The sequence below is a fragment of the Solea senegalensis genome, linkage group LG21 (genome assembly GCF_019176455.1).
Source record: "Solea senegalensis isolate Sse05_10M linkage group LG21, IFAPA_SoseM_1, whole genome shotgun sequence".
Classification (NCBI taxonomy): domain Eukaryota; kingdom Metazoa; phylum Chordata; class Actinopteri; order Pleuronectiformes; family Soleidae; genus Solea; species Solea senegalensis.
Window position 1 is genome coordinate 3312459 of NC_058040.1, and position 70952 is coordinate 3383410.

The 70952-nt window shown below is 41.1% G+C and overlaps 4 protein-coding genes and 1 long non-coding RNA gene across 13 annotated transcripts in view; 3 read left to right on the forward strand and 2 right to left on the reverse strand.

The window, feature by feature from the left end:
* Window positions 1–1738: 1738 nt before the first annotated feature.
* LOC122758556 (ceramide transfer protein-like) lies at window positions 1739–24316 on the forward strand. Of its 4 annotated transcripts, XM_044012800.1 has the most exons (20): window positions 1739–1817; window positions 2298–2441; window positions 4586–4720; window positions 13602–13718; window positions 13850–13915; window positions 15733–15840; window positions 16011–16149; window positions 17851–17934; window positions 18036–18193; window positions 19024–19116; window positions 19209–19295; window positions 19372–19464; window positions 19641–19715; window positions 20471–20566; window positions 20693–20825; window positions 21051–21121; window positions 21218–21346; window positions 21431–21560; window positions 21709–21845; window positions 22260–24316. In XM_044012800.1, exons 2-19 carry the CDS (start codon window positions 2331–2333, stop codon window positions 21834–21836), a joined length of 1953 nt encoding a protein of 650 aa, XP_043868735.1. In that variant the 5' UTR covers window positions 1739–1817; window positions 2298–2330; the 3' UTR covers window positions 21837–21845; window positions 22260–24316. The 4 variants fall into 4 exon arrangements, with proteins under 4 accessions (XP_043868735.1, XP_043868736.1, XP_043868737.1 ...); XM_044012801.1 differs by lacking the exon at window positions 13850–13915 and having other exon boundaries at window positions 1741–2441; XM_044012802.1 differs by lacking the exon at window positions 19641–19715 and having other exon boundaries at window positions 1742–2441.
* A 60-nt stretch (window positions 24317–24376) lies between these two features.
* Window positions 24377–34852, reverse strand: LOC122758554 (3-hydroxy-3-methylglutaryl-coenzyme A reductase-like). 3 transcript variants are annotated; one of them, XM_044012799.1, is made up of 20 exons: window positions 34713–34852; window positions 34103–34306; window positions 33868–33979; window positions 33692–33779; window positions 32938–33022; window positions 32696–32801; window positions 32466–32572; window positions 31995–32114; window positions 31054–31187; window positions 30679–30965; window positions 29786–29928; window positions 29483–29677; window positions 29197–29355; window positions 28950–29107; window positions 28734–28839; window positions 27789–27959; window positions 27520–27660; window positions 27254–27412; window positions 26390–26544; window positions 24377–26299 (listed from the first exon to the last, which is right to left on the reverse strand). In XM_044012799.1, the coding sequence occupies exons 2-20, from the start codon at window positions 34262–34264 to the stop codon at window positions 26248–26250; spliced, it is 2640 nt and encodes an 879-aa protein (XP_043868734.1). In that variant the 5' UTR covers window positions 34265–34306; window positions 34713–34852; the 3' UTR covers window positions 24377–26247. The 3 variants fall into 3 exon arrangements, with proteins under 3 accessions (XP_043868734.1, XP_043868732.1, XP_043868733.1); XM_044012797.1 differs by having other exon boundaries at window positions 29786–29931; XM_044012798.1 differs by lacking the exon at window positions 34713–34852 and having other exon boundaries at window positions 29786–29931; window positions 34103–34705.
* LOC122758559 lies at window positions 26538–28990 on the forward strand. Its single transcript, XR_006358164.1, has 3 exons — window positions 26538–26692; window positions 26787–26842; window positions 28927–28990. It is a non-coding gene; the product is annotated as an uncharacterized LOC122758559 (long non-coding RNA).
* Window positions 31480–42371, forward strand: LOC122758557 (beta-1,3-galactosyl-O-glycosyl-glycoprotein beta-1,6-N-acetylglucosaminyltransferase 4-like). 4 transcript variants are annotated; one of them, XM_044012806.1, is made up of 4 exons: window positions 31480–32179; window positions 32436–32595; window positions 39591–39682; window positions 40487–42371. In XM_044012806.1, exon 4 carries the CDS (start codon window positions 40488–40490, stop codon window positions 41790–41792), a length of 1305 nt encoding a protein of 434 aa, XP_043868741.1. In that variant the 5' UTR covers window positions 31480–32179; window positions 32436–32595; window positions 39591–39682; window position 40487; the 3' UTR covers window positions 41793–42371. The 4 variants fall into 4 exon arrangements, with proteins under 4 accessions (XP_043868741.1, XP_043868742.1, XP_043868739.1 ...); XM_044012804.1 differs by lacking the exons at window positions 31480–32179; window positions 32436–32595 and adding exons at window positions 37741–37906; window positions 37975–38045; XM_044012807.1 differs by lacking the exon at window positions 32436–32595.
* Window positions 42372–59063: 16692 nt separating this feature from the next.
* lhx5 (LIM homeobox 5) overlaps window positions 59064–70952 on the reverse strand; it is a 14149-nt gene continuing 2260 nt past the window's right edge. The window contains exons 2-5 of the mRNA XM_044012978.1: window positions 69646–69869; window positions 68409–68686; window positions 65222–65387; window positions 59064–59664 (exon numbers count right to left, since the gene is read on the reverse strand). Coding sequence (XP_043868913.1) covers window positions 59315–59664; window positions 65222–65387; window positions 68409–68686; window positions 69646–69869 — 1018 coding nt within the window. The 3' untranslated portion in view covers window positions 59064–59314. The remainder of the gene's footprint in view (window positions 59665–65221; window positions 65388–68408; window positions 68687–69645; window positions 69870–70952) is intronic.

Below are 70952 nucleotides of genomic sequence, written 5' to 3' on the forward strand. Positions count from 1 at the left end.
ATCTGGGACAAAAAATCAAGTCCCCATAATGTAAATTGCTACATTTTAGGGTGAAGACACATTTTAAAGGCTGAGTTTAGGGTTAGGTTAAGGTTAGGGTCAGGGTTAGGTCAGTAAGGTAAAGGTTAGAGTAAGTCTCCAGGAAATGAATGTAAGTCAATGCCACGTCCTTTGACATCATGGAAACCAGTGTGTGTGTGTGTGTGTGTGTGTGCATTAGAGTTATATGTCTTTGTGTATGTGGTAAATTGTGAAAGGGTTATCACATGACTCATGGTTATAAGCGCAGGCCTGGTACAGACTAATGTCCAAGAAGGAGACAAGGAAGGAACTTTCTATATCAAACAATGTTGTGTCCCTTAAGTATTTTTATATTTATTATTATTAAATACTTGAATTATGCTTTACCTGCTGCTCGCCTCCCCCTTATTCTTCAGTGAACTGTTTTTTCTTAAATCATTTTTCATTAAGTTAGAGTAAGCTGAACTGAACTAATAATAAAAGGGCACCTCTCAGTGTACAGCCTGCTGGAAATTATTATTATTATATTTAGTCCACCTCTACCACCTGAGAAAATCTTGAGCTCTTGAAGTGACGCCATTATCACCAACATTAAAATACAGTGGTGTAAATAGGCCGAGCAAAGTCAGCTCCGGCCTCTGCACAGAAGGCAGATTTATTCCCAATTAGATCATTTGTTCTGTCATCATCCTCCTCTTCCTCACATACTTCACACACTGGTATAATGAAATTAGATTAAGATGGAGCGAGAGATAAGGTGACTCTAATTATGCTCTCTGGACAAAATTCCTCAGCTCCACGCTGATCACATACCCTGGTATACACAGTAGAACAGCATTTCTGATTTCCCTCCAAGTAAGTACCACCAGAAGAAGCTTGTGTACCACTAGTGTTACACATACCACAGTTTGAGAATCAAGACTTTAGTCTATTTGATTGCATTCCTCTCTGCCTATGTATTGTAGTATTCCTCATACAAATACTAATTCAATGATAATACTAATAGAACTAATAATACTTGTTTGGTCCATAAAACGTCAGAAAAGGTTGAAAAATGTTGATCAGTGTTTTCCACACCTCGACAGGATGACATTCTCGCATGTCTTGTTTTGTCCACAAAACAAAATTCGTCAGTTATAAGGAAATATTTGTCATATGGAACAAAGAAACCAGAACATATCCACATTCAAGAAGCTGAAAAACTAGAAAGCTTGTTTTAAATATTCAAAAAAACAAACAACCAAAATTGAACAATTGTTGCAGCCCTAATTACTAGTAATTAGTCTGTTTTTGTACTTTCTAGTTCATTTTGGTGTATTTATATATTTAGTCTATATATTTATTTATTTATTTGTCTTATTTTGTAGCAGTCCTCTCTATTTTATTGAATTTGTAGTATTCTTCAGCCTATTGATGCATTGTTTATGATTGTTTGTATTTTTCATAAATTCTTTTAAAATAAAATCTGTACATATTCTATACTTGTAATAAAACCAAACGGCTTTAAGTGTCAATATAGTTTTATTGTATTGTATTTCACTTTGTAGTATTACTGTATTATTGTGTTGTAGCACTCACCCTGTTTTTAGCACCCTCTCGGGCTATTTTGAGTGCTGTAAAGAGGGGGCGGGGTCTTTTCCGAATTAGGAGTGGATTTGGTGACGTCACTGGAGCCAGCGCCCAGGCTACTCGCTGACACACAAGTTGAAGCACGCGCCTATCCTTCGACAGGAAGCTCCAGAGCGTCAGATGAACATGGCGTTGAGAGGAGGGAGGACTGTCATCACTCCACGGAGGTAAACAACCGCTGCATAGCTGCCGCGGCCACAGCTTTTTACCCTGAAAGCCAGTGAAGGATTACATGTGACTGCTGACGCCTGCCTGACAACATTTGTCTGCGTTTCGTCCTTTTATGACACTTTCTGGGACTCCGCGTAAGCCGTAGATAGAAAAAGGGGGGCGGTAGAGCAGAGTTGACAGCTAACGTGTACCTGAATGACTTGACCACAGAATGTGTGCCAACCGTTTTAGCTAACCAGCATTAACTTGCGCACTGGGAGCTGCTATCGATCCTGCTCGAGCCTCATGCTGTTTGAGTGAACTCCTCTTGCACTAAGAGCCATTAGCCAGTCGATAACGACAGAACATGGTTCGGTAAACTGTTGCTCTGTATTTGCATACAACACACACACACACACACACAGTTTAGCTAGTAGTGTATTTACAGGGAATTCACTCACCTCAGCGTCATATACAAGGTTTGTTTTTACTCTCAGCTTGTAAAGTGTAAGACGTATAGCGTTGAGGAAATGTCCGATAACCAGAGCTGGAACTCATCCGGTTCCGAGGAGGATTTGGAGCCCAAAGAGGAGCACGGACATCCCGTAGGTGTGGGCGATTTGAGCGGAGTCCTCAGTAAGGTATGTCCGGTTTTATTTTTACTCATCTCGGTCTTTGTCACTGTCACAAATCAGGATGAAATGAGGCAGTTTGACAATATTATGACTAACTACGGCATGTCTGTTTAAGGGAGTAGTCAGCCAGGATCCTTCACCTTCTATCAACATTTCCACACACACCCATAATCCCAAAGCCCCCTAATGTGAAAAGTGTAATGTATGTGTACGCACAGCTAGCTACACTAGCCCAAAAAAGGCATCACAGACGGTTACTGATTAATTTATTTATTTATTCTACAATACTGTGTAGCCATTTGGTGATCTCATTTGACTATACATTGTTCTTACCAAAATAATAAAGTAATAATAAGTGGGGTAGGTGTGTGCTTTGCCTGGGGTACACAAGAGTAGGTATCACAAGGTATCGGTGTTTATTATTATCGTTGTTTGGGAAAAAAAAACATTAAGTGTGACACTATCAAGATGCTTTAAATGTCACAGAAATGCCACATGAAATGCAGGCTATAGCAGTTAAACCAACAGCACCAACAGTGTTTTTACTGAGGTGGCTTATTTTTTTTCGTTGGGAGGACAGTATTTGTTAAATAGGTGGAGGAGGTTCTCATGTGTAATCTGTGTGTCAGGTCAATACTGTGTAGCCATCTGGTGATCTTATTTGGCTGCACATTGCTGTTACCAAGATACTAAATAATTAGGACAGCTGCTTGTTTTGTTACTGGACATTTTTTCTGGGTCTTTCCTGAAGTCAAATAGAAAATGAAAGTATATCAAATTGTCACTCTGCTGGTTGCAAAATGAAGTCTGTTTCAAAGGAAATGTATTGATAGAAATTCTTAATGGTCACTCGATGGTTGCAGGTAACGCCTCTGATTAACTGCTTGCAAAATGTGGCACAGGTTAAATTGCGATTCTGGAGGCTTCTAAACTGGATTTCAGATTCTTATGGGTGACGTCACAACCGGTTGCCACTTGGTTTTGCTTGGGGAACATTGGTATTTCGGGGGTTGAGCCCATATGATAGGTATCGATCCGATAATGGCTCATTATGGCTAAGCGGTAAATGCATCAGCCCAAACATGTTGTAGGTTTAGTAGTTTAGGTAATAATAATATGTGTTAAAAGACTTTATCACTATAATTAGATACTCAATATTGTAATATTGATATTGACATAAAAAAATTGTATTTGAAGCTTTAGGTTTTTTTTTCGATCTTCTGGTTTACTATGATGAAGATGAATTTGCTAATTTCTGAGGTTAAAGCAGGCCTGCTGCACATTCTTGTCCCAATTTAATGTCCACTATAAAAAACAATGAAAGCATTTGATGGGAACAAGTGAAAACCAGAGAAGGCATTCAAAGAGTGCAAACCTCCACCAATAAGGTTGCTCAGTTTACCAGCTTTCCCACTGTGTCAAATACGCAAAACTGTCCGGATTACCACCAAAATCAAAGGGTTTTTTTCAGTAATACTGGTCACAGTCAGACAGACATAATTCCCTTCTTGGAAGTAAAAAAAACCAAGTCAACAACAGACACTTAAGCCTACTGCTAGACAAAGTCTTGGTAACCTATTTTGCCATATCCCTTGTGCAATATTTTATTTTGGGCGAATTGACCACAGTTTTAATTGGTTAAGCTGCTCTGCAAGCTGATGTGCTGTTAATCTCACTGTACACTGTGTAACCAGATTGCACACTGACCTGCTAAACAAGCATAATGTCAGATTAAGGAACTCAGCATCCAGTAAGGCTTACCTGTTCAATCACACTAAGCCCTTTACGCGTCACCCGTCTTGTGACAGGGAAATTCCACATGTCCTAAATCAGTTATTTTTGTAAAGCAGGTGGGGAATCTTAAGGTTGTAGTTCAGTTGTTGTTTTGTTGCATTAAGTTAATTGCTGTATAATGTGTTTACATGTGTGTAAATTAAGTAAATTGGACACCTTTCAAAAACAGCACCACCACAAAATGCGGCTTGTAAACATACAATTTTGAACCAACATACCATCACCTGTGACGTAAAATTTCACATAAAGTGGTATTTATTTTCGAAACGTCATGTTCCATAACGTTGTAGAGGTGTCTGTATTTTTCATATCCCTCAATTCACTACGATGTTAATAAAGTTCATTCTATTTTTCAGTGGACAAACTACATCCATGGCTGGCAGGACCGTTGGGTGGTGCTGAAAAACAACACGCTGAGCTATTACAAGTCTCAGGATGAAACGGAGTACGGCTGCCGAGGTTCCCTCTGCCTCAGTAAAGCTGTTATTACTGTAAGTAACACTAACACTCTTTCCTGAAAGTGGCAATCTTTTGTTCTTCTTTCATGTGTACAACTTTGCCTCTTTCAAAACACTGTCGTTTTTGTAAGACTTCCACATTTTCTAGGAGAGCGGAAACAACACTATTGCTATGAAAGCCACCAAAGTACTGTCATACACACATTCACTGCAAATAAAGAAAAGGCTGCTCTGTAGAATATGTATTAAAATGCAGTCACAGACTTTTTTTGTGAGTGTCACTTCACCTACAGCTTGTGGTGTTTTCTTTTTTTTATAATTCGATTTAAAAGGGAAAAAGTCAGGGAGAGTAACGCTCAGCTGTTTTGGCTTCATGTCCATAATAACCACAATAGCTTTATTTCCACTACAACAAACAATGCGCTGTTTGTTGGGAAGCTTGATACCTGTGATAAGATGGATTTCATTAGTTTGTTAATCCCGTCAGAAATTTAATGATTAAAAAGCTTTAATGGTTAACTAACAGCATCAGCTGCATTCACTGATGTGAATTATTGCCACTGACCGATTGCCCAAATAAATGATTCAGCATCAGCTGTGATGATTTTATGAGCAGTGATCAGAAAGTAGAAGAGGGCTGGTAGAAGAATTGATTGTAAAGCCATATTTTTATTGATTTGTCTAGAGGTAGACCAATCTGTTCTGGCTGATTAATCTGGCCAATATTTGCTGTTTTTAAATAATTGGCATTGGTCGATTATCATTTATCAATTAATGAACCAATTATTACAAATGATGGATTGTTGTTCTCTGAAACTTTATTGATGATTGGTTTCATAGATTTCATATTTATTAATAGTAGTACAAGTAAGGAATCAACAGTTGTCATTAAAAACCCATACTTTTTTTTACTGCATTGCATGCTTTGTTATTATTTTAGGCTTTGATGAAATTTGCTAAGAGGATCATCTTTGGTCTCTGTATAGAAAATACATCATAGCTGTGTGTTGTAGTTTGCAGTTGGTTGGTTTTGCCTTTGGAAAGCCAAGTAAACCCCCAGAAAAACTGAGAAGAATCTTCTGTAGGTACAAAAATACTTTAAAATGTTTCCTTGTTATTAACATGAAGCCATGGTTATTTAAAATGCTCATATACTGTTTATTTATTACCTGAGGAATATGAGAAGAAAACTAAATGGCAGCAATATAGTCCCCTAGTCCCCCTTTTAATCATTTTATCAACCCCCTTTTCTACCTGAGGCCCTTGCATAGTTTTGAATTTTTTGGCATGAGATCCATAAGATGTGATTCAGATGTTGAGCGTCCACCATATGTTTCTCCTAAAAACATGGAGGAAATACTCCGCTATTTCCTGGATCCACGTGTGTGCCTGAGGCTTGACTCAATCTTGACGACCCTAATCAGAAACTTGACTGTGGATTTCTCCCCATCTTCATCTGCAAATGATAAGCGCTAACAAACTCCTGATCGTATCACAAGTTGTGCTTTAGGGTGAACTGTCAGCTGACTTGTTCTAGTGCCAAAGTATCATGCTGCCGTGCGCAACAATCTACTGGAGATGTCATCGTGTGACTAGTAATGCTGTGTCTCTGCACTGGACCGTCCAGCTCTTGACGACTGTGACCTCTGTTAGCATTAGCACACAATTCTAGCAGCCGATGCTTATTGGGCTTTTGTTAACAGCTTGTCTCTGAGATTCATAAGAGCTGTCACACTTATGTTAGCACGGACAATATAAATCCAGATTGTGTCAACACAACAGTGTTTAAAGCTGGACGTTCACACGATTTCGCCTCTCATCGCATCGTTTCAGTGGGAACCCAAGTCAGTCATTGACGGAGGCTCCTTCTGTCTCTCTCCAAACAGCACCAAGGGAAATGAATTACTTACTGGTCCCAGTCAGCGTGAGGCACCGTTTGCCATTAGATGTATTTGTTCAGCTTTATCCATTCCCAGCATATGTAAATATTTGCTTCCATGTGGTGCTCGGCCGCAGTCATTTCTCATTCCAAGGGGAATATGCCTCAGACATATGAGGCGTAAATAATACAGAGTTATAGCTTGTGATGGTAATCAGCTGTGAGTTACTGCCTTTTTAGAAAAATGTTTTCTCTTTTTCTTTCCTTGATTCTTTCATCTCATAAATTCACATCATAGATCAGACACACTGTACATGGACCATTATGCAGTGAATTATTTGGCTCAAATCTAGTAAGAAATGTCACACTAACATCATGTTTTAATGATGACAACTGATTGGAACTTGTATATAGGAGTACAAAATAGTAGGGCTAATCATTATTCTCATCAACAATGGACTATATGCATGGAGCACCACTTACAACTTCTGCTAAAATGTAATCCGCCTCCTTTACTTCCAGGCATTTGTCATAAAGGGGAAACTTTTGAAGCTAACATTAGCGATATTTCAATATAGATTGAAAATGTTGACACTGTCTTTTAGTAGTTGTTCTAGTACGTATCCCTGAGGGATTCCACATGGCCAAAAGTGAAGCAAAGGCTTTTAAATTCAAGTATCATGGGGAGAACCAAAGTTGAGCACTGCTGCATCTCTCTGTGCACAGCCTCAGCTGACAGCTTACCGGAAATAGTTGGGCTGGCTTATTAAAAACCAGGGTCCGTGCATAAAGTCAATTTAGCTGGTGATCATTTTCTCCATTAATCATTTGGTCCATAAAATTTGGTGAGTCAAATATCGTCGAGTCATAAAACAAAAAAAACACATTTAAAAAGTTGTTTTTATTGTTAAAACACACTGTTTTTATCAATTAGTGTCACAATCAACTCCCAATTGATTCATTGAGTTGTATTGTGAAACAGGTAAAAGAGCTCCTTGCATCAGTCTAGCCTCCTTGCACTCTGTCCAGACACGTCTGTATATACAGTTTGTGTTTAATACAAAGGTATTTATTCTGAGGTCTCAGTTGAGACACTTGTGTGTATGTCTATAAGATAACTTGTGATTGCTTAATCGCGGGGTCATGTTTCAAAAATGCACTTTTTAATGACAGGAGTGAACATGCCTCCTGCAGCTCATTGCTGGTGGCCTCTTCTTCCCTCATGCATTAGATTTTGTGTCTGTTTTGTCTGGTGCAGCGAAGTTTCAACAGATTAGCTTGTCTAAGCTTGTAAAAATTAAAAAAGGTGACATTTAGCTGTGTCTAGCTGTGTTGTTAATGTGAAGGTGCAAAACTGAAATGTTTGGTCTGTATTTGCAGTAACTTTGTATCGTGCTAATCTGACCCCAGGGTCATATATTGCCCATGTGTTATGCACAATATCTTAACAAAATGTTTGCAATTGCTGCCTGTTTATGCCACTCTGGTATATCTGAACGAATGGTTTCAAACACAGAAGATAACAGTTCCATTTACTGATGGAGGCAGCAGTGGATTACCAACTTTTGTGTGCTATGATTTAAAATGTCTTATTTTTTTCCATGGACCTTGGTGCAGGGAGAGTCTGCTTACAAACTGAATTTTCCAGTTGGAAAAGGCTGTCCGACAGTGAGATAAAGCGGAATATAAACATATTCTTAAGATACTGTAGACTTGCACACAGAATTGTCGCCACACTCAGCAAAGTCTGATTTCATAATGTGTCAACATCTCATATGAGAACACTTCTAACGCCTTTAATGCTACAGATAAATAACACTAGCATTAGTACTAATTAAGTTCACAAGACCTGATTTTTGTGTGCATTAGCTGCAGACTTGTTGGGGATCTGTATCTCTGAAGGCTGTTAAACACTGCTGTCTTTTTTTGATACAGTACATGTTAATATGAGGACACTGACTGACCTACTTGTAATTCCTTTTCTCACTGGAATTGGTGAGTAGTACAGACTGGATTTGTGGTAGTTTGGAGGCTGGGTGTTTTCTACACAGATGTGAAAATTTGGGCTTTTTCTCATTCTGTCAATGGAATCGTCTTGAGGTAATCAAAGAAATTAAGAAAGAGGAGAGGTTAAGTAAACAGGTAGTGATGTCAGGCTTTGTGGAAATTGAAAAATCATCTCTAGAAGGAAATGAGACTCTTCCTCATATAATGTAACTTCCTCCATATTGAAGGTTACAAGAAGGGTCAATGTGTGTGTTTCCTTGACAGAACGTCGCTGTCACCCCTGTTGATTTAGCCTTTCGTTTCCCTGGTTCTGACTCTTGACACTTGGTGAGTCACTCTTTCCTCCACTGGAGCAACAGTGATCCAGATTCTCCAGGAAGATGTTCCAGGCTCCAGCATGCGCACGAGACACTGTATTTTGTCTCCTCCCTTGAGAGGATAATTATTATGATCTTTAAATTTGTACATATGTGGGGAAATCTGGGGTTGGATCAGTACAGTCTTTGTAGGGTATCTCAATGTTTACGTTGGTTTCAGTCCTCCAAAATAGTTTTAGGTACTCAAAATAATATTTTTTTTTTTGAAAGGAAGCTCCCAGCTATTTATGTTTGGAGTTTGTGACTACAGACACGTACACCAGCCCAGGGGCTGGAGAGGACAGGAGAGAACTAGAAAGTATTTTTGAAGCCGAGTAGTAATCAATCAATCTTTCAAGAGAAAAGAGATAGAGTGAAGCTGTCCTGTCAGTTTGCCAAAAAAACAACAAAAAAAAACTTTAATGAAGATGTTTTTCATAAAAATGTTTTTTTCTTCATTCTCCTCTTGCTCTCTGTCTCTTTCTGTCTCTCTTTCCCGCCCTCATATAAGGTTACGAAACAAATTTGTACACATAAAGACCTTCAAATTAAATAGTTGGGGGGGGCTCCAAAAAATGGGGCCGCTATTGACCGAAGAAATAGTTTGTGGCAGTGGCTCCTCGCTGGCTGGATGACAATACAGCTTTTTGAATTGACAAATGACAAACTGCTCTGTGTTTTGTCTTCTCATATCCAGGTAGGAAGTAATTACATTGGCACAATACCTATAGGTGATGGTAGGGCTGTCACTTTTTACAAAACTCATGTTTGGACAAATATTACATGTTAGAGAATAGAAGAGGAAGCCTTTATTCTCATTGTGGTACAGTTAAATTGCAGATGCTATTCTGATAGTTCCCATTCTATGTGAGTCTGCAGAATCTTGTTGAACCCGAAATACTTTCAGGAGGTTAAGTTTGCTTGTGTCCCAGAGCCAGCCTTAGGTTGTTCCCAGAGCCAGGGTTAACTTCTTAACCCTGGCTCTGGGAACAAGCTCACATCACTGTCCTATTTTCAAGTGCATATAAGGCCAAGATACGCTTGCAAAGCCCTCTGCTGGCCCGTGAGTTCAGTATGATGAGCTTCTAGGCTGTATATTTTGAACGCAAGAAGGGATGGAATCAGAACCCCCCCCCCAAAGTTTAATATAAAAAGTGACAGCCCTAATTAATTGTGTAGTGTTATTTTATTACATACAAACACAATGGACTCTGTAGACATCACATTGAACGCAAGTTTCATGGCATGATAAAAACTCTCTTTTTATTTGAATTTATTGATTTATTTTTTGACCTGCTGAGATAATCTAAATGTGATGTAAAGGACTTTGCTGCAGTTGGATCGACAACATTGATCCATTCATTTACTTGTAACTTTTCTGAAAGTTATTTTACCACACGCAGAGATTCTGAACATTTGCTATGTAGCATTTTAGTCAACAACATACGAACACAAGCACAAGCGCTTGTGCGTTAAACCTCGGCTTTAATTTGTCTGCTTGTGTTTTTCACATCACACCCAGGCTGAGAGAGCGCAGGACTGCTGAGATGAGCTTTGTGTGATTGATGATTGTTGACTGTAGCCTTGGATCCTCGTAAACTTCACCAGCCTGGTGCAGGCCTTATTCCCCAACCCCATTAAATGCATGACCTCAGAGGTGAACACCAGTAACTGATTTTCTCACTTTCCTTGTAACCACACTGCACTAAAATTGCCATATATCAACCAAACACTGATAAGTCACTTGCAGTAATGTCCCACCTATCATTTCAGACGTTTTCAGTGTCGCAGAATGGTTTTGTGCTATTTTTGATGTGCCTCTCTCTTTTTCCATTTCATGTGGCCTTTTGCAAAGGTCCCTATAAAAAGAGGATGCTGACGGTACTTGCTGATTTTTGTCTGTCTTACAACCCCTACATCATGCTCGTTTCCTTCCTTTCTCGACTGGGCTTCCTCTTCTTGTCCATCTCTGTCAGAGCACACATGCAGAATACATGCAAGTGCTGCTTGGTAACTTTAACACAAACACAAAATCTGATTTGGAAAGCTGACAGGGTTCAGATTCCTGTTGCACATCACTAACACCGATCATCTGGTCTTGGCCTCGGTGCTATCCAGGCGCTGGCATCATGGCCAAGTTACTCTCCTGCAATGAAACCTGTTTTAAAGACAGATAGAGGGCGGGGCGAGGTCTTACCCTGCCAACTCATTAAGTAATATAATTTTCAGTAATGATTTGAGAGGAGTCTCTTCTTTGGCCACATGTATTCTCTCAGGGGTATTCATTTGCAAGCTAGCAAATGTTAATGACTGTACGTGCTTGTGTAATGGTAGCTTGCCACGGTGAGTAGAAGTAGTGTTAATATTGTATAGATATAGAAAGGAAAGATCAATAAAGTATAATTATGAGACTTAACCTCACAGTGCCTCATCGATTAACTCATTCAAATCATCATCCCACTCTTAATTAAACAAGCACCATAGTTGTTATATAGTGCAATCAGGAATTCCTTGTCAGCAAAATGAGATGGCTGACCTATATTTTTCTGGGATGCAGAAAAAGCGAATTTGTTAAATAGTGTGTTTGTTGTTTAGAATAAAAATGACATGATGACATTTCAGAGGCAGAAATGTGAAAGATCAATTTCACTGTGACATCATGTGCAGCACATTTATTTCCTGTGAACTTGACTCGTATGGAGGAGGCTAACAACCACAAGGTGTTAGGCCTTGTTTTTTCAGTTAAACTGCGGGCTCTGCAAATGGTTTGAGTCCGTGGTCTCTCACTCTCTCTCTCTCTCTCCCCCTCTCCCTCTCCCTCTCTTGCTGTGTCCTCAACTACGCTTGAATAAACCAGACCGTCTCGTGTAGGCTGTTCATTTCTTTCCCTGCAATTTGACCTTGCGAGTCATTTATCATTGGTGCTCACTGTAAATGTGTCCCTTCAGAATGGCAAATGGCCTGTGTTTATATAGCACTTTTCTATTACTGATGACCAGTCAAAGCAGCTTAACACTACCCATATTCATCCAGTGCATCTATGTGGAGGGCAGTTTTTATCACACATCCATCAGACACATTCATGGAGCAACTGGGGACACATCAGCAATTAGACTAGCAGAGTCAGGAATTGAACACAAAAGCCATCTTTTTCAAAGAAATCCCGCTCTGCCACAAGCCCTTAAAGACCTGTGGTCAATGCGGCACAGGTAAATACTGGTCCCTCTGCCTCCTCCATCCGGCAGCACACACACACACAATCACGCACACCAACATAAACACACAGTCCTTGGTTGCAGGCCATGCCAGTGCAGCACTTTCACAGTGCTGACAGTACACTGGAGGGCTATTAGGAATATGCTCTGTCCCACAAGTTGCCTTAAAAGGGCCTGTTATCTATCTGCCATTTCTCCTCCTATGGAATGGTGTCTGAAAGTGGACTCTTGTCTGCTGCTGTGCCTCTGTTTCATCTTTGTCCTCTTTGTCCTATCTCTGAGATTTAGTCTACGTTGAAGAGATTTGATTTCACATCACTGCGACTGTGGTGGACTGCCATGTTCTAGCTGTTAAGGTTAATTCAAGAAGAGATTGTTTCCCTCCATTTAACACACAGGAGGGACATTAGCCCTTTTATAGGATATTAATTAGTTTGTTTGTTTAGTGTTATTTGAAGTCCCCATGACCTAAAAAAACAGATGACTGAGTTCAGTCTTTCCATCTCTGAAATGCACCACTGCTATTGACATGCGTTTTATATAGGGCTGTGTAACATATCAATATTATATCTACATGTACCGTATAACGTGACATGAAAAAAGATATGGTCTTAGATTTTGTATATCGTCATATTGTGATATGGTATCAGCGATGACCTTTCACTGGCTGTTGCATTGATCATCTTCATATTTATTATGAGGAAAAAAAAATAATGGTTAAATACACTAAATATTGAAACATAAATATTATATAAATTGGTTAAAAAAATCACATGGAATTGACAATTATATTTTAAAAAGTCACATTAATTTTAAGCCTGTCTTACATTGAAAAGCAGAAGATATAAACCAAGTATTATTTGAAATTATAATATTATTAATAATATTATATTATTAGTCCAGAGAAACAACAAGCTTCATTCCTCGATATACAAGATTGAGATATTATTTATAAGCCATATTGCCCATCCTTACCTTTAAACTTGACGGAAATATTTATTTGATTCATATTGTGATATATATCGATATAAACATATGACGATAAGTCTTTTTCCCACATCACACAGCCCTAGTTTTTGAGTCCCCTCTTTTGGGTTGCTTAGCAGCAAAGGCAATCAATGTCAGTTGTGGAGTAACAATCATTCCACCACTGTAGACCTGTTTAGAACAGCCAACAGAAGCACCCACTCTCTCTCTCTGTTCTGCCTTGTGATTGGTTAAAGTCTCCCATTACACTACAGATTTCATTGTGAGGCAGAGGAGGTGCAGAAGTTTCCTTCTCTCACTCCCACATAACTTGACTAACATTAAAGTGAAACGTTATAATGGAATTATTTATCGATAATGGCAAAAATAAATCCAGTCTGCTGCGTCTTTTATAAAGGACCAGCGATACATTTTCCATGCCTTGATTAACCCTTTGTTCTGTATTATCTCCCCTTGTGTTTACATTTCAGCCTCACGAGTTTGATGAGTGCCGACTGGACATCAGCGTGAACGACAGTGTGTGGTACCTAAGAGCACAAGACCCAGAGCACAGACACCAGTGGATTGACTCCATTGAGCTGCACAGGGTAAGTCACACGGTACACGTGCACAAACGCAGCAGACAATGAACTTCTAATAATCAAAAGACCCCAAATCCTTGTCATATCAGCCAACAAGCAACGTGTCATGATTGTGTGCATATGTGTGTTTCTGTCAGAGTGTCAGAGAGGGGAGAAGAGAGAGGGGAGGAGTCCAGGGAACAAAAATCATCACTCCACCACTGGTGCGTTTGTTGGCAAGTCTCAAGGACTTCAGGACTTATGGATTTTTTATTTTATTATTTTTTTTTTTATTTATTTTGTATGTCATGTCCTTCCTCTGTAAATGGGCTCTATCAAGTAATACTATCAGACCTGACTGAACAATTGTGCAGTGTAATTCACTTTTTCAACTGACATTTGTTCGTATTTAAAAGTTACTTGCTACAGTTTTGAGCCGCTTTAAGCACAGAATGCTTCAGTGGCAAGTGTGTGTTTATGTGCACTGTGCACGCAGTAGCAAAATTGAAACTGGTAACTGTTTTTTAATGTTGCTGCTGATCAATAGAGTCGAGTTTGACTGATGTGGATGAGGTTAATGGCAGCCACCACACCTTTTAGTCCGTCTGCCAAAAACACATGCAGCACACTGCTGCTTTTAGTTTGGGAAATCCCCCCTCCCATCTCTCTCTCTCTCCCCCTCTCTCTCTCTCTCTCCTGTCCGTCCCACCTCATTACACATACCCCAGCGCCAGGAATCCACCATGACTCAGTCGTGAACACAAATCTTACCAGCCGTTATCCCACCCACAATGAGTCACTCCTCGTCTTAGAGGGATCCACCTCCATCGCTAACACACATTACTCACAGCAGTCGGCAGCCCAGCGTCTCCATGGAGACACAACAGCAACACACGGCTAACACTGGTGTTTCTATGATCGGAGAAAGTGAAACATCACAGTGTGACACTTGTCTCCGTCCATCTGGAACATTTCTCATATGCTGCAGCAGCTGACACTTATTGATATTTGTCCCAGTTACATAAGGTAATCCTTTGCAAGTTGAAGTATGTTTTCTGGAAACACGGTCACATTAGTGATTTTTAGAGGTCTGCCTCTGTTCAGAACCCCGTTTTTTCACATCAGCACAAAGGTTTATATCCTCTTGTCAAAAGTCAATTGTGTGTGTGTGTGTGTGTGTGTGTGCTCCCATCGAGGCTTTAATCATCAGACACACCTACATTACACAACAGTAATTCCCATGCTGCATGTGTGTAGTCATCGGGCTCAGCAGCCGATGAATGTTACTATTAGTCAGTGTTTTCAGATTTTTATCTTCAAACATCAACAAAGCCTCTGCCTGTTTGGATGGGTTTGGATGGGTTTGTGTGTGTGTGTTGTCATTAAACAGATAAAGTGACCTGGCGACTGCAATCTGCGCTGATGGAGTCAGTGTGGTAGCAATATGTTAAAGGCCAGGGTCTGAAATCCATGTGCACTCAGGCACCAGAGTTACTTCTGGTCGTTGACCTACAGTTACCCCAAGCTCTTACATCTGCCAGTCACGTGCGTGTACACATCCTGCCCTCTTGTGGTTGAGGTTGGAAGTGTCTCTTAAAGACACACACACACACACACACACACACACGCACACATGCACGTGCGCCTTTTTCTCCAGTTCCTGCAGCATCTGTCACCCTGCTGTGTGTGCTTCTATTCTGCGGGTGAGGCTGGTGAATCAGAGGAAAGCAGAACCAGTTGGTTTTACAGGAAGTCGGGTTTATGTTTCAGTTATGTTGCCATGGTGACCGGATCTGTGTTATGCTGCTGGTGATGTCACTGTCAGAAATGTGCTGTTGCAACGACAATCCCTATGTTTTTCATGAGATTTTGAAATGTAACCCAGTAATGACAGTGAGACATCTGACTTTTTTTGTTTTGTTTAAAAGGCTGAGTCGCAGTGGTTTGTTTTGATTAAATCTTTGTTGTAAATGAATAATTGTAATTGATCTTATTAAGCAAGGCTGCTTTGTGACAAGACGTGTCTATTTTCTTTTAACAGGCTGATTCAGGATATGGCTCAGAGTCTAGTCTGCGCAGACATGGCTCCATGTTGTCTCTCACATCAGCCACCAGTGGCTTCTCCGCAACGTCCACATCCTCCTTCAAGGTGGGTTTTCTTCTTTGTGTTTACTCTTGTGGGCTGTTTGGCCATTCTTGTAGGCACGCACAAGTGGTGAAAGATTTTGTCCTTAAACACACTCAGGAATGTTTGCATAGTGGCCTAATGGAAATGCAAAAGGTCCTAAAAACAGTGTTGCTTTATCGTTTCTTTATCAGAAAGGGCACAGACTGAGGGAGAAGCTGGCCGAGATGGAGACCTTCAGAGATATTTTGTGCCGGCAGGTGGACACACTTCAGAAGTACTTTGACAGCTGTTCAGATGCTGTGTCCAAGGATGAGCTGCAGAGAGACAAAGGTAAGAGCCTCTTAAGCCGCGTTTCCATCGTCCGGTACTTTTTTTGCGTTTCCATTAGGGCCAAAATAACTAGCCCAACCCTTGGGGTACCAGAGTAAAATGGTACGGTATAGGTCAGGCTGGAGCTAGAACGGCTCCACCCACGACAGTCAGCTGAACGTGTGACAGAAGAACTCCCTTGTGACCTGTGTATCCCATGGAAATCAAGGCAATTTTAAATAGTGGTATACCACTAAGAAAAGACACAGAAGCCTGCCGTTGTTGTCTGTCGTGTTGCTTTCAATGTCGTCATCACGCTATGTATCGCGCTGATGCGGCCATCAGACACAGCCCGCACCTCACCTACCAAATAAAGGTACTGTTCTCAGTCCAAATGCAAACTTGACCCAGGGCTTTACCAGTCCAAACTGAACCGTACTTCACCACGCTGAACTGTGCCATGACGGAAACACAGTATTTCCTGCCTACACTCAGATTACTGCCTCCAGCATCTCACTGTTATCACAATAAACTTCACTATTGTACAACAGTGCAGGAATTCTCATCATGTCTTATTTGTACAGCATTAAAGTGGCAACATTCATTATCTTGAGAGCAAGACCTTCAATTATCACAGGGACAAACCCAGCAAGTGCACAATTAGCAAAGTCGTGAGGTGTTGGAGTAAAAGGCGATAAAGGAGAGAGAGATCGGGAACATGACTAAGTGCTTTCCAACAGAATGAGATAGAGCAACACTTGTGGTTTCAGCTTTTCCCACAGCGAAAGCTGTAAAACGGGATTTTAGTGGTTTGGTTAGAGCGAGGCTGATGTTAGGTGACGGTGTAGGGAGTTAATGAGTGTCCCATTTATACACAGACGGTTCTGTATTACGTGCTACAGTTTTTGTTCCAACGTTATGTCTTTGAACACCCCGAACAAAGACTATGAAAATATAAGGGCTATAATACGTTATAAAAAAAAGCAAATTTGGGGTAGAATTTGCTGTGATTAATCACAATGAATCACCTTCACCATTGCTAATAACTAGCTCTATAGACTCAAAGTTTGTTAGTGAAGCAAAAATACATGTTAATCAACCACTTGAGCAGATCAAACCCCCCACACACACACATGCACACACACTCTCCACCTGGAATCTACTACCTCAGTAGGTAAAATAATAATGATGATGATGATAACAATAATGACAAAGCCTAGTGATTAATGCACTCATTTCGACAGCACTTATGGGAGACATGAAGTGGATGTTGTAAGGAATGTTACTGTGTGTGTGTGTGTGTGTGTGTGTGAGTCGTGACTCAGACAGACGGGGCAGTTATTCTACAAACCCCCTCACCCTCACTCTTGACTCTCTGTCCTGCCATGGCAGCCTGTATTGGGCGTCTGTGGATGACCATGTTGAATGAAGCCATGGTCTTGTTCTCCTCACCTCCCTTTCTCTCTCTTTCTCTTCCTCTCTCTTTTCTCAAAATGAAACCAGACCATTGTCCTGTCGTCCAGCACAGCACAGCACAGAGGAGTTCTGCCTCTCTGCTGGTGCACTTTGAGTTGAGAATAAGCCACAAGGCACTTCCTTGTCCCGTAACCCTGGATGACTTCCACTCAAGAAAAGGCTTGTGTGTGTGTGTGTGGCAGCTACTGTACCTATTTGGTGCTTTTGTGTTTCTTATCTGAATCTGTACAATTGCTTTCTTTCCAGTCGTGGAAGATGATGAAGATGATTTCCCCAACACCCGCTCAGATGGAGAGTTTCTGCACAACAACAATGGCAGCAAAGAGAAATGTGAGTAGAGCAAAAATACTTATCAAAAAACACATTTAAAGAGAATAAAGAATCAGAGTTAGAGATGTGGTCTGTCTGTCTGTCTGTCTGTCTTTCTGCAGTGTTTCAGTCTTTGATTCCCAAGGGAATCATCGGCATTGACTTTAAGGGTGAAGCCATCACATTCAAGGCTACCACAGCGGGTATCCTAGCCACTCTGTCCCACTGTATCGACCTCATGGTGAAGAGAGAAGACTGCTGGCAGAAGAGACTGGATAAGGTGCGTTAAATATCCACATGGCCATGCTCCATCCATTTTTTTCAGCTGGTTATCTCTAGCTGTCCGCCTCTAACATATAAAGTCTGTACTGCATACGTGATCTTTTTTTTTCTGGATGAAAGTGGATGTCTTCGATTTTTTTGCTGACCTCAGCGCTGCATTACTCCTGAAACTTGCTGAGTCTTCATTTTGGCGGTTCGAGTTTCTGACCATCACTTGAAGTAGAAGCAGAGAGTGCAGAGAGTGGGCGGAGACGAGTGTCAGGGGTGATGTGTGACAGGAGCTGGAGGCGGCAGAGTGGAAAAGGCTGAGATTTCCGTTGGGATTGAGCGGGATGGACGGGATTAGAAATGAGCATATTCTAGGGACAGCTTGGATTTAACGGTTTGGAGAAGTAAGGTTGGTGGAGATGCTGAGGTCATGTGCAGAGGAGGGATAGTGATTCTATTGCAACGAGAAGCCAAACGAAGTTTCACATTCACAACTAGGGCTGCAAGTAACAGTTATTTTTATAATACATAATTCATAATTCATGGCTCTATTTTTCTGATTAACTGATAATCATCATTTGGAAAACTGGAGGAAGCCATCAATAAATCAGGAAGATCGTTTTATTAAACCAATTCATATCTCTCTATACATTTACTTGCATTCTCGTCACATGTGGATCCATGGCAGTCTGGTGAGCTCTTATTGTCTGAGTGGTCACTCAGACAGAAACTCAAAGAAGAAACTCTATATTGGCCGTGTTGAAGATTTTTATTTCCACGTAATACACATGCTGTATATCACCACCTGTACATTCATGTTGTTTGTTTTTTTTTGTTTAGGAGATGGAGAAGAGGCGAAGGATAGAGGAGAGCTACAAATCAGCCCTCAACGAACTGAAGAAAAAGTCTCACTTTGGAGGTCCAGACTATGAAGTGTGTGGTCACTCTAACTGTCCTCCATCATACATCATGTCTTGTAGATTTTGAAGCCCTGGACTAACGTTCACTCTAAACGTTCTTTGCAGGAAGGCCCAAACAGCCTCATTAACGAGGATGAGTTCTTCGACGCAGTCGAGGCTGCTCTCGACAGACAAGACAAAATCGAAGAACGGGTGAGTGACAGTGTTTATTTCAAATGATCGTTGGTGAAAAGAAAAAACGTGACGCGACTAACTGCTGTGTTTCCAGTGCCAAACTGAGAAGACGAGGATACAGCGGTCCAGTCCTGTTCCGCTCGTGGACGTCCACTCCAACACCGGCTCACATAGATTCTCCAACAAGGTAATTGAATGGTTCACACACAGTGAACAACACACGCTACCTCCATCACCTGCATTTAGTTATTTTCTTTCCTAATTCTTACTCATTTTTATTTCTACGCCTCATCACTCTGTCTCTTCCCTCCTTTTGTTTTGTTTGTCCGTCGTCCCGCGCGGGGGTTCCGATTGTCCCCATAGCCTCGTTATAGTCAGTCCTCCCCCGCACTCGTAGTCAGGTCCCTTCCCCGTGATGACCACAGATTCAGCACAGAGGTAACTTCACTCACACGGTTTAAACTAGTCCCTCCTCCCTCTCTGTGTTTCTTAACACCATGTTCACGTAATAAGAGTTTTTATGCTTGTTGTTGCATAACCGTAAGGCAGAAAGCATGAGCTCTTTAGCTCGTTAGCGCTAAAATGCAATTGTCATTACTAAGGCTGTAATTCAGGATATCTATGCAGTAAATCGGACTCAGGATTTCATTATTGTCAATGTCTAAGATTAACAGTTTATATTAAGGTCCACATGTTCACCATTAACTAGGTGCTTACTAGCATGCATATAAGTAGCATACTGGCCTTTGTATTAACACCTTATTCTACATAACTTTATTATACCTCTATTACAACATGAATTAAGATTTTTCCTGTAATTCACTGCTAATTATCATTAGTAATTAGTTAATTACTAATAAAGAGCTACTACTGCTACTTACATGCATGTTAGTAAGCACCTAGTTAAGGGTGAATATGTGTTACCTAATTTTCTTATACATTATTATAATGATATTCATATAACACAACTACAGCGTTTGTGTTCATTTTTTTAATTCTTTTATGTTCTCATTTATCGCCTTTTACCCCAAAATAATGTGGCGTCCCTTTTTAAAACGTGAATATCGTGACTTCAAAAATCAATATATACATACATACACATACATATATAATCTATATATATTATGATATTATCTGAGGACCTTTCCAGTAGACGTAAGCCTCTCCCTTCTGTCCCTGACCTTATGTAACAGGTGGAGGAGATGGTGCAGAATCACATGACCTACTCCCTGCAGGATGTTGGTGGAGATGCCAACTGGCAGCTGGTTGTAGAAGAGGGGGAAATGAAGGTAGATCCATTATTTGTTTCTCTTGAAAATACAATTGTATATGAAATTGGACTAAAACTTGAGAAAAAAAACATGGTTATGCATTGTTTTTGCTTTACCTTTCCGTGTGTGTGTGTGTGCGCGCAGGTGTACAGGAGAGAGGTGGAAGAAAATGGGATCGTTCTGGACCCACTGAAGGCCACCCACTCAGTGAAGGGGGTGACTGGTCACGAGGTCTGTCACTACTTCTGGGACACGGCCTATCGCAACGACTGGGAGAGTAAGTGTTTTTAAAGGACAACTGTGGAGGATTTTTTATCCTGATTTAACAGCTTTGGAGTCATTGTGATGGTTAAATGTCTTGTTGTGGGGAGCTTTGGGGGCTGTATGGATGGATATATTCTCCATAACTGTGGGGGGGGCTCTGTAGAGGAAAAAGTTCTGCTTTAACTCTAAATCCAGTTCAAGCGTCATTAAAACCCTGCGTGTTCTGTTTTTTTTTCAGCCACTATTGAAAACTTCAACGTCGTGGAGGCGTTGTCAGAAAACGCAGCGATCATCTATCAAACGCACAAGGTGAGAGACGCACGGTATCGCGGGTAATCGTACCTCTCGTCTACGAGCTGTGTAATCTGACAGAGAGAGGTGTGTGTGTGTGTGTGTGTGTTACAGCGGGTGTGGCCTGCGTCTCAGAGGGACGTGCTGTACCTGTCCGCCATGAGGAAGATCGTGGCCAACAACGAGAACGACCCCGACACCTGGCTGGTCTGCAACTTCTCTGTGGATCATGACGACGCACAGGTGAGCCGCCTCCCACTTCTTATTGTACGTCACCGATGAGATGCGCGCGGTTATTAAACCCCGTCGTCCTGTCACGGTTCGCAGCCATCCAACAGGTGTGTCCGTGCCAAAATCAACATCGCCATGATCTGTCAGACCCTGGTCAGTCCACCAGAGGGCGACAAAGAGATCAGCAGAGACAACCTCCTGTGTAAAATCACCTATGTCGCCAACGGTGAGTGAGCGTTTGTGATCACCGGCTCTTAAAATGTGTTCAAATATAATGTCAAATAAACTGTTGTTATGGAATTATGGAATAGTTTGAAACTCAGATAACTGACGTGTGTGTGTGTGTGTGTGTGTGTGTGTGTGTGTATGTGTAGTAAACCCAGGAGGCTGGGCTCCCGCCTCTGTGCTCAGGGCTGTGGCAAAGAGAGAATACCCCAAGTTCCTCAAACGCTTCACCTCCTACGTGCAGGAAAAAACCGCCAGCAAACCCATCTTATTCTGAAGCTCACAGGTAATAAGAAAACACACACCACCAACATGTAACTACATGGAAGTGAAACTCACTTACTCCTTTAAAAGTTCACATATCTGCTCCAACACACCTGGTTCAGATAAACAGCTGTTCATCTGAATCAGGTGTGTTGGAGCAGGGCAGTGTTCCCTGAGGACCAGGGTTGGGAAACACTGATATAGACCAGCAGAGCTAGGAATTGAACCCACAACCTTTCAGCGCCTCACTTTTTTTTACTTTTACTTTTACTTCTCAAACTTAAGTACGTTTTATATCAGAAAAATGACTTTTGACACTTAAGTATTTTTTTTTCATCTTCTGGTGAGGTTTACTTTTAAATCCCTTTAAAGATACTTTAATATAACACCTGTGAATATTTGTAAAATGTGAAATGTTTTCCTTGTTTCTTTCCAGTGTGGACGCACGTAGACGAGTCTCTGTGACGCTCCGACCACCTCCCCGTCTTCTGCCTCCTGTCACTAATTTGGTTTGGTTTCCGAAAACGACGCCCTCTGGTGGCTGCATCTGAACACCAGTGGAACGGACCCCCGCCACGCGAGACAGCCATTTAAAAAAAAAATCATGCAATCGTAATTCATCGCGATCGTTTCAAAAGCAGTTCCTGTCGCGGTCTCACTAAACGGCCGTTCCCTTCCTTACCCACAAGTCCTCGGAGCGGCTCCTTAAAGCACAGCTGACGCCATCTTCTATGGTCACGTAGAGAGGAAGTGACCTGCGAGAGTAGCCATCACGCCACGTCAAGACTGTTTTCTGGCGGATATATTAATAAATAAATGTACGTATGTTCTATAAGAGGTTTGTAAAAAAAAAAAAACAGATATACCTTGTGTTGATTTGTCTTTTTATTTTCCTGCATAGTCGATTCTCAGCCTCCTGGAGAAGTTTTTTTTTTGCGAGCGACTGTTTCGATTTAAAATTGTATGAAGTCCAGAGGGCCGTCATCGACCCCGCTGACCCCTATGACCTAAGACTTGACCTTTTCTGACCGCGTCGCTCTCATGAAAGCGCCTCGCGTCGGCGCCGACGGAGCGGCGAGACGAAGAGTCCCGTTTCTGCGTGTAAAAACACACGTACGTGTACAGTAACGTTTTTTTTTTTGTTTTTTTTTTGGAATGTTCAATGAAATGTAAATTTTCCAGTGAAGGTTCTGAGCTTTTTTCCCGTCGTGCCCGGATGCCTTAGTGTTGCAGGAAGATGTAGCTTCAGGTGAGCGAGAGGAGGGGTTAGTCAGTGCACCTGTGACATCACTAGTGAAGTGCCTCGTGGCTTTGTTCCCTGTTATTACTGCTGACGTTTTCAGCCATGTTTCTCTCTCTCTTGAGTTAACGTAAAGCACATATTTTGATGACATTTTCTTGGGGGAAATTTTGGTTATGACGCCAAGAAAGAATTGATTCACACTTTTTTAGATATGGACACTGTGGTTAATTTGGCGGAGGGTCCCAGTGCTTTCTCTCGTTATTTCTTGCGTCCTATGATACATTTGCTGAGGGCTTACGTGATTGTTTTTAGTTCCATCGTTATGAAAACATCAGGTTTTTCCCACAGTGTTGCCACCTCAACCTCTCAGTCAGTATTTCTGCATGTGCTGTGCAACGAATGGTTGTTACGGAGTAAGCGTGGGACGATATATGAAAGTATTCACACCAAAATACCTGCAGTTTACAATATTACAAGCTCTTAAATGCATTAAATTAACATTTTGGTAAGAATATCTTTGTCCGTAACTGCTTTAAAATAAAAAATGATTTTGGCTTTTGTCGCCTTGCTTAAGTGAGGCTGCCGTCTTGTGGATGGAACCAGTCAGTGTGTGTTTGTGTCACTAAGCAAACAAACAAACAAAATAAATCCCTCCCCCTGCAGCATTTTCTGGTTACAAAATAGTGAAATGGTGATTTTCATGCTTCTATAGCGTCCCGTCCTTACTGCTCACACATGCTGTCACAGGAGAAACTGACGATGGCCACGTTCCATTTAGCTTACCCAGGTTCAGGCTGCAGGAAATGAACAGCCATCGTCACAGTTATCAGTAACACCTGTGCTTTCCCTGCTCACGTTTGCTTTGAAAAAGAAGAAGAATGCAATATTAGGTTTAAATTTACATTTCATTTATTTCCCAGGTTTTTTTTTTGTTTAAACTAAATCATTTGTACTCGTGGTCATGTACTATTTCAGCTTCGGGGCATCGGACTGATTCACCTTTTACATTTCAGAGCTCGCAGTGTACAAAGGTGTGTGCGTGAGAGACTAAAAAGTGACATCAGATCAAAGCTGTCTCGCCTACGCAGACGTTTCTTACACGAGTTCTTAGCCGGCTGAATGTAAATGAGACATTTTGTTTTGTAAATAATCTGTTCATACTAATGCTGTGGGATCAACTTACAGGTGTACTGTGACAACGTGGCACTCGTGCCGTGTTTAAAAAGTGAAATAAATAAGTTCGTCCTCCAGGTTTCCACGTGTGTTGTTGTGTTCAAAAGATCAAAAAAAAGAGACTTCATTTCATTCCATTTCAAGGAATCATTTTGTTTATGTCTTAAATAACACACTGTACAATATTTTGACATGAACATTTGAAAATTGATTATTCTAACTAGCACATGCTAAGGCTCAACGTCTGAGACACCGCTGTGAGTAAGGCCACTTCTGAGCTTCCACTGTGGAAGAATCTGCACTTCCTGTTGCGACCTTCTACACTCACACTCGGTCACATCCATCTCAGATGTAAAAGTTCAATAAATTAATTTGTATGGCTTTAGTTTTCCCATAAACCTCAGCGACAAAAGGAAAAAGAAGCAACCTGCCTCTAAGAGAAGAGTCCTTCAGTTCACACAAGAAGGATTGTGCAAGAGGTGATTAACAACACTGAGACGGAGGGTTGGCATTTAAGCAACAGCATTATGGAATTAAAAAACAAAAACAATAGCTCTTTTCCTTTTTTGGAAATGAAGATTTCACAACATTTTAAATTCTGACTCTTCAGAGGCCTTTGCCGGGTACTCGTCAAAGACTTAGACCAGTGCTTCCCAGCCCTGGTCCTCAGGGAACACTGAGAACCAACACACCTGATCCAGATGAACAGCTCGTCATCAGGCTTCTGCAGAGCTTGTTGACGAGCTGACCGTCTCAATCAGGTGTGTTGGTCCTCAGAGTTACCTGCGGACCAAGGTTGGGAAACATCGACTTAGGCTACATCCACACGACTGCATTTGCTTTTCTTTTTTTTCTTTTTTCAAAACAAGACAACCTGTGTCCAAGCTAAGAAACCTGAAAACAGACATCATGTGACCAGTCAGTGACCACAACAGTGCAAACAGGAACAGGAGGAGTCGGATGCTGCGTTTTAGAACGACAATGGGCAGCAAAGAAGTAAGTGTGTTTTTAAGGTCCAGTGTGTGACATTTACTAAATATGCTACCTATAATGATTAATAAAGGTGTATAATTTTTTAAAATTACAATAGTTCAGGTTTCATACTCTTAGAATATGGCTTTTATATGCACTTTACCCCAGGGCCTTGCTTTACAGAGACGTTATCTTTCACCACCATCATGGGCAAAAATCTTTTATGCAACTATTCATGATCTTTCTGGCTAAAGAAAATGTCTTACTTTGACAGGCTTCAGTGAATGCATCATGAAGCTCCTCCTCTAAGCTCAACACACTGCGATACAAATACTTTCCAGTTAATTTAGCATTGCCCATTCCTAGCTTTTACAGCCACAGCAAAAGCTTACTACAAAAATAAAGAACAACATTCTTTTTGGCATGTCCAGATGTCCAAACATATGGCACTGTAGCAGATGCAGTAATGTGGACGTAGCATAGGTTCACCGAAACTCTCGTCGTGACTCCAACCGTGTTAAAACACTAAAGGCAATTTAAAATGTTGCAGACGTATGGCACAAGTAAATAAATAACAACAACTCGTCAGGGAGACGCACCACGTCAACACACGGACAGTACGTTTACAGGACAGTTGGATTCCGACTAAAACCTCGCTAATAAAAATACATGTAAGTCCCACTGTCGTAATGACACGTGCAGGTGATGAGACTGCGAGTCCAGCTGCTGCTGCAAACCGGAGTCACAGTTCCCGGCTTAAACACAACCATGACAAAAACATGGACGGAACATTTTTTCGCCCTCTAGTGGAGCAGAGGTGGACACACCACGTCCAACCAGCTAATTCCCCTTTAGAGCTTTTGCACTGGGACAAGGACAGTTGTCCAACCGTACATGTAAACGTACTGAGCGTCTGCTGAAAAAGAAATTGGTCTGGTTAACCGTCTTCCACAAGTAGACCCCGTCAGTGGTCACGGTGACGTCCTGCACCTGTGTCCGCGACTTTCACCAACTCACCCCGAGGACGGACGCCACTTCATTGTTTGACGTCTCCGTTTTGAGATGCTTCTGACAAGTTTGTTCTAGATCTAGGACAAAAAGAAAAACAAAAAAATAAGCACTTAGAAAATAGAAAAACACGCAAAACATTTACAGCAAATACGAGTGAAATGTCTGACCGGTTGTGGGTCATGTGACTCTTGACTAGGTGTCCGGCAGCTAGAGCCGCCATCAGAGAGAGCTCCCCTGCCAGGACGGTGCCACAAACGACGCGGGCCAGCTGACGGGCATTCTCGCAGGGCTGGTCTGGCCTGCTACCCTGGACACCGAGCATCTAAGGACAGATTACAATATGATCATTGTGCTTGTTCCACAGGTGCCTCCAATTCATATAGTAAGCCAGGTAAAAGCTGGGACGGCCTCTCTTTGGAGCCACTGAGCGCTGTGTTTCCTCCACTCAACTTTACCCTTTGTTGGCATCGGTACGTGTGCTACTTTCTCCAGTGGAGACTTTGGTGGTTTAAGCTTGGTTTGATCTTGCTGTTTAAGTAAATGGTGTCTTTCCCTCTCTTGTAGGCCGATCAGCTACTGTTGGAGCAGCTCACTTTAAGTTTACATTCTGCTAAGTCATTGTAAGTAAACTTTTTATATACGGTTGTCTCTGCCCATGTTCTTTTTAAATATCCTGGAGGTTTGTTATACATTGTTACTCCCATCGTCCACTGGACTTTACGGGGTCGTAACATTCTCTGATGACAGGAATTTAGACAAATCTATAGGTCAAATTCCAGGGCTTTTGACGGACGTAGAGTCAGACGTCAGAAATAGAGTAAATATATCAATGCTTAAAGTCCATATTTGGTGAATCTTTGTGTGTGAGAGATGTTTTTGCTGTCATATAAAACTAGCCGTACTGTGTTATTGTCTGATTTTCAAATGACAAACGTTTCTAAGGTTTAAACTGCAAACGTGTGACTTTTAAAATAATTTCAAATGACAAACACACAACTTGTGTATGACTTGGTGAATAAGTGACAGGTTACCTGTAGACAGGCCTGCTGTGGCAGCAGGTTGGTGCCTCCACCCACTGTACCCAGCTCTATGGAGGGCATGGTGCAGCTGATGTACAGATCTTCTCCATGTGGACCAGCAGGCTCCATCTGAGTGATGCAGTTGGAGCTCCCCACTGTCTGAGCAGGATCCTGGAATAGTCACGTTACTCTTTTAAGTGTCACATGTCGTCCACATGACACGGCATAATACATTCATTCAGATTCAGATTTAAATAATGTGCGAATCTGAAGCGCACCTGTCCACAGGCGATGTAAATGGCTGCTACGATGTTGGCTGCGTGAGCGTTAAAGCCTCCTATACTTCCAGCAATGGCCGAGCCCACCAGGTTTTTATTGATGTTCAGCTCCACCAGAGCAGCTGTACTGCTCTTCAGCACCTGCACAATCAGACACAGTAAAGCAGCTCATTGATATGAAGTGTGTGTGATTTTTACAGCAGCAAAATAAACTCCACTGTTAAGAGTATGAAGTGCAAAAAAAGGACTTTAGATTGTGGTGCTTTTACCTCTCTGACCACTTCTGCCGCGATGGTGGCCTCACAGACCGCAGCCTTGCCGCGGCCCAGAATCCAGTTTATGGCAGCGGACTTTTTGTCGGTGCAGAAGTTGCCGCTGACCGACAGCAGCTCCGTGTCTGGAAACTGCTGCTTGAGTCGATGCAACGCCTGTTCAGTTCCCTGATAAAACACAGCACTGTTTACTATTCCAAAATACAAAAAAAAAACAACAACCACAAATCCTGCGATCTCAAAATATACAGTCTAGACATCCATCAGATCGTCTAAAGTAATAAAAGCATGGTCCAGCAGAGGGAGCTGTAAGCCTCAGGTCCTTTTTGAAAACTTAGTTTGCAGTGTTTGATGTTTGGCTTACAGTAATGTTTGCACTGAAGTGGATATGATGTCCTGAGGATCGTGCTTTATTGACTCAATAAGTCAACACACAGCGACAGTACATTGTTTATATTGTAAGACGGCCATTTTATTGTCACATAACTTATACTGATATTATCATGAACAATATGCTGCACAGCCTGAAGTGCAGTACGATATGTATTTTCCTTCAGCTTCCATTAGGAATCGCACCAAAATAACCAGCTCCAACAGTTCTACTCTTTGGCTCCTCCCATGACAGTCAGCTGATTGGGGACAGAAAAATGTCACTCCCTCGCGATCAGTGTTAATATCCCGTGGAACTCGAAACTAACGCCCGCAGTCTATTGTGGTGTCGTCTGTGGCGCGCTGTCATTGCACCGGTACACACCGGTCACACTACATAGCCATCGGGCACAGCCTGCACCCTGCCCGCTGAGTTGTTACTGTTCCAGTCTAAATGCAAGCCTGACCCAGGGCTTTACCATTCAAAACCCTACCGTACTGTACCAAACCGGGCCGAACAATGATGGAAACGTAGCATAACATAAGTGACCACTGAATAAGAGCGGCTCATACCTTTGACAGCATGTTCATGCCCATGGCGTCTCCCGTCTGAGACTGCAAGCGAATGTACAGGTTCCTCCCAGCTATGCTCACCATCAGCTTCTCCAGACGAGCAAACCTAGCACGAGTAAAACATCCGTGTGAGGTGTGATCATCCTAATGTGTCCTTTCATATGTGAGTATTCATCCTGTTTTTGCTTTTAAGTCAATCACAGAGTTCCCCCTGACCTGCTGGTCTGATCAAAGACCTCTTTGATTGCACTGAACCCATCCAAGGTCTCGAGCCAGACTTTGACCTCTGCGGCCCGGCACGCCGACGGCAGCCTCACCACAGGACCTCGGGTCATACCGTCAGCGAGGATTCTGCTGTGGCAGCCCCCACTCAGCTGGACAGGAAGGACGATACGAGTCAGCACAACGCACGCATGCACAGTCAGGGAACGCAACAGCTAACGTGAAATCTCCCCTCACTTACAGAAATTGCTCTGCATCCTCTGTTAGTGCTGGCGACCAGGCAGCCCTCTGTGGTCGCCATCGGAATGTGGAACTGCTTCTCATCCAACAGAAGAGGACCAGCCACTCCTACTGGCACCGGCATGTACCCGATGACATTCTCACAGCAAGTACCCAACACCTACAGGCCAAGAACATAAATATAAGCAGAATAAAAGTGCAGCATGGACACAGGAACATTGTCTCTGTCCAAAAGTGACTTCACTCGCAGTCAATTTTATTTTAGAAATACAAATCTTTGCCAAAACCTTAGAATAGTCGTAGTCCTTGTAAGGCAGACAAGCCAAAGCAGAGGAGACGGGCAGCTTTGGAGACAACATTTCCCTCCTGATGGCCACGCCCCTCTCTGGAGTCTCTAATAAAACGTCCACTTTATAGCTTGGGATGGTGCGCGAGGTGACCAGGTTTATCACTTCTGCGTTGCTGAGGAAACGAGCACCTCTCTGGAAAGCATCGAGAATCAAAAACAGCAATTAATTCAACCTTCAGCGACAGACTGAGGTCATTAGCTTTGTGTTCGCTTCGGATTTGCAACTGCAATGGCAGCTTGCCTGGGGATCCATGAGGATGGTCATACATTCCCCCGCTGTCCGCGGCTCTGAACTGGAGTTGCTTAGAGGAACAGACGGCGTGAGAGCGCCAGACTCCTCAAAACACGACGGGCCATTTTCAACTGAGACTGCTGGAGTTACTTCTGCTGTTAATAAAAGAGCAAAAGAACGTCAACATCAGTGGGTAGAGACAAAATGGATCCATCAAGACTAGGGTTGTACATCACTACTTAGATTAAGAGGTTTAAATTTGTTTTTGTAAAATAGAAAAGATTTCTGCTTCTTCAGTGATTTCATGAAACAAACAAATTAATCGAGACAGCAATCTATAGATTAATCTAATACAAAAACAATAATAATTAGTTGCAGACTTCAGCCTGGAGTACAATCACATGACATACATGGTAAGTATTGTTTAAAAAATGGAATCCTAACTCCAGAGGCTTTTCTAAACAAGTTTGACTTGTTTTTTTCCCTCAGGTGCTGAAGCAGATAGAAACAATCATTTACAATAAGAACCAAACGTTTGTTTCTAGCAGTTGAAGAAGATGACAACCAGGACAGTGTGTGACCGTAATCTCAATCAACTGCTGCAGTGTTTGTGTGTGTGGCAAATTGTTGTAAGAGAGAACAGGAGAACACAGAGCAAGGCACTGCTCATCTCCTAAAATTGCAAAAGGTATACTTTGATGTAATGTTAATGACAATTATAAAATGCTAATATGTCCATTTAATAAGTAACAGATCACACACTGTCTTATTATTCTTTTAGCATGAGAACTGAAATGAAAACCAAGGTGTATACACAGATGTTGTACACAGATCCATGCGCATAAAGCATGCAGTCCTAATTGGTTAAAGCTAAGCTTAATGGGTGCAATTATAAGTCTCACTCATGACTCTGATGTCCGCGGCCGCCTCGGGGGAGGGTTTAGACTCTGAGACAGCTGCAGACGTTGAGTTGGTTGCCAAGATAACATTCGTGGTCTTCTGAAGTTTCTGCACTGGGAGGTCCCTCCTGCAGCAGTCCCCTACTCCCCAGGGCTTCTGGGTTTGAGGGGAGCTGATTATGGGACTCTTGAGGGACAAGGAAGACTCTGTCTCCGTTTGCTCAAAGAAGACGTACTTGACGGCCAGGAGCAGGGCAAGGCCGAGGGTTATGACCTGCTCCAAGTCGATACTGACGCGATATAGAGAGAAGTCATATTAGTAATCAATAAGTCGAACGTATACACAGAATAACCAATCTTCCTTCAATTAGGTTTTACCTGTTGAGCTTCAGAGGCCATGTAGTACCATCAGTCTCCAGTATCTTGGCAATGGGCCCCTCCACTGTTCGATTGTGACCTGGATATTCAGCTGCTAGACGGGTATGAGCATGGACCAAGGCTAGACCCAGAGACTGAGGAAGATATGATGAAACGTCACAGTTGGACTCTTTAAGTCGGCTTCACAGTGGACCAATCAACGTAGCAACGCTTTCAAATGAATTGTGAACATACAGTTCTGCTCAAAAGTTACCCTGGCGTGAACCAATGTTTATGGAAAACATGAGTGCTCGTGCTCAGGAAGAACACATTTCTTAGTAAGGGATAAGGTCATAGAATAGCAAAATCATCGAATAAAACATGGCAATGAAGACATTTTCTTTTGTTCAAAAGTTTGCATATCCTTAGTTCTGAATACTGCAGTATGACACAAAGCCCTATGAGACCCCTTTATTGTCTCAGGAGCTTTACTCCTGAGACAATGCAGGTTTGAGAACTCTCCAACATGGCTCAATGATGTTGAGGTCAGAAGACTGTGATTGAATCTTCAGAACCGTCACCATTTTCAGCTGTAACCACTGAAGGGTTGACTTTGCCTAAGGTTTTGAATCAGTCTCATGTTGGAGAGTTCAACAGCGTCCCATTAGCAGTATGCTGAATTCATCAAACCATCAATGTTTGACCCAATTCCCAAACACAGGGATTATGGTTGTGACCAGAACATTGACTCCCTTATTTTCTAGTTTTCATCAGAGTTTAGAAACTGATTGGTGTTATTTTTTACATCCTTTTCTTGGTTCATAAAGATCAACTACCTTTCTTTGACATTTCTCAGTATCAGTATGCGAGACAGTAATGAAAAGTCATATTTCCCAAAAACGAGTACTTCACAAGATCTGCTAAGGGTATGTACATTTACGGGCAGCTGAATTGTTTCTCACCATGATGATTTTAACCCTTTGAGTAACAGGGTTTGGCTTTTTGTCCTCTTCTTCAGCCAGCACATGGGCAAACTGGCTTAGCTGCCAGACTGGACGACCCTCGCGGCTTTCCCTGGAAAGCTGTGCACAAGAACATACCACAGTGTGACCACAACGAAAGAGAAAGAGAGAGCAGCAGGTGTGAGGTAGGCATTGTCATCTTCTGTTTATGCTACTAAACATGTAAATACTAACATAGCAGAACCTTTGTATTGTGTTGGTTCAACAGTTAATGACTAGTTAGTGAGTGTCAGTTAGAAGTAAGACAATGTACACATACCTAGTTGGAAGAACTAGGTATTCTTATTATGGCAGTTACACCGTACAATTTCAATTCTAAGAAAGACATTTGTGATTCTCAAATGACCAAAACTGTGCTGCCCTTCTTTACATTCAAATCAGACTCAACTGAAAGTCAACTATCATTCCTACCTCAAGGACTAATGAGACACATGCTGGGAAGAAAGTCATGAAGACGAAATAATTGGCCAAGACAGACATACAGCCAAAACAGCACATGATCTCCAATTGTGGCACCCCTGGATAAAAATGGAGAAGAGCAGTGAGTTTAACTTCACTCAGTGTACCATCATCAAGGACTTATTTGATAAACAGAACAAGGATGTGATTGTGTTGAAGGTAAAGATACTGCAGTCCCTTACCTGACATGGTGCCAATCCCAATGACCAGACACTCAACCAGAGCGTCCAGGGTGAACGTGGGGCCCAGGATGGCCATGCCCTGGGAAATATTGTCCCTTACCTCCTCCTGTATACAAGACACAGAACCACAGCAGTAGTCAGTGACATAATCACCTTTTTTCAACAAGAGTTGATAGATCTTAGCTCCTTTTATAGATCTAATGTTCACAGCTAACATGAAACTGCAGGGTGTGTGACATTACCTGAGAGTTTGAGCTGAGGGCAAATTTGGCCAATGCACAGGCTTTGGATAGGTCAATGAGCAGTAGAAAGAATGGCAGGGCTTCACTGTGGGAAAATGGTCAAATGAATATGAGAAAATGCAGATTCCCTGCAGGTAGTTTTTTGATATTACTAATAGATGAAATGACTCATGATTAATGTGATTTACAACATTTTATCCAGTCATGTCTCCAAGTCAATAGAGGTGGTCTGGGATGCATACTTTTATTTTACACCACCATTTGGGGCCACCGTTTTAACAGTGCTCACCATGATTTCTTTTTTTCAAATTGTTAAAATCCTATTACATTATACAGCTGTTTTTCTTATTGCATTGATTCACCCTGACTCATTGCTCTCTTGCATCAAGAAACAAACACATTTTTTCATGGACTGCCAAATAGTCAGACTAGTTACAGGTGAAGTTTTTGTAAATATCATATCTATCTAGGTCATGTTTCTCTAATCTCAGTGGGACTTTTTCCTGATTACTTAAAGGTTCATAAAAAATCTTAAAAGAAACTCACAGAATACTACTTGCCCTTCTTCCAACAATGTATACAAACTTTGCTAACTATGCATCTATTACAATTTCAGTAGTAGTCCCACATTAAAAGCCTCTGAGATTGCATCACAATCTCAGGCAAGATATTCACCTTACAAAGCACATTACTTGTAAATCTCAAACTTAATTTTGAGTATGATTTAAAAAACATGTGAATATGCAAAACTCACTTTAGGCCTGTCAGCTCTTTGCCAAAGAAGTGGATGACAACTGTACTGAAAACAAAGCTGGAAAATACTGTAAATAACCCTGCGATACCTGTGAGAAAGAACAGGACATCACGTTATTTTATATAACAATACTGAGTGAAACTGCTGCTGAACACGCACTATCATAATATACAGACCCAGAATGTATTTGGAACCCAGTTGTCTGAGATTCTTGAACTGGAAATAGATGTAAACGATGGCCATGCAGCGAGTGATCGTTAGGATGATTATGTCACTGCTGTGGATTTTCTGCAAAAACACCAGTACAAACAAGTCAGTGCTGGTAAAAAGATATGTCCCTGTCACTTCTATGTAATATTACCAGCTCCCTCCCACACACATACACCTGTCCTGGCTCACACCAAAACTCACCTCTTCAACTTTGGGGCACTCATTCCAGGTGCACATCTGGCTGCTAGTTGCCAGGCTGTTCATAGACACGAGGCAGACGGTGAGTGCGAGGGTGCCCACTATTACCTCCCATGGGTGGGAGGCCACCAGCAGGCCATGGAGCCTGAATAGATGTACCAACATGGTCTCACGACACTTTACTGCCACCTAAAACAACAGCCTCACCTGTGGGAGAGAGGGACACACTTAACGCATCGTCATTCCAAGTCAACGAGATGAAACGTAAACTATAGCTAAAAAGACAAACCAAAACAATGAGACTGGCTGCAGCTGAGAGCTGTGACACCACTGTATAGCTTCGTAGTGGTGGCTAACTTCCCTAAAAATTACCAGTTCACAAATGACTCAGGAGCTCTTCGTTTCGGCATTTAAAGACCGGTAATGTCAACGCTCGAAGTAATCTATGAGGCGTATAGCTCGTGGCTGTGTGTGCTAAAGCTGAGCACATAAGCGAAAGAGCGTTAGTTAGCACCGTCACACCCGAAATAACCAACTCAGCCAGACGTCAAGGTCAGTTCGCCCCCCAGCGTCACTGCACTTCAAAAGAAACATATATATTTAATTCGCGTACTTCCAATGATATTTATAGACGTGATCAAAGCGTCTTTCCCATGATATTGGTGTCTTTCTTCCACAATTTCTTAGCCTGGAAGCTAACTCCTCCTGAAGTCACGTAACCAACATGGCGGAATGGAGATCCCGACGTCATGAGTACGTCCTACGTCACGTGGGCGGTGTGTCATGTGACGCAGGAGGAAATAATGATGGCAGTAATTCTTTGGAGTTTCTCCTCGTATATTTATGTTTATTCATGTATATTCATATTTGTCGATGCAGCGATATTACTACACATGTATGTGAGATGACATCAAATCTCTTTCTAACATAAAGTATATTTTCCTTGGTTTAAAAACAGGACAAGATAGTGAAATATAATAACACACCAATTTTTTAAGATAGGCTTTTATTTGTTTTGTTTTTTTCCACATGTTTATGCACCGACCTTCATATGTTGTTAATACAGATTATTAGGGCCAGATGTAAAAAGAAACAACAAAACAGCATGAATTCTAACAATAAAGTCCAGAAAAGGTGAATTTTTAATCTCAGAATTCATGCTGTTTTATTTTATTTTTTAACTTTCTTTCAAAATTGTTTTACATGTAGCCCTAATACTCTTCCGTATGTTAAAGCAGTTTTGTCTAAATGCAAGGCTCTTGATACTTCACATGCATATCATGTAGCTTTAATTATTCATTAGACTTGTGCAAACCATACCTGTTTGTTTCAGAGTCAATGTTGTCATCTATTTGCATCCTGGTTTTTAAAGCAGATGACAAATAATGAACAGGCTCCAGGGTGCAATTAAAGGCATATCATACAGATGAACAGCGTTTTAATGATTTTCAACTAACACAATGATTTGACACATCCTCCTCTGTTAAAGATGCATAATCACATACATACATTTAATGATATCACATGAAGATCAAAGGTCAAGATCATGTACTTGCTTTTGCTTGCAAGTCTAAATAGTGTTCTCCTTCCCAATGGATAGCATATTTGGGGGCCCTGAACATGAATACTCACAAATGTTTGCCCCAAATTCAGAAACTTTAAAAGCTTTCCTACATTACAGTAATGTATTTGAGATATTTAACTTTTCTCAACCTTGAAAATTATGGAGGACCATGATGGGGGCAATTTCAAGTTTTCCTCCACCATAGCCACAGCAACAAAGTCTGATGAGGTGTTTTCTTGTTGTGAGATTTCTGCCATGTGGTGGTGCTATTGATATGATAATATGTCATCAGATTGGCATTGTTTGTGTGATGGCATTATTCAGCTGCAATTTTGTGTCCCCTCTCTCACTTGCTACTGTGTTTTTGTTGGTAGGTATGAGACTAATATGTGGTATTTCTGGATTGCATTATAGGATTTTCCTGCATGCCCCCACCAGAATTTCCAGACCAAAATACCCACTGTTCATTATTGTGTAAAGTAATAAAATGACATTGATAAGTTACTGTGAAACACATTACAAGCAGTAGTGTATCAATTCAGCAAGTATTGAGTGATGTACATGTGCAGTTGTCTTCTTCTTTCAGTCACTACGGCAGATCATCTGCCTCCATCATGTCCTCTCCATTGTGTCCCCTTCTGTTACACCAACTGTCCTCATGTCCTCCTTCCCAACATTCATGAACCCTCTCTGTGGTTTTCCTCTTTTTCTCCTGCCCTGCAGCTCCATCTCCACCATCTCCAGCATCCTCCAATACCAAACCATCTCAACCTTGACTCTAACTTAAACTCCAAACAGTTTTACCTGAGTGCTAACTTCTGATCTTGTCCATCCTGGTCACTCCTAACAAAAATCATGCCACCTCCAGCCCCAGCTCCTGTCTTTTAGACAGTGCCACTGTCTCCAAGCCATACATCATAGCAGGTCTCACTTTCCTGTAGATCTTCCCTTTAATTCTGGCTGCTATCCTTCTCTTACACATCACCCCTGACACCTGTCTCCATGAATTTCACTTTGACTTTACTTGTGCTGTATTTGTGTACATTCACATTAAAACACCCCCACCAACCCCCCAATTCTATAAATACTGCTGTAACTATAGTTTCTATTTGTTTTTATACCTCTTATAAATATGCACACACTTCCAGTATTTAAACAAATTGTTTCATGTTTTTGTGTTTTTTTAACTGTTTTAAATAAATGGTTGTTTTTTTTTACAGATACAGGTCTTTGAATTGAATTGCATTAAAAAAATGGTAATTGGCAAGAAAGACATGTGAGACACAAGGTCGCAGCTATTTTCAGTCAGTGGTATGATACATTTGTTTATACTAACACACCCTTTAATGTATTTCTATGTCTACGAATGTAAAATAACAGAACACAAGTTGCATAACAGATTGTCCGCTGTGGTGTCTAAAGGGAAAGACACCTCTGCTGCCTGTTAAAAACTTTTCTTGAACTGACCCAATTCCTATTGTACATGTGTCTTATATCTAAACAATTTAAAAAGATCATTACATTAAGCACAGGATAAGACCCTGTCGTCGTTGTGCGTTATTGAGATTAGGTTCCGAAAGGGCGAACTGTACATTTTGTGATCTTAATTTCAATCCTATTCTGTGTCAGACTCCAGCCAGACCAAGCCACACTTTTGTGTATGACTCATAAATACACTGGCAGATCAGGTTTCTCGGTGTGGTCCATCCTCATTCCTCAGTCCAGAAGATCTGGTTTATGGTATTAGGAATGCTCTTGGTTTACTGTCTCTCCTGTCAGAAGCCTGCAGCCATGTGATTTTCATTCAGCCACTTAAATCAGCTGGCGCCAATTATGTCCAGTTGGAGTTTTTTTCTTCTTTTTTACATAATCACATGTGAAATATTGTAATTTGAATATCAATCCGGTTCTGACAATATGAAACCTAAGCAAAACATTTTTGGCAGCGTTATCTGTCAAACTGGTATGATAGATCAGACAGAGAGAGGAGATTTCATCAGCCCCTCCTCCCTCCTCCTCCTCTTTCCTGTGTTCTTTTTTTTTTTACATCTTTACCACACAGTCACACAGTCTGACAATTTGCGTCTCTATGCTTCTGCGAACCACGCACTAAACTATAACCTCGGATTAAACAACAACAGAGAGATGACTGTACGTTGATACATTGGCGACAGCAATCGTGCGTAAAAGTGAAATTGCCACAGATGATGAATGTCCACTTTTAGCAGCATCTCTTCTCACCAGTAAGTTGTTCACTAGTTTATGACTTTGTTGTAGTAACCGAGAGGTGATGAGTGTGTGGTTTTAACAGTTTAACAGTTGGAGTCAGTGAAACGATTGGAAAACTCTTGACTCTGCGCCGGCACTTGCGCATGAATCAAGGTACGTGTGTTTACACTCTTCATGCGCGTAATTTTTCTGGTGCTGTTTCGCGAAACCTAATTAGCAGATTAAGATGGAAACTCCTTTTTGTTTATCCAAGCCTAGACTTGCTTTCACGGAAGCAGTGACAGCCAGGCTGCAACTGTGGAGTCTTTATTTATGTGTTTGTCAGCGTCACTCTGGTTAGATATTCATAATCAAATTGCCAACATATTTTTCTAATACTGAGAGATATTCACTTGAATCCAAACATTATTTAAAGACTCACAAAAGGCTCTATGATAGCAGATAAATATGAATAAATAAATAAATAAATAAGGTAGGAGAAGGGTGATTAATTAAACACACTTCATATGTAGATGTATCTCCCCAGTGTTTTCTGAGCCTGGCTCAAGCATGTCTTGGTTAAAGCCATGATGCTGTCTCAAAGTGTCTCACATGCAGGGAACACCAGTGGACACAAAAAGTTAACTTCAGGCAAAAAAAAGAAAAGAAAAAGTTTAGACTGACATGTTCCAAGCAAAAGGCTACATTATAAACCACATTAAATCCCCAAGGCACCATAGTGAAAGCAATACACTATGATGTTTTCAGATGCATTAATAGGTCAGACAGAAGTGAGTCAACTGATTTTCCTTTAATCTAAAAATAAATTCCATTAATTGCACATTTTTTCACCTGTTCCAAGCATCCCTATCTTAAAGTGATATTTTTCAAGTTTTTAATGCTCTTATTACTATGGCTGTGGACTTTTACGCAACACATTTACAAGTACTGTTACACATACTGTCATTACTTCAAAGATAGTACATGCCAAAAGTATTCTAAAAGCACAACACGGCAACATGGAAATACTAACACTTCCTCCTGTGACCTCAGTCAGTCATCATCTAACCGCTTTATCCTCCACCAGAGGGTCGCGGGGGGTGCTGTGCCAATCTCAGCTACATCGGGCGATAGGCGGGGTACACCCTGGACAGTTCGCCAGTCCATCGCAGGGCCACACACAGCTAGAGACTAACAACCATTCACTCTCACACTCACTCCTATGGTCAATTTAGAGTGTCCAATTCACCTAATCCCCACATTGCATGTTTTTGGACTGTGGGAGGAAGCCGGAGAACCCAGAGAGAACCCACGCACACACGGGGAGAACATGCAAACTCCATGCAGAAAGGCCCTTGTTCCAACCGGGGCTCGAACCCGGGTCTTCTCGCTGCAAGGCGAGAGTGCTAACCACTACATCACCGTGTGGCCCCCTCCTGTGACCTATACTTCCTAATTCGTAGCATATCTGTTATGACAAGGTGACAGCAACAGCAAATATTTGATTAGTAGACTGCATGTGTGTTTGCAGATATGATTCATTTTACCAGGCGCACTGAATGCATCTCGTAGCCTTTACTCAGCAGTACTCTCACTCTGTTCCTGTACTCTCTTGGGGGGAATTGTCCAAAAAGGATGTCTGATGTGGAAACATAATTTAAAGTCTGTTTCGTAGGTTTTATTGGAGCACTAATGTGTTTCTCCCTCTCTCTTATACAGACCAGGGTAGTTTGAAGCAAGCACACTGCTACTGGGTTGGAAAGATCACAGTCAAGCACCACTGTTTTGGTCAGTGTGTGAAGCGGGAACAAGTAAGTGCCAGTACTCTCTGTACCCATATGTGACATGTATGTCAGTCAGTATTAATAAATCATCAAACACTAAATCCTATTTAGTTCACTAATTGGAGTTATGTTTTGCCAACTTGTATATTAAGATTATCCTTCACATTTCCAAAGATTATTTAAACTTCAAGCACACAGTCCATTTTATTTGGTGTCCAGTGATTATGCCATCAACCGAGACACAAATGTGGCAGTAAATATTTAAACTTTAGTGGAAATGTTTTAACACTAAAACCTTAGATCTTATCTTCTTCTTCTTTAGGCTTCTCCCCTAAGGAGGTTGCCACAGTGGATTATCTGCCTGATAGATATTGTTCTTGCTTAACAATAAAAATAAAAACCCTACACACTACAAACAAACCCTGGATTATGTTGAGACGAACGCCATGTAGTGCAGCATCATTGTGGGTCATAAAAATGAATTGGACAGATAAGTCGAGTGAGAAATGCAAATGCAAAATCAACAGGTTTTTCTTCCTTATGGGAGCATAGTCAGTTACACAGCTGGTGACGCGCAGGTACTTATAATAGCACTGAACATGCATGCAATCGAGTGTCAAAACAATTGCGAGAAAAATAGCATTAACACATTAATATTGTGTTTGAAAGCTATGGGCGTCCATACTGTATATCTGAATTACTGAAGGTTTAATCCTGACATAATCCAGGATGACCTGCCAATGTTCCATTGTGCTTTTTTTTTGTTGTCTCGTTCCTTCATGTGTCATTTTGCCGTTGAGTCACACCATGTTTTCTCTTCTCTCTCCACAGAATGGTTAACATACTTCTAAAACTCAGAAGACAGATGGTCATAACAACACTGTCGCTGCTGATTCTCTGTCTCTTGTTAGTGGTCAGGGTGAAGTACATGTCCATCACTGAGCTTCCATCTCCCCCAGCACCTGTGGTAGATGATGTTTCAATTCAGACAGTTCACAAATACAACATCAGCTGCTCAGCCATATATGACATGGACCCGATCGAGGTGGCCAAATCATTGGTCATTCGCAGGCACCACATTGTGGAGGATACGGATGAAAGTCTTCGTAACCTCACCTCAGACTGCCCGTTATTCATCAAGTCCAGAGGCTACGACAAAGTGTGCGTCACAGAGGAGGAGAGAGAATTCCCCCTCGCATATTCTCTGGTTGTGCATAAATCTGCGTGGATGGTAGAGAGACTCATCAGAACCCTGTACACGCCGTATAACATCTACTGCATTCACTATGACCAGAAGTCTTCACCTCAGTTTATTGCAGCCATTAAGAGTCTGGTGGGCTGTTTTTCCAACGTCTTCATCGCCTCTCAGCTAGAGTCTGTCTACTATGCAAGTTACAGTCGATTAAAAGCTGACCTCAACTGTCTGTCTGACCTTTTGGCATCAGAAGTCAAGTGGAAGTATGTCATCAACCTCTGCGGCCAAGATTTCCCCCTCAGGTCCAACATTGAGCTTGTGGCCGAACTCAAAAAGTTAAATGGTGCCAACATGCTGGAGTCAAGTTGGCCCACTGAGTATAAGTCGTGGAGGTTCACCTTTCACCACGAGCTGATGAGCGCCAACTATGAATATGAAAAAATTCCAGTAAGAACAGACGTGAAAAAGGCCCCGCCACCTCACGGTATCCAGATGTTCACTGGCAACGCCTATTTTGTCGTGTCACGGGCCTTAATCGTGTACTTGAACTCCTCAGTTGTGGTGAAGGATTTTTTAGCCTGGTCAGAGGACACCTTCTCCCCAGATGAGCATTTTTGGGCCACAGTCGTGCGACTGCCAGGTGTTCCCGGGGAGGTGCCAAGATCCGAGCCTGATATCACCGACCTGATGAGTATGACCAGGCTGGTGAAGTGGCAGTACCTGGAGGAAGACCTCTACCCAACATGCTCGGGGGCACACAATCGTGCCATTTGCATTTTTGGTGCTGCAGAACTGCGGTGGTTGCTCCATTATGGCCACTGGTTTGCCAACAAGTTTGATACCAATGTGGACCCAATTATTATTCAGTGCCTTGAGGAGAAGCTGGAGGAAAAAAGTAAGTTATTCCGGTCACTGGCATCCCCATCTTGCCGTGAGAGTTAACCACACCCTCAGCAGGGATTTCATCTATTCAGCTGTTTACTCTTTGAAAACTACTATATTTGGACTTTATTTCAACATGATATTTGGTCATATTCAGGGAATTTCCATTGTTTTCTAATATATAATATAGTATAATTTAATGTAATATAATAATTAGTAGTTTTTGTTTGATGTGTCCAGTCCATAGACAATTATAAAAATGGATGTAGTCTTCTGTGACTGGTGCTATGTCAGGTTTTGAAGCATCAACTGCAGCCAGGCACCTGTCGGTCAAAATCCCAGTATACCCTGGTGTTTACAGTAGAGCAGTATCTCTGATTTTGTACCACCAGGGGAAGCTCAGCGGTACATGTACCGTAGTTTGAGAACCAAGGATTCTAGAGGAATGCTCATTTTTACATTCTGTGGTCCAGTCCTCGTGACTGTGAGGTGGAATGGAGGGTTTTTTTTAATAAGAAAAACGTGTCTTATTTATGGGTGAAATGAGAAAATGTGTGTCACAGTGACTGATTTTCTGATTGTAGTATATACTGACGTGTAAATGATGTAATAGAAAGTTGAATTAAAAGGATACCCACATTTTGTCTCTTCAATGAGCAGTACACATCTAAACACGGTGAAACCGAGGGTTAGTAAACAACAGAAAACTGCTCACGGATACGTTATCTTCACTGAAGGATGCACATGTCCCACATTATGCATGGACTTCCGTACTACTTCTTATTCTATGGCAGGAAGTGGTCTGTGTGTGAGGTTTTCGCCCACGTCATGTGTGGCAAAATAGAAGCAGTGCTGGTCGATGGAAATGAAGTGAATGTTTAGACTCTTCACGTCAGGTTAGAAGTTAGACGCAGGACGAAGTTACTGCTGAGACTCTCAGTCAAACCCTGTGGTTTGGACAAGATGAGCGTCAACTGACTCTAAAACGGTAACTTCTCTCAGCCAATCAGTGATGTCATGTTAGGCAGCGTCACAGATAGTGACGTCACGCCATCAGACCAATCAGCAGCGGGTTCGTGTCAAGGTACCAAACTAATCTAGTATATCGTTTAGAAAATGTTTTACCCTAAACAGAACATTTTATATTTTTAAAAATGTCACAAAAGTAAAAAAAAGTGCCCTGCAATGATACTCTGGGGTTTAAATCCAAATATTTCAATCACTTCCTTATAAAGGGTTCATCATTAAACACTGTAACACAGGAGGACAATTATTTCATTAACTGGTTTAGAGGATGAGGACGTATTCCTGCCACATGCAGCAAAATACAGACAGCAAGTGAAACAGTTCAATATAGAGCATTTACAGTTACTTCAAAATATGTCAGTGAAAACCTGTTCAACACGTAAGCATTAGCTCACACGCTTGGGGTGTTTGTGAACACCACAGTATCACCGTCAGAGCTCTGTCCTTCCCCCTCGCTCCAGTTGAACGTAGAACGTAGAAATCAACTCAGGTGGAGTTAATGGGGCGCTTATTAGGTTCCAGTAAATTATTCATTTTTCCTGCTTGTATATGTGTCAGAGAGCGACATGAGAACGCTGCACCTGTGTGCAAGTGTCGATACATGACACATGATTATTAGATATTTGATGCAAGGACCCTTTATCAGATCGCTTTATATTAATTTAGATTTAATTTTAGATTTTTTTGCAGCAATTTTAGATAAATTGCTGCAATCACATTTTTGGGACAGTGTTGAGAGTAAGACACGGTGTCTATTGGAAGAACCTCTTGGTGCAGAAACACAAGTACAAGTAAAAGAGGATTTTAACAGTCAAAAGACTTGAAATGTGACTTGAAATCCTTGTAGTCTTATTGTAATACAGTAGTTCAAGTTCCACAAGCTTACCAGCATACTACTGGTTTATATGCAAAACTACCAGCTTGTTTACCACTTTAAGAGAATGCCCCAGCTTTGCATTTACTTGCATAACTCTCAACATTAAACCAGCCACTCCCTCCTCATCAGCTCAACTCCACTCACCTGTTGACAGCAGCTGCACCTGATCACTAATCAGCCCACTATATATACTCCTCTCCACCATGCAGTCACTGCCAGATTGTTGTATGTCATTTGCACTAGTCTCTCCAGTGGTTTTTTGGATGGATTCCCCCAGTTTCGACCCTGCCTGTCTGCGCTGTATCTGTTCCGGTGATCGACTCAGCCTCTCGCCCCTGACTGCGGATTCTGCATGCTGTGATGGAACAGCTCAGCATCAGGTCCATTTCCTGCTTTGTCCTCAGAGCCTGTTCACCGGCTGCACCCCACGAAGCAAGTTTATACACTTGTGCCGTCTTTGAACTGTCCACTGAAGAGGTGAAGAATAAAAGTCATTACCGACTGTCTGTCTGCCTACGTGTGCTGCATTTGGGTCCTACCGTTACAAAAAATACAGATTCTCCAATAAAACAAAGAACTGTCAAAAGGGCAACTAGATTGATGTTTTTTTTTTGTACAGAGAAATTTCAAGTTAAAAGTCCCACATTTTCAAAAAAAACAACGACTTGAAATTTCTCTAAACCTGTACAGTAAAAACCCTGCATTTTTAACTTCTCTTCATTCTTATCGCTGTGTACTTTTATTTAAAGCTGTGGTGTGTAACCGTTGGTGCGTTTTGTTGTTATTCTGCCTTGAGCTGAATAATAACAATAAGAGACGAGCTGTTCATCCTGTCAAACTCCTGAGTGACTCAGAATTTCACTTTTGGGCATGTCTTTGTGTTTTCAGTCGCAGTCCAACCCGTTTACTTTACTAGCACAATGTTGCGTCTGTCTGTCTTATCATAACACAAATCACTTCCTGTGTGCAGTGTGGGAATGTCAGCAGGTGACACGAGATCTAAACGGGGAGAGTTGCGTGGAGCTGATATCAGCATTTTGTAAACCGTTTCAATTGAATATTTCTTTGTGCTTTGATTTCGGACAAAAACAAGTATCTGAGTGTTTTTGTGCAGCTGATTGGTGGATTGGAAAAACACAGTACGTCTTTGCAGCTTCTTACCGTCCTTGTTTCTCTGAAGTTTCAGGTTTAGGCTTCTTTATAGGCTGCATTAATATGCTTTAAGCACAAGATTATAGTTAATGTCCATTGTGTGCAATGATAGAAGCATGTGTCACTCTGTCTCAAGGATAATAGAAATACATTTGATTGTTTCATGTGGTTGCCATGGTTATTAATACCATTGTATGAACACAGAGCTGGATTCTGGAGCGATTGCATGAGTAAAAGCTTTCACTGCTCTTGTGCCTTTGCTGCCCGACACCTACAGAACCCTCAAGATTGAGTCTTTTTGTGTTTAGGTATTCACACTCACTATGATGTGAATATGCAGTCATAAGAAAGCAGTTTTTTTGTTTGCTTATCTCCACAATGCTTTAGTGTGATTCGATGGTATTATAAAAGGAAGTACTGTAAGAATGAAGCAAGTTTTAGTATTTGTTGAGAATTTTGCAGAACCTGTTAGACGTGTTTTCTAACATCAGTGCCTCACAGTAATATATTACTTGTTTGACTGACTGTCTCAAACTAACTAGGCCTTTAAAGCTGCAGTGCACAACTTTTGTTGTGTTTGGTTACCATGAAAGGAGACGATGTGATATCGTCTTTATGCCTCATCTGAAAACATCGGTCAAGCAAAACTATCAGACCCGATTGAGGGAAGCTTTTCATGGGCACTTTGTGTTTTCAGTTCAGTGGTGGTTGCTGGTATTTTATACCCTGACCATTAACCGACATTGAAAAGACCCAGTGAACGAACAAGGAAATGGCATAATAGTGTTTTTTATATACAGTCAGTGCGTATAATATATGCAAACAGAAATGGAAATGAGTAAATAACACACGACGGGCTGCTATTTGTTTCTGAGCTTCACTCACAGAATCACACCAGTGTCCATTTCTACAAGGCTGTCAATCAAAAAAGTGAGAGCTTCCCCGGGAGTGGCGATTTTGCTGCGTTTATCCAATCACTGCAGTGAAAAAAACCTACTCTGTGCTGTGTCATCAAGATCAATCAAGACAATCAATGCCGAACTGTAGATCCCTTAAAAAGACTTAAAAACGTGGGTTAATCTCCAACAATTTCCAGGGAAATGTCTGAAATCTCATCATTTAACAGGCGTCTGGTGTATTTAGCGACAGCACTGTCGATCGTGACCGGCGAGCGGCATCACAAACCCTGCCGCTGTATTTCAGTCCAGTGACTGTGTCAGATGGAGTCTGTGCTCTGGTCATCCGGACAAGTGTAAACACAACAGTACGTAGTTGATTTTAAAGGAAGCGGCCCTTTCCTTCCTGTCTTAGAACAATCGCCTCTGTTTCAGTGACATTCCAGCTTGTTTGCAGCTCATCTCACTTTACTCGCTCATTAGCTTAAGGATGTAGCAGCGCCTTGTTTTCCCACATTAATGACATTTACAGTCATGTCAGACAGACAGTGTGAAAGTCACATGGCGTCTATAGGCTGTCAAACCTTCCTCCCACAGAGAATTTGCTTATACAACGCTCCAACTCTAAAATGAGGTTACTTCACAGAGTGAGAGTGAAGTATTGTTTTTAGTGGCTCTGTGTGTCTGTTTGTTTGTGCTTCCACACTTGCACCTGCTAACATGACCAACAGAGGCCGCCAGAGGCTTGTTGCGTGCAAGTCTGCCATCTCTGATTGCCTTGTTTCAGGTTGATTTAGTCTCTCTGCAACTGTCTAATGGAGTAAGTTTGTCAGTAGTGGAGTGTGGAAAAGGTTGATCCTTCCCCCAAAAGTTCCTTCTAACGAATATTAGTCTCTTACAAGTTCCTCCATAGTTTTTTAACCCCTAAAAGTGTGACTTTGATGTGAAAGGTTCTTTTTTGTGAACTGCACACTCAAACTAATAAACTAAAAGACATCAACAACTTTATTCTTTACCACATAAATTTGTGATCACAGCAGTAAGGACAATGATTTTCTTTCTCATCAATCTGATTTTAAAATTTCTGATTTTAAATGCAAATTGTCAAACAAGAGGTGCACATTTCTCGGTGCACTTGAACATTTCAACGATTGCCCCTGTCCTAAAACAAAAAATGTAATATTTATTGTCTATAAAGTTTATTTTTTATAATTTTTATAGGTTGTGCCTTTATACTCTATACTACACACGTCATTTCAAGAGCTTGATGATAAGGGAAGTGTGTGCTTCTTTAAACACAGCCTGATTTTACCAGGAGTGGAAATGTTCCTGCAGTAATTGATGCACACTGCCTCACAGTGGTCTGAGTATGAACACCTTTTTTTTTTGCATATATTGTAGATGCCCTTACAGAGACAGTCTTTTTTTAAAAATATTACATAAATTCAATAACGAAACATATTTCTGATAAATGTCCATCTAATTAAACACTAGGATTCTATTTGGGGGACAACATTTGAACTGATTTGAATATATTTTATTCTAAAGTCACGTTAAATTAAGAGTGAGCTCTTTTTAAGCTTTAATGCAAAACCTGATGCATACATTCACATGTTGACTAAATAATACACTGAATGTTGTCAAACCCCAGGGTTAGTGTTGTGTTTCCTGTCATACATGTCTTTGTATAATTTGTGTCTTTTGTTTTCGTGATTTCAACCTTGAGTCTGGCAGTGAACTGAACTGAACATGATCTTAAATGGTGAAGTACATCGTCCTCTAAATTGTGGCTTTTGTGATTTGCTAATTGGTTTGTTTTAAAAACGCGATTTTCGATCTGAAAGTGATAAATCGCTCTGGCCCGTTCAGCGCGGCGAAAAGCCTGACTGCGGTCGGCTGATTGTGTTACAAAGAAACTGTGGAGGTGAGGAGCAAAGGTCAAGGCTGTAATTCAGGACACACCACACCGTTGTACTTTATCATAACACATTTTACACACATCATGTACGATGTCATTACAACTAAAGATCGACTGAAAATGACTTTTCTATTGATGATGCCAATATTTACCAATCAGTGCAGCTGACGGCCAAAATGTGATTTCCCTCCAACTGATAAATAACTTAACAATTGCTTAACTGCATTTTATGTCTGCACAACAGTGTACTGAAAGTACTGTGAAAGAAAATAACATATAAGTAAATATAAGTAGTAAAATCTTGCATAAATAAGTGTCAAAGTGAGTAAGATTTAAATGAAATTGTTTTCATTTGGCGGAAATTGCAGATAAAATAAACGATCAATCACCTGATTGTATGTATTGTTTTTGTATATTATTCTGTTTTTTTGAGCCTTTTATGGTATTTTTATGTCAGGAGCAGGGTCCGCCATTGTGGACCACCATGTTTTTGCAATAGTGCACAATGGACAAACGAATACACAGGTTCTACACAATGTATAATCAGCTGATGACACACACACACACACACACACTCAGATCATTTTGGCCCTGTGAAATCCTGAATTATACATTGAAGTACCTCCGTGCCTCAGAATGATTCGACAAATGAATGACACACCTGCTTACAAGGGCAGCTGCCTCACACGTCAGTCTTGTGTCCTTATTACTTATTTATACTGTGTTTCCAGCAGGTTTGAGGCTGGGAACAAAGGGAGAGGTCACCCACAGAATTCGGATGCAAAAAGGAATTTCAAGTAAAAGAGAAAGAAAAGAAAGGGTGGTAGGTTGGGAAGGATGCCATTACGAAGGAAGAAAGCAAAACCCTGATGGTGAAAAACCCACAGCAAAGCAGGTAGACAGGGACAGAGTGGGAAGGTCTGAATTAGTTTCAAATCTTGATTTGTCCTATCGTACCGCGCACAGAACTAACCAAGCATTTTATCTACATCAGCGACTCCAAAAATGTGGGCTGAGGCCCCCTGGTGTGCCATGATGCTTTTGCAAGTGGACCCTGGAAAGTGATTAAAAATAATAACAAAAAGGTTTTACATTTTCTATTTCTAATAACATTCAGTATCAATTTTAAGAAGTTATCTTTGTTGACACCTCACATTCACACTAGAACATCTCTTGTGTGAGATCATATTGAGTGATGATGGAGCAGTGGCTTCACTCAAAGCATTGAGTTGAGATTAACCCTTAGAATAAAGAGCATTTGGCTGCTTTCTTCCATTACTATGTTTAAACATACAATATACACAGAGGCTATAAGAATGTGCAATATAGTGTCTTATATCCTTTTTTTTTGGCACAGCCTAGACGATCTGATAAATTATTTTGACTATATATACACTATATACTGTATATACACACTATGAGTACAAAAAGTACTCAGAATGTTTAAAATCTGATATATGTCACAGTTCAAAGATCACTTAGCTCGTTTTTATGAAAACAAAGAAAAGAAAACACTATTCTGTGACTTCTGCACAATTATTGCTACTTCATATCACTACTAAAAATGTGTTTTAAAAAAAAATCATAACTTTGACTCAACAACACATAAGTTAAAATAGAAAATGAAAAAGCACTTTTTTTTTTTTTTTCGAATATGTGACCTATAAGCTGAAGGCCTAAAAAAGATTCATGAATAATTACAAAAAACAACAACTGTTAAAGGTTTAAAGAACTTACAGTGAGTATCTTTTAAATGTGAACAAATGGCTCTCACATACAAATCATGATCAAATGAGTTGACACAGTGGTGATAAATATCACCTCCACATGACTCACTGTGCGTTTCTCAGTATGGCACATGTGTTTAGATCCTGCGTCAATTTGGGGGGCATTCCCTCGCTGCACACAGGAAGTTGGTTTGTTTGTCAGGTCAAGTCAATTTCATGTACCGTATATCGCCCAACATTCGCCTCAAATTGGCTTTACAGTCTGTACAGCAAGTGATACCCTCTGTCCTTAGATCCTCACATAAACTAAGGAAATACCTCAGGGAAAAACCACAGAGGAGAGGAAAGAGAAGAAGATCAAGATTCATTTATCTTCATCATCTCATCCAGGCTGCGACATGCCGCTGGCGTTGGTTTCAGCTCCTCATGTGGCCCTCAGAGAAGGGCAAGCCGTTGATTCAGGGCACATGAGGATAACATGAATGTTATGCTGTATAATATACATAATAATAGTTGTCGTATTTGAGCTGTGGTGCTGAAAAGCACAGCAACATTGTCCTAGTGAAGTTAGACGGCCACAGGAAAACAGGTTGAAAACAAAAAGGTTTCAGAAGTTAAAAAACAAACAAAAACTTGCTCAGAAGTTCGACGGGATAAATGCTACTTGTCCCCGCCTGCTCTGCTCTGCAGCTGTACACACACAAATGCTCCCTCATTTAGGTCTGATTGTCTTACAAGACACAGATGACACAGCTTATCTGGTTCTAGTTATGCGTAAAAACCCTCCGGTCGTGGAGTCTTTACGCTGTGCTTAAGTGACCGTGCCCTCTGACCTGTCGTAGAACAAAAATAAAATGGTCTCAGTGTTCAATGTGTAAAAGCACAGCTCTGGAAAACAAGCTACGGTGTTTTGGCGAACATCAGAACGCGACGTGCGCCATCTGCTCTGGTGTTTGTTGACGTAACAAAGCACAGTCAGACACTAGAGCCGAATCTGGGATGTGTAGCAAGTGTTTGAGCAGTGGACAGGAGGCCTGCGTCTATTTCTGCGCTGTTATTTATAACCTGGAGCTGAATGGACACCATTGTCATCTTCATCTTTAATGGCTTCACATTAATCGCTGAAACATTTATATGAACAAATGGAACTATCGTTTGATTTTCAGTTTTCACCACAAATGCAAAAAAACAAAATGTAAAAATGAAAAATGTTATTTCCATTTGAATACAATAAACAGATTAATGGCTGATTAAAGCCGCGGGGGGTGCACGCGTGGTCATTATCAAAATTGGTTATGAACACTTTGTTTCTATTAGATAATTCAAACCCGTTCTTCCTTTCACACGAAAGAGCATTTTAGTATTAGCGGCTGATTAATGGTTTTCACAGGAAAACAGGCGCTAACACAAAAGACTCACATAGTGTTCTTAACACAGTAAAATATAAGCACATGTTTAAAGTACCTAAAAGGGATAGTTAAAGTCACCTTTTACAATATTAGTCGTAAAGTATTTACTGTACTTAAGTGTCAAAAGTAATTTTCTGATACAAAACAATTTGACCACCAAAATAAAACAGGAACTACTACTGAAGAGGTGCAGAGCTGGGACCTGCTGCACAAAAGAAACAGCCTTAACCTATGCTGCTAACTTCACCCTGGCTTATTCTGTTGCACGAACGTCAAACCAGGATGAGAAGGTGCCGTTAATCCAGACCAGACCAGGCCAACTGTGCAGAATAAATCATAATGGTAACTCACGGGCTCCTGCTTTCGTGCAACCAATTGAGGCTATGTTCAGCTAGGATAACTGAAATATCCCGCCTTAATCCAGTATCATACCGTAGCTCTGTGCAACAGGCCCCAGAAGATCCATAAATGATGAAAATACAAAGTAAAAAAAGATGTTTGAAAGACAACCCAGGAGTCTTTAAATGAAAAAACAATTCAGCTGCAATTCAATATCTATGTTTTTCTGTTTAGCTTAAAAACATGTGCTGTAGGGTTAAACACAGCGCAATCACATTTTCATAATCAATTTGAGAGAAAAAACTTGACCTTTGGTCTAGACTTGACCTTAAAGTGTGGTCTGCTGTACCCTCCACATCCTGAATTCTGCTTAAAGAAAACTTGAGATACTCATTGTCACTTAAAACACGATTTGAAATGACATTTTGTGATATTCAAACAATGAAGTAGTTTATTTCCTGTACACAATGTACAAATGCAGCATAGTTTGCGCTTTGCAAAAAAGGGAAAATAGCAGCAACGAGGCCGAACAGTAACAGCATCAACCAAAAGGCACCAGATTCTCTCCCTCTTCATTCAATCAATCCGTGACACTTTCTTTAAAAAAGACTCACTCATTTTATATATATGTATATATATGTATATGTGTACATATATGTGTATATATATATATATATATCGACATGAACTGGAGACATAAACCAATTAATCTTTCATTTTCATTCTTTTCTTTGCCATCTCCTGACCTTGAAATAAGTGTATTCTTTTCAAATTACACAACAAAGCGAATATTTAAAAAGAAAAGAGCTGCAACGTGAATATCTCTTCAATGTTGCTAAATAAAAGTGCCTTTTGTCTGTTCAAAAATCTTCTCTCTATAGGTCCCTAACATGAGTGTCGGCGCAGTGACAGCGTGCATCCACTTGGTGGTGCTGTGGCTGTGTGTGTGTGTGTGTGTGTGTGTGTGTGTCAGAACTCTTCTCTTTTGTCTCATTTCAGACAAAAACTGTCACAATCCCTGGCTCCTGATGTCACAGGTGCCACTCAGGAGACGAGCGACGGAGGTGAATGATGAAAAGGAAGTGGAGTTACAGCTCGATAGTTTGATAGCTACATTAAAAACTATTAGGCTGGGATATTTTCTGCCTTTGACATCTCTATGTCCGATACTAAAGCCCAGGCTTTTAAACTGAAACTTATCCAGAAAGTGATCTCCCATAACTATACATATGCTACTACTACTTTTATATTTAATATGTATCCTAGTCCTCATGTTTTTTTCAATTACATTATATATTATTTGCTCCCATTTAGAATAACAATAATTGTTTATGGTCTAAATTATATAATACAAATCAGACAAATAAGGGAAATAAAGGAATATTGTTGATTGTCTGACATCCAATGAATCATATTCCGTGTACGAATCACTTCTTGTTGATCAACGTATCAGTTCGTGTGTACATGTACACGCCTGCATATATTCTATAGGAATACACACATGAGTGTAATTCTGCATATTCTGCCTTATTTTTAGTTTTCAGGGTGCCTTTTTTACTTATTTTTAGTGTTGAAAAAGGACAAATAAAGCACCTTGATCCCCTACAGTTCATATTCGGTGCTTTGCTGCTTGTACGGTCCAGTGTGTGAAAACTTGACAATACTTTCATTTGGCAGAAATTCAAAATAAAATAATTCTTTTTGTGATAACTGTACAATCACCTGATTGTGTGAATTTTTTTTTAATCACCCCAGAATAAGCCCTTCATGTGACAAGGAGAATTGACCCAAATGGACAAACTAAACACACTTTTGAGTTGTGATGCTAACTGAAGGCTACACAGCTTCTCCAACACAGAGATACATTCAGGTGGAAGATGCAACATCACCTGTAAATACTGCAAATATTTTACACCCTGTACCTTTAAGGAACATAGATAAGGCTAGTTGTGATTAGCATGCAAATGGTGAGATCATTGCTCTAATCTGATTTTTCTTTTATTTACTCATTATTCTATACCCTTCAGATTTACATATACAATCAATGATGCAGTGCCAATACTGTTTAGGCTCATCAGTATACACGCGTGTCCTCTCGCTGAAGTGAGGTCACCTGCTCTATTTTTAACCCGGACAGCCATGACTTAATGTGTCCTAAAGGTGCCCACCTGGGTGCATAAACACTCCCCCTGACAGCCTGGCTATGCATGGCTTACTCCTCCTCTGTTCATTTTTATAGTGTGCATGTATCACTTTATGGCATCCATCTATCTGGTAAACCTTGAAAAGGCTGCGGAGGCTGTGGATAAATCTGAGGGTGACACTCTGACAGTCCCTGATCTGCCTGAAATCTCTCTCGGTGATCGTAACTTTTACTCTCGCACACAATCTGACATATTCCTGTGTTGTGTGTGTGTGTGTGTGTGTGTGTGTGTGTGAGAGAGAGATAGACCAGCTCAAGTCTAGAGTCACCCATCACGGTGCATCTGACAGGTGAAATGTACAGAATATTTCAGCATGATACAGCTTATTTTTGGAGTTTTGTGTCAGTGTCACTCTAGCTGTGATCTAAGTGAGTGTGTGTGTGTGTGTTGAAACTGAACCTGGCGTATAGACTTGTTTGTGTGTGTGTGTGTGTAAAGGAGTATGTGAGTGTAATTAATGATGTGTTCCTCCTCTTCATAGGGTAATAGGATTTCCCCACCCCAGGCGGTAAAGAGAGTGGGAGGGGGAGAAAATGGCATCACATGCGTGTGTGCGTGTGTGCGTGTGTGTGTGTGTGGGAGAGAGAGAGAGTGCATGTTTGGAGTGTTAGTGAATGGGAGCCTCGTGTAGTGATGCCAATAGTAGGCCTGTATGTGTGCATGTGTGTGTGTGAGTGCTTGTGTGTATGTGTGTGATGGGGGGAGGGGGAACAAGCGAGTGATTTATAGCAGCTACTCCAGGTCTCTCCTCTCTCCCACAGCAGCACTGCAAACACATCCATTACAAAAGTACTGATGTTAATGGGATTGGTGTGTGTGTGTGCGTGCGTGCATGCCCCAGCATGCATGTATATGTGTGTGTGTGTGTGTGTGCGTGCGTGCATGCCCATATATGTGTGTGTGTGTGTGTGTGTGTGTGTATGTGTGTGTGTGTGTGCATGCCCCATATATATGTGTGTGTGTGTGTGCATGCCCATATATGTGTGTGTGTGTGTGCTGTATGCATGCCCATATATGTGTGTGTGTGCATGCCCATATATATGTGTGTGTGTGTGTGTGTGTGTGTGTGTGTGTGCATGCCCATATATGTGTGTGTGTGTGTGCGCATGCCCATATATGTGTGTGTGTATGCATATATGTGTGTGGTGTGTGTGCCCATATATATATGTGTGTGTGTGTGTGTGTGTGCATGCCCATATATGTGTGTGTGTGTGTGTGTGCTGCATGCCCATATATATGTGTGTGTATGTGCATGCCCATATATATGTGTGCCCATATATATGTATGTATATAGGTGTGTGTGTATGCATGCCCATATATATATGTGTGTGTGTGGCATACCCATATATATGTATGTATATATATATATATATATATATATATATTTATATATATAGGTGTGTGTGTGTGCGCGCGTGCATGCGAGGCTGCACAAGTGTGAGTGTGCACCTCTGTGTGTGTGTGTGTGTGTGTGTGTTCGAGAGTGATAACCAGATGCTACTGGGTGAAACGAAGGTGAAGGTTACTGAGGGTACCTGGTGGAGGTTTACTGGGGCTCAAGTCCCAGTGCTAATGTGTATGTGTGTGTGTGTGTATGCATGCACATGCATTTTTTTTGCTACCTCTTTGGGATCAGTAGTCCTCTTGGGGAGCAAATCCTGGTCCTGGGGCAGGACCTAATTTCTAAAGCGACAGTTAAATACCGTAAACTAAGGGTTAGGTGTTAACAGGGTTTGGTTAATGTTAGGTGTGAGCTTTTGGTCAATGCAGAGAGTGTGTGTATGTGTGTGTGTGTAGTCTATACTCCTTTTTTTCATGTCTTTAGGATCTATTTTGGTATAAACATTGATCTTGTCACGACTGATGTCCAAAAGAAAAAGGAGTGTGTATGTATGTGTGTGTGTGTGTGTTTGTCTGTGTGGTGCATGGGTGGGGGAGGATGTGAGGGTTACGTGTTTGTAGCTAAGTGCAGGTGCATGTCTACATGGGTAAACAGCCGATTTGTTTTGGACCCTAACAGAAGAGTATAGGCTCACTTCAGAGCACCCAGGCTCTCTCTCTCACTCTGTGTGTGCGTGTGTGTGTGTGTGTGTGTGTGTGTTGCGCTGCTGGAGCTGAGATAGAGTGATAAAAGCAGAATTGAGGAAAAATACTCTAGAGAGTAAACAGAGGAAGCAAATACAAGGATACAGAGGTTCTTAGTAATGGACTGGATGATGATGAGAACCACATCCACTTCTATGTGTGTGTGTGTGTGTGTGTGTGTGTGTGTGTGTGTGTGTGTGTGTGTATATACATACACACACACACACAGTGTCTCCCTGTCTCTGCTCACATTACCCTTTACATTAAAACCAGTCAGGGGGAAAATTACTGCAGACCTGGGCCACCTTCTGCCCACCTGGCCCCACAGCAAGAGGAGGGGGATGTGGAGCCAGAGGAGGGGATAAAGAGGAGGATAAGGGGATATGGGAAGTGTGTGTGTGTGTGTGTGTGGGCTTTAAGGGACCTGGAGAGGGACAGAGCTGCCAAAAGGCACTGGTCTGTGTTCAGTTTCATACAGGATGGGATTTTGTGCTCCTGGTTTTGTGAAGGCCTCAGGAAAAAAAATCATATTAGTGAAGTAATTATACATATAATGAGAGGGAATAGCGGTAGTGATGTGGCGTGCAGGCACAATGGTCCTGCTCTGTCCTGTAAGACATTTTACCATCTTTGAACTTATTTATATTTGGATTCTCAAGTGTAGTTTCTTTTGTATTGACAAACATGAAATATTGTTTTTCTTTAACTACTGCTGATAGACACAGCATAGAACATGGAGTTGTTTAAAGCATGGTCGTCTATTAACAGAGATGAAATAAAATAAGCTTTCTTGTCATTGTAGACACAGCATACAACGAAAATGTGAACGATGTGAGTGGAATGTCAGTTGTTTATTTGTAATGTATGACATGTTAAACAGATGTTGAGGTTTTCTCTATCATTTGCAACATCTAACATAACTGCTAGAGCAAGAGATTATGCCAGTTACAGACATTGCTCATGCAGCCAGCACGTCCTGGCTGTAAGCAATGCGGCTCAGGAGTCTGCTCACCAAGGGCACGAATCATTGTTTTCCCTTTTTAAATGTAAAATTGAATGGTTGACAGTCTCTCCTTTCAATAAATGCCACAATGAGGCAAATACACGGCTTCATATTTATACGCATGCTTGTCTCAGAGATGAAGCCACCTTTGTTAAGCTTTTGCTCCGCGCTGCAACTCCGTCTTCAATTAGGTGAAGGCGGTATTGCTTGGTGGTATCCATGACAACACACTGTCCCCTGGATGGAATTAGATCAATATATATGTGTGTATATATATATATATATATACACACATATATATTGATCTAATATATATATATTAGATCAACATATATACATATATATACATATATCAACATGTATATTGATATATATACATACATATATAAACTGTATATATATATATAAACTGGCTATTTGTGGACTGTAATCTAAAAAAATTTCTAGATACGCCCAACCATAAATGTAATATATGTAGACATACTGAATTTCCATTTAAGATATATATGTACATATGAGTTAAAAACATATATAATGACCTGATGACATATGTATAAAACATATGAAAACATGTATTTCTAATACACAGGTTGAACATATCCACATTTTACGACGCAGGTGCCGTCATATATGCAGAGGCTACATATATAATATGTGATAATGTGACAATATATGACACCCAGCAATTAAATTAGGTTCAAGTTGGATATTTTACTTTGTAGGATTGTATCTGTGTTTAGAAAATCGTCTTCTTTGAATTAACGACAGCTGTCAAAGAGTTCATAACAACAGATATGTCTGAGTAATCTCAAAAGGAAGCTGGTCTTTTATGATGCTGATAACACGACTTCATTTAGAATGATTTTGATTTTCACCTTTAACTTCCTGGTTGCGCTGCCTGCTAAAACAAACAAACAAACAAACAAACAAAACCACAAAGGTCTTCAACATTTACAGACAACACACTCGATGCTTGCACTTGAATATAATCTATAACAGTCAGGTTGTCAGTCTGTGAAATTCATATTGGTGTTGGTTGATTTAAAGTGGAATTCCGTGTGTGAAGAGCAACAGTTACCTCTAAAATGTAGTGAAGTGCCATTGTAATGTAGAAGAGGATGAAGATTTAACTGAAAATTTACCTTCACATGCAACAAAAAAGTAAAAAAATAAAATAAAAGCCACACTGAGTGAGGACAGTTCTTTAAGTTGTAAGAGAAGGTTTTTATTACCAGTGCTATTTACATAGAAATAATACAGCCTTGCCCTAATCCCCCACCCCTGCAGTGTGCACAAATGCACACACACACACACAAGTGCACGCATACACACATCCTCAGTCGTTCAGGTACTCACTCACACACACACACACACACACACTCTGTATCCAAGGATGTCTCGATACATTAGAAATGAGACACATTCTTTCTGGATCTTGTACAGTGTCCAAAGGAAATGCAAATGAACTCAAAACAATATTCAAGTAGCGCTAACTCAGCATTACCACATGCGTTTTTGTGTAAGACGTGTCGCGTGGGCCACGAAGACGCAGCTCAAAGGTGTACGTATGTCTTTGAAGAAAGGGATTGTGGGAGGTTTTGTGTTGAGTAATATCAGATAGCTTGGGTTGTGTGTGTGTGTGTGTGTGTGTGTGTGCGTGCGTGTGCGCGTCACCTTTTTAGTAGCGGCATTGTAACAGACAATGAAAATATTGTGTTTGCTTTTCAAAATCAGAGCTCTAATGAGACTTGGCCCTGAAACTGCAGAATTATCAGTTGGCAAAAGACACACGCGCACACACACACACACACACACATTTTGATGAGTGTTTTCCAACATGGCCACTAGATGGCAATGAGAGCTTCAGAGCAGACTGGTAATGTCACAGATGTAGTCTGCCCCCTCTTTTGTTTTCTTTCTTTAGAGGAAGGAGACCTCAGCTGTTGAAGGAGATTCTCCATTATGGGTTCAATGTTCTTTTGAAAATCATTTCCATTAAAACATGTTTTTTAAAAGGGAGCGCAACAAAAGGAAGGTCAGGTGAAGCAGTGCGCGGAGCAGAACTATCAGGGCCGCCTGGATGGGTGTGAGATGGGTGTGTGCGTGTGTGTGTGTGTGTGTGTGTCTGAGTGTGTGTGCATAATTGTGTCCGTGTTTTGAATAATGTTGTAGACATCCTCCTTTGAAGCTATGATCAAGAATACGTTTGGAGCATTAAAAGACTTATAGCTGGGTTCTCTGCTATAGATTAGATTGTTACTGTGTGTGTGTGTGTGTGTGCAATTTTTGGTTTGACACTGTCTTACAGAAAAGAACATGTAAAATGAGCGTTGATGTTTTTTTTTTGAACAAACATGTCCTGTATTGATTGCCACGTGTGAGAAATAGAGCCTGTATATTAAACCCGGGTCCTTTGTCTTTCTAGTATTGAGGGTATGGCGGTAGTTAAGCAGTACAGACAGGACTAGAGCAAAGAAGAATCAAATAAGAACAAAAAAAAAAACAACAACAAAAACCTATATTGCTTTGAAGCAATGTTTCAAACGTGTGGTGAGAAATGAAGATGTCCCCTTTGGCATTTGTCTCTAATGTGTTCCTGCCTAGAGCATTAGAAGAAACCTTTGTTAACATTGAGGGGAAGGCGAGAAGCATTTTGCTGGGTAGAATCACGACAGTTTCTTTTTTTCTTTTTTAAATAGTTCAAGTCCAGTAATCCAGTGAAGGATATGCTTTGGAACGTTTACTGGGCCGCAAATATTATTATTTATCTTATTTTCCAATAAGCTATCCCATTCTAGATTCCATGTCTGTGTCCATCAATTCATCAGCTGACCGTCTTCCATAGAAATTTCCACTCCACAATGTCTTTTTTTTCCTCCACTCGTCTCCTGAATTAACTAGACTGAAATGACATTCAGCCCAAGAATAGTCCCTGTGGTGCCTCCTTTACCAGGCTGTAGTTTCTCCCATCTCCTGGCCTTGGTGAGACATAGGGGCGCTGTAGCTGGAGTTACTAGCCAAGGAGAAAGGAGGACTGGGTCCACCACCGTACGCCTCCCCCGGGACAGGCTGCAGGGAGCTGGGTAAGCCGGGCTCTGGACTCGGTGTTTCCGCATGGGAGATCATGTCCGTGAACCTTTGGTCGTCTGAAGGGTGGTGTCCCGATCCCTCCATGGCTCCGGGCCCAGAGCCCAGGATGTAGGGAGACTCAGCCGGAGACTGAGCCTGAGAAGACGGAGGACCGTGAGGGAAGAAGTCGTAGTTATTCCCCGGTCCATAATAGTCACCTTGGTATTCTGTGGAGGGAACGGGAGAAAACAGGAGGTTAGACTATCAAAGACTGTGAATATTCTGAACATAATAAACATTCACATTTCCCCAGAGCGGTGTGCAGTTCCACACACACACACACACACACACACACCTATGTAAGTGGTGAAATTGATCATGTCCAATTTCCAACCAACCCCGGCTCCAACAGCCTCATTTGAGTGTATAAACAACTCCACACCTCTCCACCTCAGTTCACTCGCCTTCTACACACTGCATTCATCTCCCTCACTCATTCAGCTCGCAGCCATGCGTGCACCTCCACAGATTCCCCCTGCCCAAACTTCTGGATTTGGATGAGGAACTCCAAAATGAGATTCCAGGCTCCCCGCAGCCCCGCCAGGTCTTATCGACTACACCTCTTTTGTCATGTCTGACGTAGCTTCCAGCAACATCACCTGCCTCTGCCTCACCAGGCGTCCTCATTATCTACTATAATGTATTTTTAATTAAGAATATAAGAAAAAAATGGACCCAGCAAATACTCCCATTTGAAAAGCTGGAACCTGATTGTTGTTGATTTATTTTCTGTCACTCTACAGTATCTAATCAATGAGCTGTTTTCTTTTTTTTTCTTTTTTCTTTCACCATCCAATAATTTTCCCCCCTATTAATTACACTTCATTCCACTGCTTTATCTACTTCACGCTGCTACCGGCATCTGCACCTCCTTAATTTACGCTCTCAGTGCTACTGCTGTGTTTTATTTACAATGACGGAGCTGGATCATCTATAGCTTTTCAAATGAGTCATATTTAATGACGGATCCTGTGTGCATGCGGCAGAAGTCAAACAAAAACAATGGCTTCTAGTTTGTTAGTTATTCAAAATATGCTATTATTAGGACTTTTTGTCACTCAATTAAAGTCAGAATGACACGCGATGGAGCCGTGAATGTTGGTTACAAAACGTAACTAATCCAATAGTCGTTGAGCATTCCAGTCAGAACTAAAGTGGCGGTATAGTGTAGACTGTCTTGAAGACTATTATCAGTCAAGTGGCTGAAAAAACACACGTGCAAAAAATCCTCTTCTCACTTCAACCACAATGTCTTAACAAAGCTCGATTCACATTCTGTAGTCTGCCGTGTCTTAAATGTCTCAGCTTTTATTCAAATTCAAAGAGCACGACAATTTCACCTGGATTTTTACACATTTTCTTACTCAACCTGACTGATGTATTTGTGTCTCTGAGAGGTGCCGCGCCAATTTGTGTCCCCAATGAGGAAACTTCACAGTCACTCTATACCGGGGACAAGGTGACATTTTCAAATTCATTCATATATTCATTCAAAATCCATGATGAACGGCGGAAGAGGCAGAAATACACTTTTACATGGTACTTTTTTTTTTAGCCAAATAATACAGCTGTCAATCACACAGTGCCCATGCCCCAGCATGTGCCTTACCATATATTTGACTCTAAATGGGACTATAATTTAAAAAATGGACGTCACGCTGTGTGGAAAAAGACCTGAAACTATAGTTATTATGACCATAAATACAGAGTCAGAGTCGCCCCCTGATGGACAGTCAAGAGAATAGAAGTTTCAGACAATTATGCACTGGCTTCACTTTCAGGGCCTGGTGACAACGTCCTTATTTTCCATGTGGTTATTTTTTAGTTGTGTTTTTCTGTTGAGTATTGAATATGAAGCTAGGTCTCAGTTGTTAAACTACAGAATACAACAATTATTTTGGAAAACATTTCACTTGGACAATTTTATTAGTGGCTTCATTGGGAAAAAAAGCTCATGTAATTCACTTCATCTCCTACAGTAGTTCAGTTTTTTTTGATAGTTTTTCTGTAATTTGGATGAACTAACTCTGCCTTTGCAGCAAGAAGACCCAAGTTCAAGCCCTGGTTGGACTCGGGGTTCTCCGTGTTCTTCGGCTTCCTCCCACAGTCCAAAACATGCAACGTGAACGTGAGAGTGAATGGTTGTTTGTCTCTATGTGGCCCTGCGATGAACTAGCGACGTGTCCAGGGAGAACCCGGCCTGTCGCCCTATGTCAGCTGAGATTGGCACAGCACTCCCCGCGAACCTCATCGAGGATAAAGCGGTAGATAACGGATGGACAGATAACTCCATTCATTTCAAGCAGCGCAAACTTGAATCCAAAACCCACTGTCGGTCCACTTTGATGCGTCTGTAAATAACCAAAAACTGAGCTCAACTATAACACTGTTGTTCTACAGGAGAGTTCACATTTACATTTTGGCGAGTACATCCATTTTCTTGCTAAAATAAACATGGAAAGACTGTTTAAACAAAAAAATAATAATCTGCAACCAGCAACCAGTCGACTGGACAGATGGCTGGGGTCAAAGGTGTTACAATCAGCACCTTTACAGTTCATCAACACTAATGAATTACCACGGTGCATCTCATTTGTTTACGCCGAGCAGAGCAAACTGTTGCCATCAACGCGAAGTTGCCAGGCAACCAGCTCACGCTGCACAAAGTCGCAGCATCCGACCGAGAGAAACAGTCCAGCACATAATTCCCTGTGAATTTCCCCACACACTTCAGTTTCTGCACTGACTGAACAAAACAAGATGTGACTTTTCCACCTGTGAGCTGTAACGTGGCAGCGGAGAGAAGTGCGTTACCTTTGGACTGAGCCCATTTCCTGTCTGTGTGCTGAGTGATGCAAACTGAATGCTCTCAATAGCCTCACATATAGTCTGGAGAAATAAAATATTGATCTTGTCGGGGGCTGGTAGCACTAGTTGCAGAAAGAAATCAACTTGAATGGAAGTCTATGGGAAAATGAGCTTCTAATTCTAACTTGATTTAAAACATCAGTAAACCTTTTCCTGACGAGTTCATGGTCTCAATCACTAGTTTCAGATCTTCTTCAACAGAACACGCTGTCAATTATGTTCCAATTTAGTGGAAGATAGATAACAAAGCATGGCACTAATGTGATTGAACTGTCTGAATTTCCAGTATAAAAAAAAAACCGACATGCTGCTGCTCAAGTCACAAATCTTGAGGTTTCCAAACGGGAGTTTGTTTTGCTAGAGGAAGACGACGTCCACTTTTAATGTCACGCGACGACCACAACCGCCATGCTACAACGTAGCCGTGGTCTCCAAGCAAAGCACGAGTCCAACGACAATCAGACGTAGGATGAGCTGCTGAGGTTCAAGGTTCAAGGTTCACTCTATTGTCGTTCATCACGCTAAAAACATGGATGACAACATTTGTCAGCCAGGACCAGCAAAAGTAAATAAATCTAATCTAATCGTGTTTAAGAAGAGAAAGGAAGTGATTTCTGTAATTCCAATGAAACAAAAGCTCCAGTTCAATTCCAGGCCACTGTTGACTTAGTGCTGTGTTGTTCTATCTGCCACCCACCTGCTATTGTCTGGGATTTTCTTTTTATTTATTTTAGTCCAGACCAACAGATGCTTAAATACATCTTTTTTTTCAAGTGGTCTTTACATGCATTTTTCTTTTTTTTTCTTTTTTTAAGAATATTGATTTGAAGGTGTCATTCCACCCACTGGAGATCACAGACACACACACACACACACACAAAGTGATGAACATTCAATTTTGAAAACGGCGTTCAGTGTAGAGGCCACTTTACAATTTAATCACTACAAATATTTGCCCAAAATCAAAGATGATTTTCTTTGTGTGTGTGTGTGTGTGTGTGAACATTCCATCAGTTTTTAAAGACGTGAGTGTGCAAGGCCAAGGCTGTAAATTGCCTTTAATTTGCAGTGATACAGTCAATGAAAGACAGCAACATCACAGTTGCCTCCTCTGTGTGTTTTCACCAGATCTAAGCCGGACAAAGGTGAATATAATCATTTCTTTACTACCTATATAGTAACACATTTAATAACCGTACTTGGAAAAGTTCTTTTTCTTCCACTCATTCAAAAAGAATCCTTCACCTGATTCTATTCTAATGTCTTACTTGCATTTGCTAAATTGTCTTTTAGCCCGTAAAGTATTTTTATATGGAGGAAGTTTTTTGAAAACGGGGAAGAAAAGAAACCAAAGTTTCCCTCAAAGGCTATAAAAGGCTATAAGTTAAACTTAGTGAGACACAGAAATAGTTATATGCTGGATTTTTGGCCAGGTCTTAAAAAGAAAAGAATCCTAAAAAGACTTTACCTGGTTAAATAAAGGACTTTTTGAAAGATAAGCAGGTAAGCATTTTACCAAATGAAGTGGACTTTGAGAGTTAAATTAAACTTGGGTTTTCTTTTTTGTCGAAGCTTCTTAAACCTTGTTTTTCAAACGAGAAGCGAAATTATCTTGGAACATTACTGACTGTCTGAACAATGCATGGTCAGGGTGACAGTCACATTAAGCACTGACTGCATGAATGAGTGAGATGAAAAGATTACAGAGAAATAATGTGACCGTCAGTGTCCACAGAAATCCCGCTGAGGTTACATCTGCAGTGTACAGTAGACACAATAGTGAATAAATTATATGTAATCGCTTCGCAGCCTATAATAACCCACATAGCCTTCTGCTGAAGGTTGCTCTTCAGTTTGCAGTAACACTATTTTGGACTCAGGGTAAAACCAGGATATATGTTTTTTTTTTACATTTCCTTAACATAATAATTTCACACATTGCACATTAAAGGGGCTTTATGAAGGACGTGTATTATATTAAGTCATAAAATGATCATGGTGTGTCGTCACATATTAAAGAAACGTGTTCAAATGAAATACCTTACTGATAACTGTGGTACAGTCCGTGTATTCTCAATTTAAAATGCTTTTTTATGTTGTGGTCGGGAGCTCCATCCATCCAATAAGCCAGACAGCTCGTGATGCTTGGACCAAAGTCGGTCAAACACATTGAAAACGTTAAAAAATCTAAAACAAATTCCCACTACCCCTCTCAAAAATGTCTCAACCAGAGGAAAAGGAAAAACAAGGGTCTGCACTGGAGATGCGGCTGAAACCAGGGGACGAACACGGTGTGGAAGCAGAACAGGAAGCTACAGCCGATACTAAAATGTGACTGGAAGAGTCGTGAGCACGACAAACTAAAATATGCCGAACTGTAGATTCGATCAAAAAGGCCTAAAAATCCTGAAAACATGCGTTAATCACCAAAATTTATCAAGGCAATTTCTAAAACCTCAACGTTTAACAGAGGAGTCTGGTGTATTTAGCCAAATCACAACCCATTCAGCCGTATCACAGTTCAGTGACTGTGTCACACAGAGTCTGCGCTCCGGTCATGTGGGAAGTACTGAACGACTGGGTGAACAGATCTTTTTAATTAGCTGATTCTAACGATTCAGTTACACCGAGTTTCGTGCAGCCGTGCTATGGCGACCCCGCCCACGTTGAGAAGGGACTATGGTAATGGAAAACAATATCAACATTTTACATGTATATGTTGAATTGGGATAGTAGCAGCCCTTTAAAATGCTAAACGACTCCGTTGAACATATTTAACATATAATCCCTCTTGTTTTGCTATAGCTAAAGAGCCTACCATCATATAGGACATTAGCTGAAGGCTGCATTTCTTACCTCCGTAGTAGCCGTAAGCCCCAGGTCCCAAAATGTCTGCATCCTCCAGCCGGCCTCCCAGGGACCTCATCCTCCTTGGGCCTCTGAAAAAGGTGTGCCGCCGGGCGCTCAGAGCACTCAGCTGCTTCATTCGTCGCTCTTTGGATCTTCTGTTCTGGAACCAAACCTGCAGCAGACGGACAAATAAAGACAGAGTTAGAGGTTTGAGCTCGACCTGCGGCCTTCACGGATCGGTTTCCTCTTCCTGTCTCCGTCCTGTTTCCCTTCCGACTTCAGCATAATCCAAGTCAAACCGAGACAACCTCACAACGAGAGTGCAAATAGTCTGACACAGATGCGATGAGATGCAAGTCTTTTCCACCTCGGAACAAACAAATCCACCTGAAGCCGGATCATTTTAGCGAATTTCATTAATATTCATTAATATATTCACACTCAATGTGAAAATGTGAGTATGTGTGGAATTCAAATCCAGCGCATAATTCCTGAAAGTTCTTTGGGTAAAAATATCGAATCAAAAAATCAGTTAAAAAAACAATTGTTTTATTAAGTCATTCATTCATTTCAGGTTTTAATTGGCATACAAATTGAATGTTTAAATTGGAGTCTTTGTCAATTACCGTTATGTTTAAAATTGCTTTTTCAATTTTGAAAATGAGTCCGAAATATTAATATTGTTCATATGTTAAAAAAAGTACCTGTTTTAGTTGAAATATGATTATTTTTTAGCTCCACTTGCTGTGGCTTATCTTTCACTGTGTGATTCTCTCGACTTCATTGTTAGAAATGGCAAAAGAAAAAAGTAAAAAAAAAAAGACAGATCCATATGCAGTTACACCCTGAACAGAAAAGGTCCATCAAATCCAAATGTAAAATGAAAAATTGCCAATGCAATGTCAGAAATTCACAGAAAAGATCAGTTCAGCACTGGCAGACGATGAATGGTGACACCAGCGGCTTTATGTGCCTGAAACTCGCTCAAGTGGAAAGAGCTTTTTGTGTATTCAAATAACAACTGTTTGCAAAGACAGATCAGATGAACAGAAACCGAGTTCAATATCAGCAAAATCACAAAAAAGGCCCCATTTTAATTTAAACTTTTCTACCTGTGACACAACACAACACGCCAGGTGACTCCAGCAACACTTTCTCAGTCATGAAAGAGTTTGGGCTTAAAAGTAAAAAAAAATAGCACAAATACACCACAACCCGGTGCACCTTCAGTGCAAGTTAAAATAAACAGCGGCGGCCATAAATCAGAGCATAAAAAGCTTATCAGTGGCGTTAAATAAGCTGTCTTTGAAGAGGAACAAAGGGGGGATTTTGAAAGTGCAGAACTACATGCCATATGGAAGAATGTCTGCATTATAAGCACATAACACATCTTGTTTCGCCTCTTTGCATCACTGCTGCATAATGATGCATGTTTCACACTGACGAGGGTACACCAGAGGCAGGATCCCACTGTGCTGCAGATTACCAAAAACACACAGATGCTCTCTCTCGCTCTCCCTCTTTCTCTTTCTTTCTCCCTCTCTCTCTCTCTCACACACACACACACACAAAAAACAAAACAAGAAAAACACACACACACCTAAAACCACTTAGGCTGTGCTCTATGTGCTCCAGCAGCAAAGGCGACACCTGCTTATTGAGAACAATCGTCTAACTGTAGGGTACATTTTTATGGAAATGCTCTCGCTCCCCTCGAGAGAGCGTTGCTTAGGGATTACATCCACATGCTGGAGAAGCAGCGTGGCTCACGGGGCTCCCCGCGTTGAGAGCAATGGTATTTAACACACAGTGAGCGACAAAGAGGAGGAGGATGACGAAACGCAGCCTCCATTTTGGCTCCGAGGCAACACAGCAAGCAGTCAGGGGTGGAGATCATGGACACAGAGATGGATGGATGACTGACTGAGTGACTGCCTGGTTTCCTGATCAGTTAATTGACTGATTTATAGATTTATTGACGGATTGAGCTCTACTAATGCACACACACACACACACACACACATATACATATACAGCAGCAGCAGGCTGCAGTATGATGATGCCACAGATGAGGCAGTGTGGAGAGGCCTCGTGTCTGCTCTAATAAGCAGTGGGAGCAGGCTGTAAGTGAGTAAGAGCAGAGAGGTGGGAAAAGGGGAGGGTGGTATGTAAATCTGTGAAATCAGCGATAATTACAGTGAGTGCACAAAAAGCCACATCACAGTTGGCAGAGACGGTGCTAATCATCCTGACACAGTCTGCACCCAGACACCAAACCAGTGACTCTGTGTGTGCGTGAGGATGAAAAGACACACAGATAGAGAGAGAGAGAGAGAGAGAGTGAGAAAAGGTCCAAAACAGTGTACACTTGTGTTATACTGCCAAACATGTTTGTTGCCATTGGCAAAAACAAAACCAACCTTTCACTAATTTCATGGCTGCGGAAACACAAAATAAACTGCTGCCTGTGTGGAATAAATGATAGTCCTCACAAAGAGGGGGGGGGGACATGGTGTTTATTATATCCATGTATCAGTAAATTGGATTACTGGAACTTAATTTCAGGGAATAAATTAACGCCTGCAGGTATTGATACAGCAAACGTGGGAATTGGAAGCAAATGAGAGAGTTTTTCAATTTCAGGAATGGGGATATAGTGGAGTTTTCTTTTTTTTAAAGCACATAATTCAATAGAAATATGGAAATTAGTACCTCAAAAAATAAAATTTGGATTATTATTATTATATTATGTGGAGATTTAAGGTTTACACATTCATCTATTAAACCTGTTTTTGTTTATTTTTTATAAATGGAGAAATGAAATGGGTTTTTTTTTAAGAAAAATGGGTAAAAGTTCCTGTTATGTGTGTATACAACTAATTATTTAAGAAGTCGACTCTTTCATTTGAGATCATTGCACATCTCTCCCACACACACACACACACACACACACACAACCATTTCAAGATGATGCTCTCGCGCCACATCATGTTGTGACATTCCTCCAGCAGATAATGGAGCCTTCAATTAACTGTTCAAGTAGAATTAATGAGTAATTCCACTGATTTATAATCCGCCGTTCCTCACTCGTTTGTCTTTGTCTGCGCATTCTCTGCCTCTCTTCATCTCCACGGTCTATATTACAAATGTGGAAAAAACAACAACAACAACAACAACAACAAACGGGTCTCACCTGGATCACCCGCATGTTCAGACCCGTCTCCTGCGCCAGCTGCTCCCGGATGTGTCGGGTCGGCTTCGGCGTGGCGACAAACGCGGCCTTTAACGTTTCCAGCTGCTTGGCCTTGATGGTGGTCCGGGGCCCCCGCCGCTTCGTCCCCGAGTTCTGCTCCTCGTTCTCAATATTGTTCGTTTCCTTATCTGAGGACGTGGAATTGTCCGTCTCTTTTATGTCCTCCTGTGCTGGATCCTGCAGATCCGGCGATAAACTCCTGTCCGTACACGATGACACTGGAGGAGGAGGAGGAGGGAGGAGGGAGGAGGAGGAGGGAGGCACACAAACAAGAGGAAGGTCACGATCCGAAAATGTCACGATGGGTGAATGGGTTTGCTTTAATTAAGCTTTTACACCGAGGAAATGTGGCAAATATCCAAAATATGCTTTATTTCATTCCAGGTGGAATTTGTGCAACACCCACAAAAAAGCTAAACCACATTGTTGCATGCATTTTTTTCCCCATGCAAACTTGTTTTAAAATAATTTTCCTCTTTCATATTTATGTATTAATTAATTTATTTCAATGGTTGGATGTACCCAACTCCTGAGTAATTATTGCATAAATGAAATACTTTCAATTAAGAAATGATGGCTCACGCATAAGAAACTTAAAAGTAAGAAAAAAAAAAAATCTTTTTCAAAATGTTTCAAAAGGGGCCCCAACTCCAGCACCACCAGTGTTCCATGTGTGCACGCCCATGGTTATTTATGGATGTGGCACTCGGTGTAAACAGCTAAAACAGCACACACTCAGATTATTCCTCACAAAAACAGACACATCACACATATCTGTGTGTGATAAATCAGCAGTGTGTGTGTGTGTGTGTGTGTGTGTGGAGTGGGTCTGCGTGTCCTCATGAGCTCTAAAGGGGAGCCGCGCGCACGGTCGCGGAGCAGCGTGTTCATCCCCAGCGGAGCCTGACATACAATAACAGAGAGCCATTGTCCTGTGGAGGTAAATATTGAGACCATTCATCTGACAAGGTTGTTGTGACATGGTCTCTGCGGGTCCAGTGAAAACGTTCAACAAAAACAACATCTCGCTGAAAAGCCTCCAAAACTCGCCTCTCGAGATAGGCGCGCGCGTGCGTAATGTCTATCCAAAATTACGCACATACACACGCGTATTGACCGACAAAGATGACATTTTAGATGGGAGACAGGAACACGAACAAACGCACACATGATTTACCTGAATTCAAGTTGACTTCCTTAATGGCCACGGTGCTCAAGTAGTCTTCTTTGCACACGAACTTGTTCTCGTCTATCACGTAGAGCTCCTCTCCCGTGGACAGCTGCTTGTTACACACCATGCAGGTGAAGCAGTTCAGGTGGAACACCTTGCTGCGGGCTTTGCGCACCAAGTCGTTGGGCAGGATTCCCTGCAGACAGCCCGCACACTTCGTGCCAAACCGCCTGCACGAGAAGGCAGAAATTAATATAAAACGTAGACAAATACAATAATGATAGATGCCATTGTCCTCCCTTTGTAGGCCCTCACACACACACACACACACACACACACACAAAGTGGAAACAGAAGCACTTACTTTCTCTTTTCTTTTTTTTAGCCAGCACTTTATGTAATACATAATATCCGAAATATAAACTGACTCTTAATTCATAAATAAAAGCAAATTAGTCACATAATTATCTTATGAATATTATATGAGGAATTATTTATAGAATCATTTGAATAATGTCTGTAATATGGAAAACGGCTATTATAAGCAATTGAGACAATTTTAGTAACAACAAAAATACATAATAATAAATAATAATAATATACACTATATTAGAGAACATAGGTATAATAAACACATGAGTAAACAGGTCATTGTTTACTTGTTTCTGTAAAATGAACTGACAGAATAAATAGTGACTGCGCTTTCATTAAAGATAATAACGTCTGACTTTCCTTTAAAAAAATAAATGGGATTAAAAATAAATCATAATTTTGATGGAGTTGCTGTGACAATAACCCCCAACGCGAAACGCATTAGTGACAATCAACACATTGTAGCCGGGGAATATATTATGGGATTAAGCAGAGTTATAGGGTGGAAATCTTCCCTTAATCCACATTCACCCGCGTTTAAATACCGCGGGGTGGGAGGGACGGACTCATCACTGCGACGCACAAATCCACACTGTATGTACATACAGTGTGAGTGAGTGAGTGAGTGAGTGAGTGAGTGAGTGAGATTAGACTGACGTTTGCTGGTATTTTGTCTCCTGCACTGATGCTGTGATTTGTTTTAGCAGATATTCCAGGTATTTGAAAAAGGTTAAAAAAAGCAAATAACTTTATAAAGTCTGACATAAATAATAATGATGAATAAAACAAAAAAATAATCCATATAAACCTACTTTTGTTGTTACTGATATGGGGAACTAATAGAAATAACTGTGGTTACACTCACACTGCTATATAACAAACACTGCAGAGCCCCCCCTTTATATTTATTTATTTTATCTTTTTAATTTTGTTGCTGTTTT

What these genes read in the sequence shown, in the direction of transcription:
- LOC122758556 (XM_044012800.1), top strand. Translation starts at nt 2,331, where the DNA reads ATGTCCGATAACCAGAGCTGGAACTCATCCGGTTCCGAGGAGGATTTG. An exon ending in TTGGAGGTCCAGACTATGAA is followed by an intron (nt 19,117 to 19,208) that starts GTGTGTGGTCAC and finishes CGTTCTTTGCAG; the next exon opens with GAAGGCCCAAACAGCCTCAT. An exon ending in AATCACCTATGTCGCCAACG is followed by an intron (nt 21,561 to 21,708) that starts GTGAGTGAGCGT and finishes GTGTATGTGTAG; the next exon opens with TAAACCCAGGAGGCTGGGCT.
- LOC122758554 (XM_044012797.1), bottom strand. Translation starts at nt 34,264, where the DNA reads ATGTTGGTACATCTATTCAGGCTCCATGGCCTGCTGGTGGCCTCCCAC. An exon ending in AGGACTACGACTATTCTAAG is followed by an intron (nt 29,356 to 29,482) that starts GTTTTGGCAAAG and finishes CTTGGCCTGTAG; the next exon opens with GTGTTGGGTACTTGCTGTGA. An exon ending in CACAGCAGGCCTGTCTACAG is followed by an intron (nt 26,545 to 27,253) that starts GTAACCTGTCAC and finishes ATCTGTCCTTAG; the next exon opens with ATGCTCGGTGTCCAGGGTAG.
- LOC122758557 (XM_044012806.1), top strand. Translation starts at nt 40,488, where the DNA reads ATGGTTAACATACTTCTAAAACTCAGAAGACAGATGGTCATAACAACA.